A 70,920-nucleotide genomic window follows, 5' to 3' on the forward strand; every position below is an offset into this window, starting at 1 on the left:
CCACAGCTCTGACAGTGTTGTGTTTTTAGCTTAGGCTAGTCTTATTGGTCTCTGACTGATTTCTCACATGCTTATACATTTCTCTACACATCTACACTAAAATAGACATGCCATGTAAACCATGCTTTGAAGAATTCAGAAGAATAACAGTTAGTTGTAGGGGAATGCAAGTTCATATTGGGGCTTGCCTTCAAGTGTGCATGAAGGTGCAAATCGCAAAACAGAAAGAGAAACACAACATGGAGATGGTAACAAGCCATTTTCTCCCCACTTCGGGGTGCCTTGATAGAAACCAATCAGAAAGAGGCAGAATGGCCAATCAGAAACAGTAGCCTTGGAAATAGCCAATTAGGCCTTTTTGTCTGTGAGGATAAAGGAAGTGATATTGCAGAGTGATTGCACCAGTGCGGAGCTACACAAACATGCCCAAATGACACCTTGCTTGTTGCCTTCCAACCCTAATTTTCCAGGAGCGTGAGATCTTGATTGCATCGGTGCTGGCAAGAGAGGACGTCTCATTATTACACCAAAACAATCGCCACCTCAGAGGCAAAAAACGGAGGTTCTGTTGTCATTAGGGAGCTATGGAGTCACCAGCTCTCGACTCAAGGCCAGCACTGCACACACACACACACACACACACACACACACACACACACACACACACACACACACACACACACAAATGCACCGAGGCTGTAGTCTGGCAATTTTATACAAAAGATTTGTACCTTACTTTGGTCCACTTAATGAAGCTGTAAATTTAGAGACATGAGAGCATTTGCAGTGCTCCTCTGAGAGCTGCTACAATGATCCTGGGAATGAGCTGGTTAATTAACTGATTGTTTGCTTGGCTGGAAGCCACAGAGAGAGAGAGAGGAGATGTGGAGGGAGACAAGAAGGAGAGGAAAAGAGAGGACACAAGGGGAGAGGGCAGGAGAGAATGGGAGTACTGAAGGGCAAAACGGAAAGCGTAGCACGGAAGAGGAACAGGCGGCAGTGCGAAAGGAAAGTACAAAAGAGAGAAAGGGGTGAAAAGAATAAAAGGGGAGGAAAACATAGCGGAATAAGAAAACAATGATGGGAAAGAAGGAAAAGGAGAATAGATGATAAGTGTAGAGAAGAAAAAAAAAGGTATAATGATCCAGATATGACTAAGACAGAGGCCAGAAACTATAAATGGATATGGGATGTATATAGGATACTGTTTTAATCAATTGTTTGTTGTCATACAGCTTCCAGCAACCGGTGGCAGCACTGAGCTTGGTGCTACTGGCAAGTCAGTGAGCGAGGAAGTAATCCTGCACCAGCTTTGCTTTTTACATGGTTTGTATGGTGAGCTGTGAACTTCTGGTGTTTTTCTAAGTAAGAAAACCATATCTGTCCCAGAACATTGGTCCTAAAGCCCAACAACATGTTTCAGTGTTGAGAAAGACTAATCTCTATAAACAGATTCTACATGTGAATATACACAATCTGTAGGCGAGGAACAAGGCCAATCAGTAGTTTGACCAATCATGTGTGGGCAGCCTTTGGTTGTCCACAGGTAAACAGTCTATGTGATGACAAAAAGAGCCAGAACACATTATGAAATGTATCGGATATCAGCTTTTTTAATTTATCAGCAGTTATATGCAGACAGCTAATATTTGAGATTGGCACAAATGTCGTCTGAACCTAAACCCTCTACAAAAAGTGTGACTGTTTGTGTTTTGTGAGGAGAAATGTTTGACTTGTGTGATAAAGGAAACCAGTCGGACTGTAAACTGACTGATAAGAGTATCATGTCTACAGAGACTTCTTGGTCAGAGTAAATAAAGTTTTTCATTGCAGATTTTTAGTTTAGTTTTTTTAATTCTTTCCTCACCTGTAAAGACACTGATGCCTGGGCCACACTGGGTGCATGTGCAGTGTGTCGCGGCTCTGTCCCTGATCTGATGCATCTCACATGCATCAGTTTTTCACACAGGGAGCGTGTCTGTGTGTCAACTACGACTATGATATAAAGCTGTGCATAATCATGTCCTACAATAACAATGAAATCTTGTTAAAACAAATGAATGGCTTTAGTCAACAAAAATGCTAGAGAGCTTTTACTTTGAAACAGGTCCAGGAAGTGTTGCAAATATTTATGTTGTCACAGTCGAAACTGCGGTAAAAGAAAATCTTCATTGTAGAAGAGACTCCGACTCTAGAGGAGCAGCGCGGCTCACCCAGTGCGGCTGCTCTGACCTGATAACACGGGCGCTGAAATTAAACGAAAAAACGTTCTGCAACACACATGTGCCGCTCACACAGCCAGTGTGGCCCGGGGGTGAGGAGATTCCTCACCACTCACTTATATTTTCAATGTTCTTGAATTCTGTATGAACTGCAATGCCTGGCCTTGGTGAGCTGGGCATCGAGGAATGTGATACAGAATGTCTTGTGTCACATGTCCACTTTAGTTTTATTTTGAAACGAACATGTTGTCTGGTTTCAGGTGACTTCACTTCCTGTCCCTCCTGTGGTTCCTGCTCTCCTGAGCACCCTCACCTGCTCTAATGTGTCTTTGTCTCCTTCACTTCCAGTATTTAGTCTCTAAGTTTCTCTGCAGTTTTGTCAGTGTGTCTTGAACCTTTGAGTTCAGTAATCATTACATTCTTAAAGGCCCCATATTTTACACCTTTCTGGGATTGAATTTGAGGTATTGGTACCCCTAAGATGATATATCAGTGGTTTAAAGTCGAAAAAACTGCTGCAATATGTATTTCCATGTCCTCTCTTCTGCCTCTCTCTGTTTTTGCCTGCCTCTTGAGCCCCTCCTCTGATTGGCTGACTGTACTTTGAGTGATACGCGACCAGGCCTATCACCGGTCTCATTCTGGCGCATTTGACGATCTCTGGCTCTAAACACAGCTGAAAGTCACATTATGTTTGGCTACCGCTATAGAAGACCAGACACATATTTACAGTCGGTTACAACAGGATGTTTCTCAACGATAACTTACACCGTCCTCATGTTTGTTGAAGTTTTAGCAGGACAGTCGGCCAATGTAGGAGTAACGTCCCGAGTTACAGTACGGAGTTTAACAATGGAGTTTCAATACGGAGTAACGTCTAGCGGGGGTGGTGGGTTCGGAGGTTGGTACGAAATGAGACGTTTCAATAACATATTTCTTAGAATGGACTGAGTGAAAAAGTCCTCGGAGTGACTGTTTTCATACTTTGAGGGTACCTACTGACTCCCTTCAAGTAATTACGGATAGTAAAAGCCCAGAAAATGTATTTTACACAATATGGGCCCTTTAATATATTTTTTGGCCATATTTATTTTACTGTTGGTAGGTCCAGGGTTTTTTGCTATTTATTATGTGTTGTTAGTCCAGATTGGTGGAGCCTGGAGCACTTTTATTTCATGCTTATTTTAGTATTTATAATGTTTTATTGTTTTGTTTTATTACATAGTATCATGTCCTGTCTGTCCTTTCTGCAAAAGAGCTGTCAATTGGATGCCTCTTTCTTAGACTGCATAGGAACCTGAACCTTGATATATTGGATCTCAGTGAAGCTTTTTGGTAGCGTGTGAGACAAGGTAAACCCGGCCCAGCCTCAGCCGCTCAGCAACCTTTTTAAAGACCTGAAGTCGTCACAATGTGAGTTGCGTCTGTATACTCTAACATAATTCCAGGCAGTGATGGCCTGTTTTAGTATTTGAATTCATTTGTTCTCAACATATAAAATGACTTTGTCCAAGAGTGCTTTAAATATCTTGGGTCATTTGGTTTGTTCTTCTAAAAATGCAAGAAATCGATCCAGCCTTTATTTTGTATTTATCCCTTCTTTTAATTTCTGGCAGACTTTGGACCAGATTAAAGTGCATTACTACCTCCTGCCGTCTTTGCAAATGGAAACTATGTATGTGTTTATTTGCATATAGAGTGGGGATCACAAGTGGTCACTCTAAACGCATGTGGAGACTTATTCCAATGCCAGATGGGAACCAACGCACTAAGAACTGTCTACTGTGATAATTCAATACATATTCTAATGCCAGTAATGAAAATGGCCCAAAATATCTAGATTGTCAACTCCTCTTAGGCTGGATCCACTGGCTCCCCTTAATCTGTGGAACTGATCCAATGTCCTTCCTTAATTCTTGCATAAAACATTTAAATTTACATGTGTTACATCTAAAAATCACACAACACACTCACAATCACACAGACACAGACACACAAGAAAGTGCAGACGGAAACACGGATTCACATTGCTATCATTGCCTTAGTTTATTTACTGCAGTAGTTCTGAGGTCAGTAGTTAGATCTTCTTGCTGGTTCTCTTCAGGACTACAGAAGCAGCTTTGGAGGTCTGTAGGGAGACGGAAAAGTAAGTAAATTATTAAAGACGGAAATAAGTGATTCCAGTGCCTTGTTATACTTAAGCGTGTGTCATCAAAAGAGAAAGTTTTTCTGTCAGTTTGTGATTTATTTGTCCTAATTTTCCAAATATTTAAAAGTTAATTTTCTGAAAAGCTGGATTTGGAACAGAAACAGATGGTTTTGCACATTGGCAAGTTTTAGTAACATTTGGAAAACTACATTTGAGACAGTTTTTCTTGTTAGCTAAAGCTGTTACCCAGCTGCAGAGATATAACATTATGGTCTGTAATGATCTCTGAACGGTGCTGGGCAGAACAACTGTCGTCACACTGAAGGTTCTCTGCAGTGAAAGCATAAGAGCGTGTGTTTACCTCAACAAGCTTGCCTCCAACGATCTCAGTGGTGTGGTGGTAGTTGGGGAAGGTCACGCTCAGCTTGCCTCCGTCCATCTGCACGGTGGCCTGAAAACATAAAGGTTACAATCAGTCAGGGAACCAGGGTAAATTCATCCTCCTGTTGCTTTCTGCTGGGTTTATCATCACTGTCATGGTCTCATGTCTCTTCCCTGCAAAGCTGGAACTCAAGACTGAATACGATAAGAGACAAATCTCTGGATTCTTTCCCTCCTACCTTGAATTTCTTTCCTCCAATGGTCTCCATATCACACTCCTTGCCGATGGTGAACTTGTTGGTGACCGTGGCGTTTGTGGGGTAGATCTGGGTCCAGGTGAAGTCGTTGCCGTTCTGGGTGACATCTGTGATCAGCTTGTAGTCGCGGCCCTTCTCAATGACTGCATCGGGGATACCTAAGGCGGAAAGACAAGAGGAGTGTGAGGTTTAAAATAGCTCTGATTGGTCTAGAGAGTAAAACGCACGTGCTGCGTGAGAAATGTTTTCAGATTCTGGTCTGCGTTCTCACTGAGCAGCTTGCAGAACTCGTCGTATCCCTCCTGGGTCTCGGTTTCCCATCTTCCAGCGAAAGACATCTTGGTGGTATTGGTAGGTGGAGGCGTGTGAGCAGAGATAATGAGGCAAGCTGAGGGAAAAAGCAAGGTACTGGGACTGAGACTGCTCCTTGTTTATATACTGTATGCCGCACGCCACCTCCCTCATCTGCATGTGGTGACACAAGAGGGTAATTACATCTGAAGATGATGACTACATCATCTTATGAGTGCTACGGGAGAGAGAGGGCAATAACCCGCGTAAACGGGTGTTTATGGAGCTCCGAGGCAGTGGGTAAAATGCTGACTGCTCATCACGGCGAGCTGGTAGCTCACCTCTAGGTCGATGAACTCTACTGGAATGGCTTTATGGTCACATCTTCCACTTTTACTGCTGCACAGTCTAAAATTTTATAAAAAGCTTTGTTTGAAAGTTAATCCCTCGATCTGACGTAGTTTGTAATCTTTACATTGTGAATGGTCTCATCTGTAATGAGATAATCATGTACTTACTCAAGGTCTTTATTCTTAGACCTTGAATCTTTATTCATAGATAGATTAGCACTGATACGAGTCATTTCACAAGCTTTTTACAATTTATTTGTGAATTTTGCATCATACAACACAAACAATCACTTTATCTAAATGTATTATAACACCATCCTGTGGGCCTGTATGGTTGAGGGAACCTTTGACAAAATCTACAAAACCCTATTGAATGAAACAAACCCATAATAAAGTTGTGTGTGTAAAGGTTGAGGCAAAACCAACGAACATACCAACATAAATTTGACTTATTTAGCTGCAACAGCTTTTATAACTGCTACTATGTGTTTTAATAGTTTTTGGACAAATCTATGGCACAAGCCCTGTAGCTCAGAGAAACAAAATTGATCTCACTTTATTTACACAGATGATACATGGTAATGACCATTTGCTGATTTTGGTGTTTTCCTTTCGCTGACCACAGCCTGATGCAACCGACACACAGAAAACCTGTGGCCAGGTGGTATCTTTGCATCTGCACCATCCTGTAGGTGTAATGATTGGTTTCTGAGTCTCCAGGCAAAATGTAATGAAGTTGCTATCTATAGGGAGCTGTGCGTACTGTACCTGAAGGCAACATGGAGACATTGAGGTACATACACAATGCACAGTATACAAGAGGGGTGTGTGTGTCTGTCTGTGTGTGTGTGTGTGTGTTCCAGTCCTAACGTGATAAAACTTTATTTCTGGGGTCCTGGGGGTGAATTGTGGTTAGGTTCAGGTTAGGCATGAACCAGTCCTGGTTATGGTTAGCAATAAGATTTTGGTTAGGCTTTCCACATTAAATGGAAGTCAATGCAAAGTCCTAATTAGGTCACATAATTTGGACATTTGGCTTTTACAAGGCGCTAATGGCAAATGACACGGGCCTGAAGGTATCAGCATAATATTAGTGTTACATTGTAATAATTGTGCATCCAGCTCATTTACATGAACACGACTGAACTCCACTTGTCAGCTGGTAGCTAAGCAGCATGAATGAAAACAGCTGCCAGTCAACTAATATGAGTGGATGGGCTCTCAAATCTGTTATTCAGGCCACAACTTGTGATTGGGTCAATGTACATGCACTACGACTGCATTACATATATGCTATTAGAATGTGATATATTATTTTATATTTAACAAAGCATCGGGATTGAAGTGGATAATGGGGGATAATGTTTTTTATCTATTATTTTATATGTTCATTTGACCTCATATGTAATTCAGTGGTATAAATATACATTGGTGTCATTCTCTGGAAACAAATAATAACCGAATGAAATGTCATGGTTTCCTTACCAGTGTTAAAATAGTATGTAAGTGAAGCTCAAGTAAATTTGACATAGTAAACTTAAATCTATACAACAAAACACCCAATAAGGAGTAATACGTAAGCCTTCAGATAACAAAAATGATTTTGACTGTAGCCAACAAAAAAAAAAAGCACTTTTCAAGTCTTCCTTTATGACAAACACATTCAACTGCCACACAGTTAACAGAATTTCAGTGTAATGCTGAAAATTGTCCATTAAGGTGACTACACGACTGAAGCACCTCAGGCTTTCAATTCTGCCAAACTGTGAATAGGTGAAAGCTTTTGATGCTGCACTTAACTTCGATCTGGCACAATGCAGCCATTTCACAGACCACTGATAGTTTTTCTACCCTGTGAAAAGTCACCATGGCCTTGAAGGTCTTTATAGATACATAAAACATTGTATTGGCCAACATCCTATAAAAGACACCATTATCTCTCGCTCTTTACTGTCTGTGCTCACTCTCTCTCACACACTCGCACATGGGGTCAGTGTGCTGAAGTGATGAAATGCAGTTAAAAAAAAAAACTGTTTCATCAGATTTTACATGCTCGGTACCTTTAGATTTTTTTGTGCACAAGCTGTGTGTGTGTGTGTTGTGCTGCACAACGTGATATGTCACCGGGTTCAGTCAGTGCTTTGACTGCCTCACTTTGACCTTCTAGAAAAGGGGCAGGGAACTTTCAGCCTCTGGACCTTTATAGAGACTATTTCATTTGACCCATGAGACAACTCATATAAGCAATGAAGACATATTTAATTCATTTTATTTTGTACCAATTTTTACCACAATAGAAGACAATAACATAAAATATTACACTGGCAAGTCCTTCAGGGTCGTCCTTACAGCTGCAACTAACCTGGATAAGTTAGTTGCAGCTGTCTAATCTAAGAAGATGAACTATTTTATGAAGGATCCATTTTTGCCGCTGTGGAGCTGCTAGAACCAAAAATTTTAAAAATGTTCCACAGGGTCAGTTTGTCTTAAAGAAGCATCTCAGAGCAGGTTGATGATATAAAAAAAGATGTTGAAAGAACACTGACGGACACTGAACGGAATTTAAAAAAATGGAACAACAGACAACTGTCAACTGTTTGTTGGTTTGATATGAGAAAGCCAATACTCTGTTTGTAAGGTTACGATTTGTCAGAGGAAATTGCTTCAGGTAAAACCATCATCATCATCATCATCTCTACCACCTGACATAGCCTTGCTAAAGAGAAGCAGTTGTGGCCGCTGCATTAGCGAGTTCCGTAAATTAACTTTACTTGTACAGCTACTTTCACAGACACAAAACCACAAACTGCTTTACATCAGTACAAAATACACTTTAAATGTAAAATATATTAAATATAAGAAGGTTCAATTATTATAGTAAATGCCCCAATATACTCTACCAAATGTAATATATACGAGCAATAGTTTAGTCTGGCCTGTAAAGAATGTTATAAAAAGTTAAATGGCCCTAAAAATGAGAAAGGTTGCTCACTCCTGCCGGAGAACAGACTTAACGATGCAGCGTTTTCTTCTATACAATGTTAAAATGACTGTGTGACTCTTAATGCATCTTTCTTTATGTGGTATCATCAGGGATCTGTCTTATTTTAAGGTGCTGCACTTTGTCTACTGTTTCACTATCTCTGTCAATACTGCATTGTGTTTCAAATGCATCAATGTGCTCAAAGAAGAGGAAACGGCTTCAATTCCCTTTTCCCTCCATTTGAAGCCCTGCCTCAATGTGTGTGGAGTCTTGATAGACATGTGTGAAGTAGGAAGTGGAAAGTAAAGGATAAATGTATTCAAGTAATGTACTTAAGTACAATGTTGAGGTACTTTGGAGGTACAGAATGATGTCCATTTTCTTCTGCTTTCTACATCTTCTAGAGACAAATATTCTACTTTCACTCAACAACATATATATTATTATAACTGCATAATACAATCAACTAATGAATAGCAGCAGTGTAGTAGTAGTGGTAGTAGTGTATAACGTAGGTAGAGTAGATCTACGTGATCTGACCTACATGAATGTATCAATAATATTATAAACGTAATTCTGAATTGGGTCATTGTGCATAATCTCCCTATTGGTGCTTCAAGTGTGTATTTTGATGCTAACACAGCATTCATTAAAAACGCTTGTATTTCAACCAGATCATAATAAAAAGGAATGCTTCAATTTTTGCAATGTATGACTCTTCCCTGCATTATCATCAGTATCTGCAATAGTGTACTGACTGACAGTGTGAGGACATCTTGGTATGGTATCATCCACTCCTATCATATAACAGGTGTGAAGATAACACACAGGTAACAAAAACACATTGTTAGGTTTCTTTTTAATACACATTATCAGTAATCAAAATTATATTAGTTCACATTGTATTGGGCAGTGTTTAACGACACAGGATTATCCATTAACACAAGCTGATACACTTTATCCAATCCAGTCCTACAACACTGACCTGTAAACTGTGTTGGATACTACACACACTTCCCTGGTAATAAAACCTCTCTTGGTTCAGCGCTCAGCTTTGTGCAACTTGCTTCTCTGTGGTTTCAGATCTAATTTAATCTCCTGTTTGTGTCTCCAAACATCTCCTGCAATGGCTGCTTCACATTCACAGCCGTCCATGGGTTTCACGGGTGAAGCTTCCATTATAAAGGTTTCAGGAAATCCGACATGTTTCTCACAGAGTTAGGGAAACTTCCTGAGAGATTTGAGTTTACCTTAAACTGTAGTAAGTGTTTGTATATTGATCCTCCTAAGATCTGTTTATACAACGTGTAATAAATGATATCTGTTATCGACTGTACATGGAAGGCGGTACTTTCTTTATATAGTGATCACCACCTGGAGGACAATGCATTTTTATTTTCTGCATGCAGCTTATTTCCTGTATGTGATGTATGATATGATGTGAATTTATGTATAAACATGGATTCCACATGTATAGATATAAACCTCAGTGGTGTGTTGACAGTCGTGCCAGTGTTCATGGAGTGGTGTAGCATTTTGGTCCTGGCGGAAAAATAATGAGGCAACTAAGCAGAAGGTTTATCATAATTACATCCAGCGAGAGACTGATATTGCTGCATTTGTTTCTTCATTTACATTTTAGCATGCTCCATAGCGTAAAAAAAACAGCAATGATTAACTCATGTCAGGGACTTAGAGTATATCTACTGCCATTAACAAAGTGTTTTGCGTAATGTACTGAATGTGAATTCCAATTTCATCTAAATTCATTTTTATCTGCTCATCTCAAAGTCCTTCCAAACTGAAACCCTCTCGGCAGTTAAACGTGAGCAAAGTACAATTTTTACAGTTTCTTGTTGAGTTGTTACCTTGTGGTTACACCTTAATAGTTAACTGCACTTTCATCATTTGGTGAAACATTTCCTTTTTTCTCTGATCGCTTAAAGTGTGAATCAGCGTCGATAATAAGTAACTAACTTTATTGACAATGACCTCATGTCAATAAACACTTTTGCCTCTGCTCTTGTTTTATGATCCTCAGATGATCTCCTTCTGGAGAGCGAAGCGAAGACAACTCAGCAGAACCGATGATGAATACGAGAGAAAACAAGCATGTGAACAGATGAACAAGAAGGAGAAGACGAACGAGTGGAAGAGGGGGAGGGAGAGAAGATTCTAAAGAAAGATACATATAGATAGATTCCTTTTATCTGCAGCTATAAAGGGGGGATTTGTGATGGAGGAATTAAAGGAGGGGAGGCCTTGATATGCAAATGAAGCTGCTGCTAATCAAAGCAATAAGATTAGCCTTCCAAATTGAGATGAAGAAAGGCTCCATTATCTGGGCCGAGTGTCATGTTTAATAACGCGGAACGGCATCGTAATTCACTAGTGATGCAACTGTAGCTTATGTGGGTGTGTGTGTTTATGTGCACGAGAAAAGTGTGTGTCTGCCTTTTTTGTGTGTGAACGAGAGAGAGTGAAAGATAGTATATACAGAGGGAATTTAATTGCGAAAGACACATTTTGACCTTGTGTGTGTGTTTGTGTGTGTGCACGGGGGTCACCCAGCATGAGTGAGTGTGTGTGTGTGTGCAAAGGAGAGAGGGAGAAAATTAAGTGAAAGGGAGAAAGACAGGGCGAAAAAAGCTGGCTCCCATGAGAAAAGCGGGCATGCACGGGTGTGTGTGTGTGTGTGTGTGTGTGTGTTTGCTTTGATTCAAAAGTTTTGTGCTGTGTGTTTGGCAAACACAGCGTTAGACAAACACTAGTGTATCCTCTCACATTCTCAGACATTACTGCCTCACCTGGTTTGATTAGAAGCATCGTGGTTGGTTATGTCAGATTGAAATAGATGTGGACAGGTGTAAGTGACTCAACCGAGAGTGACACCGAGGGGACTGCAACATACATGTGAGCTTTAACAAGGACACACACGTGACTCTGTACCAATCCCACCAGCTCTTTCTGCTGCCTCTGTAAAATCTTCTTTGCAAGATAGACCTTAAAGGCAGATTTGTAATTTAATCATACTCTGTAACTGCAGATATTTTCAGTTTCTGAAAATGAGGTCACCAAGATCAACTAAACTAACTAACGTGCTTTCTTCAAGCTCATTTTTAACTTTGTCTTAGATAAAGTAGATAGAATACAGCAATAGCAGTAGTAAAATGCACAGACTGGTGTACACCTCCCTAAAAAGTATGTGTAAATATTTTTTTTTTTAGCTTTTCAGACATGTACTCCGGGTTTGCCTTTCACACATGCACAGCACAGCAGGAGATTCTGTTCACAACAACACAGAAATCTGCAGTGTTCAGGTGAGGGCTGGAGCAGCAGCAGGACGTAAAGTCTTTACAGCACATTATCACCCAAGTGCTAACACGACTCAATGGTAATAGAAACCAGCTCTTCTAACATCGTCTCCCTTTTTTGTACTGCAGAAATTTACGGTAACACTACGGTAACACTTTAAAATAAGATGCTCTTATTCTCCATCAACTAGTCTTTTATTACCATGCATTTTATGAATATTAAAGTGTGTTCCTATATAAGGTATTAGTGTATTACCGTAAGATTGGTCACTCTCCCTCAATAACACTAAGAAGAATATTTCTTAGTGTTAAACTACTAGTGAATTAGTTACGTGAGAGTTATTTGGACAAATATTAACACTGTTTTATTACATTATAATGGAGCATATTGTGTCATTGAGGGAGAATGGGCAAACTGGCATTTACTTGTAATAGATCTATCAAATATAATATTTCCTTCTGAAACGTAGTGGTGTGGTACACTTAATTTGCCTCTTTAAATTTCTGCTTTAGTACTGTTGAGTTTTGAATACCAGCTTTGGATCGGTGCTGCCGCCTTACAAAGCTGTTTTGATAGGACTTTTCAGACTAATGAAAAGAGATGGTTAGCTGCATCATTCACCGCCAGCAGGTTCCATTTGAACACTTTAAATTCAAACAGCACAGATGGAGCCTGTAAGAAAGCGGAATATCACGTCATCTTTGACATAGAGTGCTTAAGATTTCAGAGTTTCAGTGGCGTGAAAGGAAGAACAAGCAAAATGGTTGATGGCAAAATATTAGATATTTAACTGCTAATAGTGCCGCCGTGAGGCCACGAATTGTTCATGGTAATTATACCAGTCTATTACATCCAATTTGACCATGACTGTTCATGGTTGGAAATGCTGCACCTAGCACCTTTCATTCTGCAAAGCCTGTCAGGGACTCGGGCAACGAGCCAATCTAACCATTAAACAGAGAGACAGAAATAGGCCACGGTAGCCGCCAACAGTAAACATTCTGCTGTTGTTATCTTTACTGTTTCTCAATCCATCCTGACAGCCTCGCCATCCTTTGGGGAAGGAAACGGCAGTCACTGCTGATTATAGAGCCCCCGCCGCCCCCACCACCGCCCCTCATCCAGGGAGCCAAATTATGCCCGCATTAATATTTCATATTACACGGGACTTGCAGAGAAACCACATGTGTACTCAGCCCTTTGTCTTTGTGTCAAATGAAATGTGCTCGGCAATCATCAGAGGGCGAGCCGAGGTGGTGCGAGGAGGGGCGACTGCCGGAGGGGAGGGGTAGAGAGGAAGGGGTGTGGAGGAGATGTGAGGAAGGGATGGCGGGAGGGAGACAAGGGAGGACGAGAAGTGCGGGGAGTTGAGGGTAAAGAAAGGAACGAGCGGGTGGGACAAATACAGGGACTCGGAGGAGAGAGTGTAATGTATGGGCGAGAGGGGAGATGAGGCAAGAAGAGGAGAGGAGCATGGAGATATGAAAGCTGAGTGTAGTAGAGAGATAAAAGATCGTCGGAATCGATGAAAGGCAAGGTGAGCAAAGAACAAAGTAAAGGAAAAGACAAGAAGGGAGAGAAATACCTCTGTTCTTTAAATAATGAAGGTGAAGGTGTGAGCTGGGCTGAGCAAAGGACAGAGAGCTTTGTTTGAAGGCAGAGAAAACCAGGGAAAGGAAGTTGATTTCAGACATGCACTGAACTCCGGATAATCTCCTGAAATTATCCAGAGGGGCTGTATGTAAATAGGAAACTGTCCGAGTCAGTTACTCTGGACATTTTCTGGAACTTTTCTTGCCAGCTCCCTGGTAAAATGTCATAGTGAGACCATGCGAGAACACAGCAGGAAATTGTCGATTCGCAGTGAGCGAGTGGGTGTTTTGGACGTTTCTACCATGTGACGGATGCAAAACTGAAAAAAATCAGAAAGAATACAAATATCTCAGGATGAACAAGAGTAGCTACACACGTAAGATGCCGAAGAAGACGTCGACTTGGAAAGATGATGAGATTCAAGAGCTTTTGGTGATAAAACAAAAGGCTGTAGCAACAAAAATGGCTGTAGGTGTGAATGTGAGTGTGAATGGTCTCTATGTCGGCCCTGTGATGGACTGGCCACCTGTCCAGGATGTACCCCTCCTCTCGCCCAGTGTCAGCTGGGATTTGCTCCAGCGCCCCCATAGCTAAGTCATAGTTATAGTACAAATTACAATTCTCTTCATTCACTGGGCCTCTATATGCCTCACCTGAGTGACAAGCAAACATTACGGTAGGACGAAGTTACAAATTAGAGTCAGCAAAAAGTCTCACTTTTTACATGATTGTGGTTTAAAAACCAAACTGTCTATAACCTCTTAGTTATGTCATAACAGGGCAGTAGTCATAAGAACATTGGGGGGGACATGTTTAAATATAGTCAAAATATATATATATATATATAAATATAGTCAAAATTGTCCCCCCCAATAAACTGAATTGTAAACTGGCTGATGAATAATAATAATAAAACTGTTATGCATTGACGACAAGCAAAAAAGCACAGCTGTACGAAATAGTCACTCTGAAACTTTGAACGATTAAGGAATTACGCTGTAGTGCAGCTCATTTACTGTCTCTGGCATCACTTTTCCAACAACACAAACCAGGTTCCAGTTCCGGACTGGTGCTAGTGCTGGTTCGTAGTTGCTTTTCCACAGGCCAGTGCCGTTCAAAGAGCCACGTCATGATGTCACTGTATATGTCTGTATACGGTTATGCTCTCCCAGCTAATGCTAGCGCTAACTTTAAGCACAACAACAAAAACAGCGGCGGATACATCGTATTTTAATGAGTTTTGCTTGTGACTTTGCTTTTCTGTTTTCGAGCATACACACACATCCAAACACAACTGGCCCAGCATATTTTTGCTGCTCGTTGCGATCGCTACGGACGGCAATCAGAAATGTTGGCGCTATTTGTTTCCATGAATGCTAATCGCTAGTGTCATAAGACGCCATTCTAATACTTCCGGTTTGAGGATGGTGTGCATAATATTATATAAAATACACATAAACATGTTTATATTACCAACCACACATTAGATTTACAATACAGTATTAAATATTGTTTTAAATAACATAATAATAATAAATAATAATAAAAATTCATCTTGTGTGTTAATTAGTTGTGATATTTTGCCCCCCCCCGCCCCAATGTTCACTTCCTGACTATGAATTATTGTGAGGATAAAGACGGACAGGTTTATATTTGTCTGTTTTAGCGTAGGCCCCCAATATTTCTGATGGCGTAGTTTGTTTTTTCAAACAAACTAAATCTGTGAGATATGGCAGCAAAATATGTAAGAAGAGCATTCAAACATTTAAATATATTTGGTAATTTAATGTGCTTTTTACCTGAAAGTAATAATACTAAGTGTAAAATAAACATTTACAATGTATTATGCGATTTTAGTTCCAATCCTGCGACAATTAGGTTTTACTGGCTCGTAGATGATCTCACTATAAAGTCCACCACATACAAGTCCCTACATCTGACACAGCCACAGCCTGTTGCCCTCTGGCCTTAGAGATCGTGACAAAAGTCATATTTTCCCTCATAGAATGAACAAAGCATTTTGAATTTTGAATAAGAAACGACAGCAGGGATCACTTTGGGCCAACAGATTTACAGAATCAGGTTCATGTTAAATCTGAATTAAATCAAGCAATACCCCGCGGGCCCGAGCCCCTGTGAAATAAATATCCAAGACCCACGGTGAACAATAAAAGCCATAAATCAAGCTATCTGCCTGTCAAGATAAATGGCACATCCCCCATATTACTTTGATAACACAGATACAGGTGGCGCTGGGCTCATCCCATTGTCCATTAATAGAGACGGCCTCACCGACAGATGGGGTTTTTCTTGTTGACAACAAAGACACAGAGAGACACGCACAACCACGCCACGTCAAGTGATGACAAAGTGAGAGGTAGATGCTTTTTAACAGACGATAGATGCTTTTTAACAGACGTAAATGTAGAGAGAGGGGGGGGAAGACCCTCTGCTTTTCTCTTGTCTGCATTGGAGATTCATGCCTGTTAATTACACACACACACACACTTGACAGGAAGCTACGAGCCGGTTGGTTGGCTGATTAACACGAGCCTGTCTGCGGGTGAGTGTGCTCCCATCATGCTGAGATTGCCGCAGCCTCTTGTTAACCCTCATTGTATGAAACAACCCAGTGGCTCACCTTCAAGCACACTTACCAGCCTCTTATTCCCAAACCTCTCTCACTGTCAACAGTTATATTGGTGTGTGTGCAGATGTGTGTGTGAGTGTGTATGCCGGTCCCTTCCCTCTCACTAGATAGGAAGTTAGCGGCAGCAGCTTCGAGAGGGCTTCAATTTCCTCTCCCTCTAACCTGATTATTAATTACAGTCTGCCTCTAGCTGTCCGCAGCCCAAACATTGTACAACACCGTTACCAAGGAGACCGACACAAAGTCATTCACAAACCTGATTCTGGATTTGGGCACGCTCTCGGCACAGTGGTTGCTCGGTTTTTCAGTCCGTGTTTGTGTCAACTGCGATGTTTGAATTTGCCCGTGCACCGATCAAAAGTTATTCAGTCAAGTCGTACGTGTGTGAAAAGTATTAAGGGGTTAAGCGACACCTGTAACTGACTTGGCATCGTCTCAAAGTGCTGAAACTCGCTAAACACTCAGATGAAACCAATCGCCTGGTTGCTAAACTGTAAGCTGATCAAGGTGACGGCGTGCCAGGAAGTCAGTCATGCCTGAGCTGCACGGCACTCAGCGGTAATCAACCTGGAGCTGTGCCTGCGGCGAGGCTGAGGGACAGCAGTCTTTAAATGGGCTTCTGGCAATCAAGCTGTGTGTGTGTGTGTGTGTGTGTGTGTGTGTGTGTGTGTGTGTGTCTTGTAACCCACTTGTGATATGAGATGCAGAGCAGAAGTACTTGCCAGCCACAAAATATGGCTCATAATGCTCAACAAGTGTGTCCTGTGTTATTTTAGTGCTGTTCGTATGGCATTATGAGATACACACACACACACACACACACACACATGCACACACACAAAATCACTCTCTAGTACTTCTAGCTTTGTGAGGACACTCAACGCCACTCTGCCCTATAGCTCCTTACTCTCCCCTTAATCCATTTCAACTAAATGTCTTTGAAAAAGTGAGGATCGGTCAAAATGTCCTCACTTTACCAAAATGGTCTAAACCAACACACACACACACAAAGACATTACACAGGCTTCAGAAGAGTTTTTCTTTCACTAATAAAGACAGTGAAAAAGATTTGTAGCGATACTTCAATCAAACATTTTTTAGAAAGTTGCCCTGTAGAGGTTTTTACCTTTAACCAAAGTCCGCTGTTTAAATCCTTGTGGCCAAAAAGTGTGTTGATCCACCTTCCTTACTCACTATTAGCAAAGTCAATAAAAAAAAATATGTCACATTCTTTTCCTCCATATTCTTTTCCTCCCTAACTGTTGTGCAGAGTTCAGTGCATTTCTGCTCTACACTCTACATTCCCACCCCTGAGAATAGGCCATGTCCAGATTGACCATAGCAATGCACATAGAATACATTGAATGCCAGCATAATCATTTTATAAGTATAATATATAAGAATATTAGTCAAACTGCTAAATATTACCATTGGTTTACAAGTCCTCTAAGCCACTCAGACTGAGCCACTTCTGCTTTAAATCCTCGGATGTTTAAGGGGCGATTGTGTGAAATTCATCAAGTTGCCACTTTGTGCTGATTGGTATTAAAATGACTCGCCTGAGTAGCTGCCTTTGGAACTTACTTCAAAGTGCCTTTTCATGTGCTGTTCTGTTATTTTGTCTGCCCCCCCCTGTTGAGTTTGGAACAGAGGATATTCAAAACCAATATGCTGCCGGAGATAAAAGTAGAGGAATAGATAGTGAACAGAATGGGAATATGTGATGGTGGCAGAGGGAATATCATGCACGGGCTAAGAGATATGGATAATTCAGTCACTCCTCTAATGGTGCTTTCATTTCTGTCCACAAGGGGGAGCGGAAGGGGACACAGGCGACTATATCTCTACACCATGACAGATGGAGCAGCGGGGGTTATGGGCTGGGGTCTCCCCATTGGTAAGAGGAATTAAACTGGGTAGGGAGACCCTGGTGTATAAAAAAGAGGGGAGGAAGACATGGAGAGCAGGCGACATGGGCCGAGCAGAGAAGAAGAACACAGTACATGGGAGTAATGCACCTTGACGTTGGTTGCCACCCGCAAATAAACCATACAAGGAAGAAAAAGAAGAAGAAGATGGAGAGCAGGATACAGACCTAATAGCAGCTATCAGCTGATTGGCTGTGACTCCTAGCCAATGGGTGAAAGAGAAGAATCAAGCGACTCCAATAGTGATTAGAAGGTCTCATCTATTAAGTGCTGGGGGAGGGGAGACATGAATCACGGCTTAATGTATGCTGACTGTGTTTGTGGGTAAAAAGAGTGAATGAATGTATAAAGAGACTCTTAAGTCTAGTAAACATCTCCTCAGTGTGTGAAAGGCAAAACATATTTCATCAAAAAAAGTGTTTGGTTTTATTTAAACACATCATAAATATTGTATTTTTACATACATAACATATTTATACACATGAGCAATACAGTCATTAACATAACATAATGAACATGAAGTAATTAACATAACAGAGAAGTAGAGATGTGGCCTCTCCTTCACCCGCCTCTGGATAACCTCCCTGTTCCCAAACTCTTTCATCTCAGCTGTTTCTCTGCCTCCACGTTCAGTATTTGATGGAAACAGATCGTTTCCTTCTTCATCTCCTCACGTCTACGTGGTCTTCTTCTTGTCCAGGTAGCTGCGGTAATAGAAGTTACTGAAAAGAGCGATGAGGCTGAGTGAGTAGGCGAACACCACCACGTTCATGGAGTCGGGGAAGTCGCAGTCAGCGAACAGGTTGTAGGTGGTGTGGATGGTGACGATGAAGAACTGGAGCTGGGAGGGCGAGAGACGGAGAGACACACATGAGAAATAATAGAAAGAGACAAACACTTGGTAGACATTTCCAATGTAGATCAATTATATGTTATGCCTCCTTACTGTGCTTGCACAATGCATAAGCATTATATGGAAATCTACTGGACTTTTTTTTGTTTTACTATTGATTAAAATTACATGGTGCTAATTACTGATATTGTTTTATTGCCCAGCCCTTACCAAAATAAAATTAAATCACTAAGAATTTGACTAATACAAAATTAAATCATGTTAATAATACACATAATAATATTCTATTTCTGCCATGATGCCGTTACTATCTGGTCCACATTAATAGTATGTAGTATTCCTAGTGTAATTCAATAATATTCCAAAAAGGATGAATTTGACTGATAACACTATTATTTATTAATAAAGCGCCTTTGATTAGCAGATTAGCTGTCCTGCTTGGCTCTAATCTTGCAGGTTGTATTATTCCTTTGTGAATTACCAAAAGGGCTGACTGTTGTGTTAACGTAAAGAATAAAACAATAGATGATATAAATAAACAATTTTGATAGAAACAAACACGGAATCCTTTTTATACTGTGTATCAGCAGCTGGTGAAAGAGCAAATAGTCAATATGAAAGACTTGATTCTAGCTTTATAGTAAAAGAACTGTGTTTATCTCCTCATCAAGAAAGAGCCGTAGTTAGCTTGAGCGCTGAGAACCATGATGATCAGTCGAATTTAGCTGAAAAATGCCGGATGATCCTTCTGTATACACTCATCTGTGACCATGTGCTTCACAGAGTTTCTACTGGCTTCCCCTGCCAGGAATTGTGTGTTTGAACGAACATAATTAAAGCTGTGCATCTTACAATGCGTCCCACTCTGCACCACATACCCCCCTTTAAATGTATATAATAATTACCTCTAAAAACACAGAAGGACCCCCCCCCCATACACACACATACACAGAGAAATACCATCTCTAATCTCCCCAATCAACTCAACTATCTCGGCTTCAGTTCACTGAATTATGAAGCCAACTGTAATGAAGGCTTGGGGGGGGTCATGTCTAAGGTCAGTACTATTATTGTTACATAATGGCAGTCAGCCACCGTACTGACCCATATATGCGGTGGCCATGTAGAAGGACAAACACTGGAGGCTGCATTGTTGCTTCATCAAGTCAATAAAAAGAAAACAGATGGTCCAGTAGTTGCTGTATCTGAGGCGCATCAGTGCCGCTAATCTGTCTAGCTATGCCAACCCAGCCAAAACAATGACAAGCCAAGCAGGAGGTCTCCACGTCACCCCCCCAAAGCTTCCAGCACATCCTGAGAGGAGGTTTCTTCAACAGTTTCCAGAAGCTATCGTTTCACAGCAACAGACTTTAAACAAACATGCTTGACCAGGAACATTTATGTTACATGTGGAACTACAGAGTGTATTCGCTTCATGACCATTGAAATTAATCAGACTGTTCAAAATGACTCAAAGAGGTAAAGTGAGGTAAAGTGCAGCATTTACTTAGTCTGACTAGTTATAAGATAAGATAAAATAAGATTGTGCCAGCTTGCTCCAGATTACAGTAACACAATATATAATACAATACAGAGACAACAATTATTAAGTCTAAAAGATAAAGTTCAAAATAAAAATAAAGGTAATAACTGTATTATAATACAGAGTAAGTGCCTAATAGAAGTAAAAATAGAAAATAATAAAAAAATTTAAATTAAAATAAAACAAGTAAAATACAATAAGAAAGTAAAATATGATATGTAGATAAATAAAGTAAGTAGGTCAAATAAAATAAGTTGTCAAATAAAATAAGTAGCAAAATACAGTAAGTAAGTAAAATAAGAGAAGTACCAAGTAATATCTTGAGATTAAAATAGAAAGGTAAAAACATGATGTAAAGGCAAAGTGGACGTAGACGTTAATGTCACTGAGGTTCACAAACTCAAACAAACACACAGAGGCAGATACTGACCAGCTGCAGGGAGGTGAGGTAGCGTTTCCACCACAGGTATTTGGTCATGCTCGGCCCCAGCGCTGCCAGGCCATAGTACAAATACATCAATATGTGGACCAGGGAGTTGATCAGACCAATCAGAAAGGCTGTGGACAGAAACGCAGGAGGACATTTGTCTTCTGTTGTTAATAAATAGATATAATTTGTACAAGTTGCTGTACTTTTCTAACATTAGACTGGGCTGGTGGATCGTACTCACACTGGCCCCCAGCCACATATTTAACCCCGGCCCACCAGTTGAAGATCATGGTGGCGTGATGGTAGATGTGGAGGAAGGTCAGCTGACTGTTCTTCTTCCTTAGGATGAAAAATATCTGAGCCACACAAAACAAACACAGGCATACAGTAAGAGAATGCAGCTGTGTGTTTACGCTGCAGGTACAGGAATACATGTAAGCATGGATGTGTAACTTTGATTTCTGAGTCTCATCATTTGTGATTTTGTTTAAACAACAAAAGAGACAATTAAAAATTCAAAATATAAATCTTTTGAAATTCTTTTCAGCCCGTTTGTACTCACAGTGTCACTGAGCTCGATCACTTTGGAGAAGTAGAACCACCAGCATACTCTTGCCATCTGCACAACAGGAGGAAGAGAATTATGTTGTCTCATCATAATTCGCTGTTTAAATTTCATTAACATTCTATCATGTGGACTTTGTGAAAGCTTGCATATAGATGAATTCATGAGAATGTGTTTGAGCTGTAAATTTAACGTATGGACATGTGGAGGGGTAATTTGAAGGCTGTAGGAGATCATGAGGGGCATTATGTGACAATTGTCCCATAAAGTAAGGTGTGTTAAACAGATTTACCCTCATGGCCGGCGGGCTGTCACTGTAGTCGACTGGCTGGCACAGCAGACTGTATCTGGCCAACCAGGAAGAGGCTGTGAACTGGAAAGACAAAGGCAGCTTTCATCTCAGCTTTGGTTTCTCTCGATCAGCACAGGGAGCTTTGATCCCGGTTTGTCACACAACATTTGACTGTGAATGAGTGAAATCACTTCCTGTTGGACTGACAATCGTCAACATGATCAGGGAACATAACAAAAACGTGAGAGATGCCCTGAGATTTGTCTGTCTGACCTCATGGCTGTGGAGGAGCTACACTTGTTTTGCCACTGGGGGCAGCAGGAATATGCTGTAAGCACGAAACTGACGAATTTATTAGGTAACAGCTTCCTGTTTACACAACCGACGTTCACATTCCCTTGAAGTCCTATGACACTCAGACGGATTTTCCACCAAATTATTTCTGACTCTTGAACCAGATCCCTTCAGGGCTCTTAGAAACTTGGTTCTATCCAGCTTACATTTCCACCAGTTTTATGTGACCCATTCTTCATGTGAAAATATTGAATCATACAGCTTTGAAGACTAAATTACTCTACATATATCTGTTGTTGTTCCATAAATCATAGCCTCTAAAACCTTAAGAACAGGTAAGATGGGTTAGGTTTGCCCAATCGAGTTGTTCTGATCATTCTGAAGGTTCAAATGTAGTTGACATACTCCAGATTATGTGTCTACCTCTTGTACAAATGTCCCCACGCACAGTACAGCAGTACCTCATAGAACATGTAGGCAGACAGGCAGACCATGGCAAAGTTGTACACGATCAGGACAGCTTTGAGGTTTACTGGCTGCCTCTTGGCCATCAGCTTCGGCCCTGCCCATATGATGACCAGGTAACACAGGAAGATGCAGCCGATTGGAACAGGAGAATAGACCAGCAGCCAGCTGTCTGTCCTCTTGTCTGGGTGAATGAGAGAGAGAGTGAGACAAGCAGAGGTCAAGGCAAACATTGTGCTGATGTCTCCACGTCACAACCTAACAATACATCACCGGAATAAATGAGCAGTTACACTGATAAGATAGAGGCAAAGACTTGCCTCCATTGTCCAGAATCCTTTGGTAGAGTAGTTGGATTTTCTGCCACAGGGCGAGAGACTGGACACCCTGAGACACAGAAACACAACAGCAGGGTAAATCATTTTTCATTAATATATTTCTACACAGAAAATGCATATTATGTTTAAAAACAACATTTGGGAGAGATACCACCTGAAACAATGGCTGATACAGTAAAGGAAGCATTGGCCCTCAAAGATGTATTCACAGATACTGATAAGCCAAAAGTCTTCACGACTAATATGATGGGAATTTCAAGTTTTTACTTCATTTTTCTTTCACTTCTATTTACTTTATTTACATGTTGTTATTTTAATTGTTCCTATACAAGTTTGTCATTGTGTCTCATTAAATAAAGGCTTTGATTATATATATTTTTAAATCTTAATCAAAGACAAAAAATTAAAGATTAAAAATTAGTAAGTAATATATACAAGAAACATCAGCAGGAAAAAGTATAATCCATATATTCATAAACTGTAACTTCCTTTGAAAGGTCTTAAAGAACACTGGTACAAAATTGTATTAAACCGCCCAGAGATGATCTGGATTATAATTCAAGGATTATGTTCACTAATCCAAACGTGTCTCTTGATAATGGATAATAACTCATAATCCTGTTGATGAGCGGCTGCCTAATGTGGACAACAGGGTGATTAACGTGGGACAGTGCTGCCACCTAGCGTTTGCAGGTGAAAGATCTGCACACAACAGGTCACTTCGGCTCTTCCTCGTCTTCCTTCATATTTCACACAGACCTGAGTTTGCCTATGTATGCTGTTTGCGCTTTTTGTTGAAACTTTTGCGCCACCTTGTGGTGAGTGGTGGCTGAGTTGTGGTCTTTGGTATTGCTCTGCAAACGTCCACTAAATACGTTTAAATTTGAACATTTGGGGGGAACAAAATAAAACTAAACTAAACTAAATATAATATTACAACGATATATTAGTATTTCTCCACTAAAATTAAATACAGCATTTGCAAGAAATATATCAATATATAGCAATTGAACATTTAAAATGCTTTTTAAAAAAGTACGGGGATGCAGATACTAAACACCTCATAATGCATAAATGCTGGCATATTTCATTTGACTGCTTCAAAGCAGATAGTGTCACAATCTCAAATTACAAACAGAGTTTTTAAAGGGTAGGAATACGTAAAATAACACCATCTTCTTTTCTTCTTTTCTCACTAACAATAAAGTAACCATAGTGCCACATCCAAGGAATACCATCATATACCGCCATTTAATTTACATGTGTTATTTTAATTATTTCACAAAATAGCACAATTAAAAGTCCACTCACTCTCTTGAGTTCACAGTTTTTTAGCGGAAATCTTTACGACATATACCCTCAATCCACAGTATAATGCCATATGTATACAGTCTTTCAAAAGAAGCATCACAAAAACAGAACAATAGGAGCAGTAAAATAATAAAATATTTAGAGACACTGTATTTTTGATGTTCATTAGGTGTAAGCCATAATCATCTTAAACAAAAAAGGCTTGAAATATTTCACTTTACGTGTAATGAATCTAGAAGATTTGAAAATTTCCATTTTTGAGATTTAATTTGCACAAATGTAAGAACTGTTCCATGATCTTCTCATTTTTTTGAGATTCACCTGAATCAAATACATTTTGTGTGTTGCAGTGGTTGTTGCAGTGCAGACACTGAGTGTCAGGAGGAGGAGGCCGTGTGCACGGAGCTAAGTAGTTTAGCTCCTCCTGGGTTTACGCAGGGAAATCCCTCACAGAGCCACAACCTGCTGAGCTGCATGTCAGAGAACAACAAGACCACAGCAACATGGCAATATATGAAAATCACAACAGCAAGGCAATATTATGGTTAGAAAAATACCACTGTTTCAATGAGCAGTCTACAGTACATTATTATACATTGAGATAATATACAGTGTTAACAGTTGTGCTGTTCATCTGATTTAGTCACATGCAGGCAGCCATACAAATGGAGATGAAGACTACCAGTTATCTTTCATCATATTGTATTAATGCTAAGGAACTGGTGTAATATCTAGATTTGGTACAAAGAAATAGAAAAGATGCATACTTTAATACTTTTTGTTGAATTGAAACATTCTATGATACAATAAAGACAGATTTTGGACAGCTTCGAGAGAGTGAGCTCACCTTCATTCTGACGTTTCAGACGTGTTTTTTCTCCTCAGGTTATCCACCGGTCAAACAGCGGCTGCATCTCAGCACTGAGGATCAGCCACCTGTTGGTCAGCCCTCTCTCTCTCTCTCTCTCTCTCTCTCGCTCTCTCTCTCTCTCTCTCTCTCTCTCAACTTAATACTTTCCAGCTAAATCCCATCGAACACAGTTTCTAGTGAAATTCAGATTTAACTAATTAACTATATTATGTCATTTATCGGTAATATGTATTATATTATAAGTAACATTATTATTACTATATATATATATAATAAAATAATTCCTGATGTCTGATAGTCTGATAGTCTGATGTCAAAAGGTATTTCTGTATTGTTTTGGGGCCAGAGTCTGTACAGTCATGATCAGGGAGCAAGAAGATGATGATACACATGCTCGACCAATCGCAAGTCAGTCTCAGCTGTCAATCATGACATTTCCCCTTGTTTTTATGACATCAAATAATTAATTAAAACCAAATTTACTGGAAAAATAAACACTTATAATATATGTAAGTGTGATAAGAATGATCCAAATGACAGAAACCATCTTTGAGAATTTTGTTTTTGACCGTTAATTAATTCATCTATTAATACATTTTTGTCTATTATTTTGGTCATTTATTTTGACTTTTTAATTTGGTCCATCTCCCATCCACTAACACAGAGGGTCAGCCACCAGGTGACGATTGAGACACTTTGGCTTCACTTACTTTCTTCTGTTGTCCATCTTTATGTACAGTTTATGTTTTTGGACCCATGATGCATTGCGACATACAGTAAAACTTTATAAAAATGCCAGAACAATAAGTTATTTCAAACAATTTACTGTTAAAACTACATCAATGTGTTAGAGTGCACTGCATTCATTGTGTGATATATACTATTGAATGATTATATATTAATCTGTACAATCATTAGTAAAAGATGGAACTTAAGTCATGTTACAAACACAGCAAAGCAGATGATGTCAGGGCATCATCCAGCAGGAAGAACGGATTCATGGGAGCTCAAGCTGAACCTGGAGGAGAAGTGAATCCAGTTTGAACAGTGAACAGACTGAGGTCTGCTCTGCTGCACTTCACACTGTCCTCCTTCTCTGTGTGAGCGACATGTCCTGTTGGTCCTCCTCATCTCTCCACACACATCCATCTGCAGCCTCCTGCAGGCAGGTTTACCACCGCAGACTTCATAAAGTGGAGAAGATGGAGCAGGACCGCCTGGTTTGTCCACAGAGGAGCACGGGGGTGGATGTGTTGGAGGAGAGACCACAGTCTGTTTACTGCTCAAAACAGATTCACCCACTCAGTGGACAGCTGTCTACCTGCAGACTCTAAAGAGTCTTACTGAAAATAAGATACAAAGTCATCAAAATAAAGAAAATGAAACAAGTTAGTGAAACTTTCTAATTTGCTAATGTTGGTGGTGATGATGAAGGTTCTGAGTTGTATTTTGGCTCGTATCCTCATGCTGGGACTGATTCCCCTGACTTGTATGATGGTAATGGTGGTCGTGTTGGTGATGATGATGATGATGGTGATAATGATGATGGATGTGTTGCTGTGTTCCAGATCCCTCTGGATCTGGGGGTATTGTTCCAGATCCCTCTGGATCTGGGGGTATTGTAGCTGTTTGGTTGCTGTTCAGTTCTGTCTCATTCTTCATGCTGCTATTCCCACTTGGTAAAGTGGAGTTAGCCTGGGAAAGATAAAATACTTGATATATTATATAATATTTTTGCTGCAGTAAATGCATTCATTTCTCCACTTGGGGGCAGCACAACAAGCTAAAAACAAAATGTAGAAATATTATTTTATCACATTGCTATTAAAGTTGCCTATTTACAAATCCAGCAGACATGACACTGTATTATCAAAACTTTAGAAACTTTAAAACTTTATACTGTGTGTGTGTGTGTGTGTGTGTGTGTGTGTGTGTGTGTGTGTGTGTGTGTGTGTGTGTGTGTGTGCACTTTGTGTGATTACTCACAGAGCAGTTGCAGATGTTTTTCTGATAAGTGGCTCTGACTGCAGCCTCTACATAGGGGTAATGCAGGAAACTGTACGGTAGCACTATGTGGAAGGTGAGGAGACCACACCTGGAGCAAAAAGACAAAGACAGGGAGAATCAAAATGCTGAGAGGGGTGACTGTGATATAACTGGGTCCTTCCTTGTATCAACAAAATGATGCATAAACAGATGATGGTTTTTTAAAATTCATTTTCCTGTGCAGGCGTTGGTTAAAATACAAGAACCTGGCCATTACGAAGCACAATCTTGTTTCACATGAGGAGATAAATTGCATTTGTGCTTTTAAAATCTTTCCCAACTATAATCCAGAATTGTTTGTTATGTACTATTAACATGGAGCAAAGTAAAAAGTGATGACAGGAGAGCCTGAAGGCACAGCTCGTGCAACTAATATTTCACTGTATGTTTGCTCTCTAGTCTTATCAAAGAGCTAAAACACTGCCGGGGTTGTTGTGAAGAGTTGGCTGGTCCTCACCTATCGTAGACCAGGAAGTCATCTTTGTCCCCATCCAGAGCCTCCCACACGTCATCCTGAAGGGGCGCCTGCTGGTACACAGGGACACCAGGTGGCGCTCTCCTCTTCAGTTCCCAGTACATTGCCCTGGATTGAGCCTCTCGCTCGTTCACTATCATGTAGGACACCTCGGTCAGGTTGCTGCGGTTCAGCTTGTCACGCAGGCCTCCAATTCTGCAGAGAGAGGAGAGATGATGTCATAGGGGATATCGACTCGAAGGCTGTAAAGTTTTGATAGGTGGAAATTAAGTTTTTCATTTTTTGGTGCCGTGAAACATCAGCAGCATTCAGTCACACAAGAGTGAGTGTTCAGCCGAACTGACCCATTCACTTCACTGTTCACCACAAATATGAGCGTGTTCAATTAACAGCACTCTTTGGCCCTGTCCCACTCCCCCCCTTAGCCCCACCACTTGGCCCCAACTCTTCATTTTAACATAATAATAATACAGATAATATAGAAAGTGACCGTCCAGGGAAAGTTGCACTGTCACGAGGAGAGCTGTACAAAACTTTGTGTGAGCTGTATTTATCATTTGTGTGCCTCAAGGCTAGTTTTTCAGACATTAAGCATGAAATACACTCATTAGTTTCTCCTTTTTGTTGTTTACACTGAAACTCTTCTAAACCACCCACCACCATGGAGTTTCTGTTTTGACCCCTGAATGTTTATTTTAATCAAGATTTTGTAAAAACCACTGGGCTGTGGTATGAGTCAGAGAGGAACTGGGGGCAGATCCAGGAATTATTTTTTGTTTTTTTACGTTGCGTTTTCTGATATTTTCACTTCACTCTTGATGAAAAACAATGAGGCATGTTTAGGGGACTGACTTCAACAAGGATGTGTACTTTTGGGCAGCTTGATTAAAATGTAAGGGGACTGTTGAAGGACTCGGGTATGCACTCCAATCAGTGCAATTCTAGTTACAGTCAATTTTCTTACTTGCGGGCCTGAGTGAGACAGAAGTGTCAGCTGGCCTTCAGGAGCACCACCACCACCACGTTTCCCAGCAGCTCCTGCATGGGACGTTGTCCATTAATCTCCCATTGGGGGGCGGGTTTGCAGATGCGAGAGGCCTCGTTGTCCCCTTCCACTAACAGAGTGACATGCGAGGCCCACAGGACACTCGGCAGGGCCGCGCACAGCCACAGCGAAGAGAGCGAACGCATGGTCCCTCCCTAGATGTGTCGGGGGAAATGAGTGATTATCCAAGTTATTCTGGCAAGAATTACTATAGATGCAGCATGCAACTTTTTAAACAAAAAATAAACAACCACTAATCTTAGCAGACATATTCAAATGTCATAAAAACAGCCTGCAGGCCTCCGTGCAGAGCAGCATGCATAGCTCTGATCTCAAAGCAGCATGTTTTTGGCAGGTTTCTTCTTCCCTGGACCAAATGAGCCACTGAGTCTGATCCCGGAATGATTAAAAAAGTGCACACTCTTTGTCTCTGTTATCACATGCGGAGATAATCAGCAAAACGAGCTCACTGTGGGGTGAATGCCAACAGAGAGAAGAATGTCAGGACAATTGGTCAGACGGGCTGGCGGGCAAACAGACAGACAGACCAGAGGCAGGGACAGACTGAACTGTCTCTACAAATATGATCTGAATTAGAGTTTATAACAAACAGTTATACATGTCTCGTTTGTGTCTTCTCTGGTAGGTGTTTAGTTATTAAATTAAACATTTCTTCATCAGAAAACAATCTCACAGCCACCATGACACATTTTTTTTTTCCCCTGTCCCAATTAATAATTAATTTGAAACTTGGACTAGTGTAAAACAAAGCTTATCAATTTGATGCAAAAACTGGCCTCAATGATACAGATGTAAAGAAGCAGACTCTTACCTCTGCGGCTCTGTGGCTCTGTCCTGTGACCCACATAAACACACAGTTGTTTTTAAAGCTTGTGGGGTTTACCAAGCACTTCCCCCAAATCAGAGAGAGAGAGAGAGAGAGAGAGAGAGAGAGAGAGAGAGAGAGAGAGAGAGAGAGAATGAGTAATGTGTACAACTCTACCATCACTGACATGGTCCCCTCCCTCATTAGTGCATCCACTGTCAGGCCATAAACTAACTGTACACTGTGACATGACACCATACATGGACTCCTAACGGTGAAGTTAGATTTAAAAATCACTTTGCCTGAATTCACTGGTGTCATCAAGACTTTTCTCTCTGTAGAGTTTCAGCCAAACCAAATAACCACGGCTGTTACAAAACATCAATTAAATGAATGATAAATCGGCAGTTGAAGCAGAATCTCACAAACAATCTCACTCTAATCTAAACAGAGGCTAACAAAGGATGAACAGCACGACAGTCATACTGAAAAAAATATAAGGTATAAGGTATATATTAGGGTCTAAAAAAGATAGATTCGACCCTAACACCTACAGAGACGTTAGAGTGAGCAGGAACCCTTCCTCCTGGAACAAAATGTGTAAACAAAGGACAAACGCTGTACTACTGATCGTTTTCAAAATCTACACACTCCAATCCATGATCACATAAAGAAAAATAGGTAACATTTTTATAGGTTTAATGGTTTTAATGGGGCTTCTGATTCTCTTCGAAGTGTCCATATCAGTGTATTGCATCCAGTCACAATGACAACACTAGATCGGACAAGCATCCCTTTAAAGCTCTGCATGCAGGAATTTGTAGGTTCATATGAAACAACTAAAATAAAAGTACCAGCCAAAGTATTCAGGGCAGTTTTAGTACATTACCCGTTCAGGTTCACTTTTAAAAAAGAAGAAATAAAGTTTGGTTACTTCTCAAATCTGTGGTTGGCTGACAGCAGCCCTTCCCAGACATATTGGTGTTCATGACATTTGACAAATATCAAAACAAAGGATATTCCCATTAGCAGAACTTCATGCTCTGTATTAATTTGCAAATGTTAGCATGCTGAAATAAGGTGAACATACTTATTACACCTGATAAATATTAGCATGTTAGCATTGTCTTATGAGCACGTTAGCGTGATGTCCTTACTGAGCCACTCACGATGCGTCTGTTTATGCTTCAAAAGGACTTTTTTTGTGTTGTCCTATTGACCTCATTACAGAGTACTATTTACTTTACTATGCATGAGTCAGGCTTTGGACTGTGTCGAGGTGAATGACACCATGACAAACAAACCCACTGTTCCAATCACGTACGAAGCAAGACGCAAAAATCAATGATGATCCGCACCAGAGGGTCAAAGGGTCAGGCTACCAGCAGGCAGCTTTACCAACATCTTTTATGTGAGTGGCTGCTCAAAGTCCAGACTGTGCTGAAGTAAGATCCAGCCTTAGTATTATTCAGGTTAGAGATAAATTAAACAGAGGCAACACACATAATCTTCATTTTGTAGTGAGGCCAACAATGCTGTTTATCTGATACTGTCATTTACCTGATATGCAGCGCAGGCCTACATGCACTGTGCACACAGATGTAGTGAGATGTGTACGTTTCTCTCTCACACATTCACACACAAAAACAAGAAAAGTCCACACACTTTACGGCCACTTTATTTCATCACATAGCTAGTGTTTTGTGTACAAGTGTCACGTGACGTCTTTCATAGTCTTTGTGGTAATTGCAAGTGTAAACACTTCGAAACAGAGGAAAGAGTAAAACAAAAAATGACATTTTAAATCTAGTTTAGAATATCACTGTTTGTTTGTTTGTTTACCATTGAGGGGATTTACAGATTTTAAAATGTGTCTGGCAGAAGATTTTGGAACCTTTTGGAGAACACCATTTTTTGATGTGATCAAAACAGGATACAAGATTTAAGGAAATCAACCCTTAGTGTTTTGACAGCATTAGAATCATTTGTAATAGATCAGGTGTAGTGTGGTTTTACTGTGCATGGAAACACAATCAGAGAAACCCTCACTAAGCTCAGGTGTGGAACACTTGGAACACAAGCAATAAATTCAAGTGGCTCTGTGCAAATGATGCTTATACTCTACACACAACACTCAACCTTAGTGGTAGTCTGCTTTCCCAGACTACTACACGGTATGACTTGTCACATGTTCAAGCTTATGCTGTAACTAAGCATCTCCATGCTAGGAAACTCCATGAGCGTAAAACCTAAGCGAGCTCCAAGCCCAAGCAATCTCACAGAGCAAAGCTGTGTCTTCTTAGTGCAGATCAGAATCACAACCTGTGAACTTTCAATGTCTGTCAAGAGAAGCATTTATATTGACACTTTAATCTTTCAGAGATAAGATAACAAGCATAACGTGCCCCTTCTTCTTTCACTTGACAACAAATCTGCAGATGTTTAACACAGCTGATCCTGCACATTCTTCCTTTGGCTCAAGTCAATAGATCAAGTCAAATGCCAGCATCAGGACAAAACACCAATCAGTTCTTCTTCGTCATTGTCCCCAACAACCTGTGTGGGACTGTCACAGGTGGCCACGAGCCCGAGTCCCAGCTCGGCCAGCTCCTCACAGCTCATGTCAGTTGTCACCATGATCTTAGTCTCCAGGCGGTTACACAGAGTCCGGTATGAGGGTAACGGGTACCCCAGCTCTCTCAGGTACTCGTAGCCTTTGGTGCCAACTGCGCAGCGGATCTTTCGGGCCTTCAGGATGGTCTCGGGAGACCAGACAGCCCGACGGGAGCGCTTGGTGAGGGACAGGGCGCGGATCTGGTCCTCGTACAGAAAGTTCTGGAGGCCCTTCTCGATCCGGTCCAGCCGATAAAGACGTTTCTTCATCTCCTCTGCCTGGCAGACACAGAGAGGATTTGTTTAAATAGCGCTAGAACAGCTAATAAGCATTTCTCCTTTGATAGTTTCTTGCATCAGAGTTAGAGCAAACAGATAATTATAGTTAAGCAGGTAAATCCAGGTTGTAAATCCTTACGAAAGCTGTAAAAATAACCACCACATATTTCTGCACCAAGGAAAAAAGTGTAGCTCTTTTAAAGTATCTCTTTTAATATACTTATCTTTATTTGACACTTAACTGCTAGTGTATGATCCTTGTTACCTTGATTTATGTTTACTGATATTATATTGAATAACTTTATTTTATACTTCTATTGCTTGTACCTTTATTTTATTTTATAGTTGTGTTGTAAATGTCCTTAGTAAATCTTTATAACAGGAAAAATAAAATTTTAGAAGGACTTTTATAATTTTATTGCGCTTGCACCAATGACATTTTGATTCAGTCATCCATCCTACCTCCTTCTGTAGCCTTGCAGTGTGCTGCATCTCCTGCTCCAGCTGCTTCTTGAGGAGTTGACACTGTGTGCACGGCTGCTGGTCCTCGCCCATCATGTCGCCATCCTCCTCGTCCATGCCTGGCAGAGGGGTGCGTCTGGCATAGCCATGGTCCCCAAAGTTCAGCTCCTTCTCCACTAGAGGCACAAAGCATTGTGTGAGTAGTACTGAATTGCCTGCCTGCAATCTGGTACATTTTTTATGTCATGCCATCATTTTCATCAGATTGCTCTGGGTTGTGATGCCAAATTTAGAACACTAAGATGTTCCAGGATTAATAACATGTATTTAACCAAGATGAAGGGTTTCTGATTATTTTCAGTTGCCTAATAAACCTGGTATAATCAGTTTTAAGCCACTAGGGGGCAGACAACAAGCTGAAAACTACACAGCTCCCTATTTCTAAAAGGGTTTTTCCTTGTGACCAAACAAAATCAAATTTGCACATTGAGCAGAGAAAAAGGAATTTCACTTTCAATTGCAAGTATCCTTTAAAATCTGTTTTGGTCTCCACGATCTCCTGAGTAAAAACATGTGTCTTTACTCTGCTAAATGTTTGACTACATTTATCAACAAGCATCCAATGAGGGAGGCAAGGATCATTGTGTAGACTCTACAACAACAATAAGCTAAAAGTGACTAAATGCTCTGTAGATTCTTATTACACAGATCATTTTAATCTTAATCCACTTTAAAATGAAAAACAATCCACAGAGTTTTACTAGGAAAGCTTGGAAATTAATTACTGTTGTATTCAATTTGTTACAGTCTTGATGTTTGTGTTTGACTAAACTGCAATATTAATAACTGTAACAATACTAAGCTCTCTGTAGAGTAGTTAACTGGAAACAACCGATTTCCCAGCCCCTTAAAAGCTTCCTGAGAAAGCAGATGCGGTTGGGAACGTGGTGTATATTCAGTTACCAGGTTCAGGTTTCAGGGGCATCAGGATGTATGGAGTGGTGACTGCAGGGTACGGAGGCTCTCCAACACTGAACAGAGTAGGGATGGCATTGGGCTTCAGCTTCCTGCCCCCGGCTGGAGACCTGGCTATCTCCTCAAACTGGCTCTGCTCAAAATGATCCTTGGAGAATCAACGAAGATAAAGACACAGACACATATGAACAGAAGTCAGTTTGGGATTCTAATGATCACTTTTAAATCACCTCATGGTCTGAATCCACTTTATATTTCAGGCTTAAAACAAAGGAAAGGATATTGTTATAGTTACTCAGGTTATCGCTCCTACGCTTAGGAATAAACTCCCCCTCGATATCACATCAGCAGAATCAGTGCCTGTGACTAAATCTGCCTGTTTGGAATGTTTGCTTGTCCTGTGTTGATGCTCTGGAGCTACTTCAGAATTATTCTTTGTCATTAGTGAGTCCTCCTCAAACAGTTCCACAACATACTGTGTGTGTTGATTGTTTGTGTGCTGGACGTTGTGTGCAGAGCTTTATATAAAACAGTCTATGGTGCATTGAAGATTTTATAGTCAATGGTTACCTAAAATGAAACTGAATTGAAGTGAACTGTTCATGTGTCTTGCTTATATATACCTTGTAATGATTTACTTATTTTGTGTTAATTTTTTATACATTGGATGTTGTCTATTTCGGAGGTCTGTTAAGCAACTGACACAATCTTCAGACCCAAATTCAAAATAAAATCTCTGTAATTCAGCTTGATATAAAGCATTGTAGCAACTAAATGAAAGTTGTGCTTGTACTTGCAGACTTTACTTTGTAATATATAAAGAGGACGTGAGTCAATGAATGTTGTTGCCATGTTGGAGATCAGCACCGGCAACACCTGTGAATGTCTGCGTAGGTCCAATTTGGTGGAATAAAAACAAATCAACTATCCTCATGATCTGGCCAAATATTACTGGGCTCTTCCAATTGACAACCACTATTGTAGGTTTTAAGAGGACGAAGAAGATGTCCCCCACTGACTGCAAGGTGCTGATCGCCTGTTTATTCAAATATATGTTGATATTGAACGTATCATGTGTCCTCATCACACCAAATTCAACACTGCACTTTCTTGGGGCCTCAACAATATACATGAGTGTGAGACAGATGAGAAGAGCGATTCTCGAGGTATGCATTTCATTCATTATTAGATTGTTCTTATATCATCTAATTGTTTTTTTTTTATCTGTTTGTTTTTACAGCATTGCTGAGTGGGGTCTGGCTTTTCTATGATGTGCTTACTTTGCAAAATAAATACATAGTTCTTTAGGGCATCAATAACGCTTTAGACAAAAAGGGGCGTTTCAGGGAAATATAACTTTTCCATTTCTCCCAAATCTCCTTGTATTCCTGGAGCCTCGTGGAGAAGGTGATTCCTTCCATTGAATAAATGTCATTGATGAGATCATACCAATCCTCTACTGATGGGGAATGTGGCTTCAACCATTTCTTTGAGATTGATTTTCTTGCAGCTACACTCAGGATTAAATGGGTATCTATCTGTTTTATTTTCTTTCAGAGTTGACTGCAGAAATCCAAAGAGGAGTTATTTTCCAATTGAAAGTATATATTTTCAGTCTTATCCCAGAAGGACTTTACATTTGAACAGGCCCAGCACAAATGGTAGTGATTTACTTATCTGATTATTATAATAAGGCAGATCATTTGAATGTCATGTAAACAGTGAGCCCAACATGCTGTCAGTGTGTGGGGGTCTGGTCTCTGTGCTGCTTGATGTTCACCTTGATCTCAGTGTGAACTCACCTGACACAGTCTGGAGTGGGCGGTTGGCTCGAAGTCTCGGCGACAGTTCACCACCCACTTCTTCTTCCGCACGGGGTCTTTGGGGAACCTGAACAGCTGTTTGCCGATGCTGGTGGAGTTGGAGCAGTTGGGAGCGGAGCAGCCTCCCATGGCAGCAGCAGGGATCAGCTCCGATGCAGCAGGCGTGAAGTTAGCTTGTCTGTATCTGCAGCTCAGCTGGGGATGGGATCATCACTTCGTAGAGAAGTACTCACGCGTTGTAAAAGCGAGGAAAAGTTACACGTGCGTTAAGTGTCCACTGGTGGAAACCGGAGTGCTGTCCTGCGGGTGTCTACATGGTATTTAATGAATACGGTTCAATGTAGTGAGTCTGGGGTAAAATGATTCTTACTTTGTTTGAGCCAAAATGGCGCACATCTCTTCGATGGTTGAGCGCAGTGACGATTTGTTTATATGTGCCCGTTGTAAACGCCTGTGTGAAATGTTTTATTGAAAAGCAAAAGCTCAAAGTTTAATGGGAATTAAAACATCGCCTGTATAAATTATGAATTCACTATTGTTTTTATAAAATGTGAATATTTTTTTTACATGCATATAGCCACAAACTATTGTTTTTTACGCGCGGGCAGTAGCCCAACTACTATAGGTTGTTTTTCAGAGGACCCCGAGAAGCACGTTGACATGTTTATTGTTGAAGCTGCTGTGAGCTGCCGACCCGAGTAAATATATGATCCAGTGTTAAAACAATTACAACAGTTGTGAAGATACTATAACACGCAAAAGCAGCAACGTGAGCCTGTGCATAGAGCAGCTGATAATGAGAACCTCTGCGAGTTAGCTAAGCCTGCTAATTCTGAAGTTAGCATCGGTAGCTGCAGGACACGTTTCAGCCGCGAAAGAGAACTGCTGCGTTGGGACGACCATGGAGTCTCCAATGGTTGTTCCAGTCATCGATGTCCAGAATGAGACCTTCAATGAGCTCTGGCCTGCGATGGTAGTGGCCATTAAAACGTCTTCCTTCGTTGCACTAGACACGGTGAGTGAAATTGAGAGAGACAGGTATCAGCACTGGTTCCCCCCTCCCCCTTGTGACATCTAGACACAAACTGGCTGTGAATCAAAGTCACATGTAAATAAAGAAGTAAGTGTTGTCTCTGTTGTCTTCCAGGAGCTGAGTGGTCTTGGGAATAGAAAGTCCTTGCTGGCCGAGTAAGTAAAGAGAGATTGTGTCCTCCTCTGCTCTCCTTCCTAACACACGTGATAGTCTCAGGCTGGCATGGAGAAGCCATGAACGCCGAGTGTCTGAGTCAGTCACTTCTCTGACGGCTTAGTACTGTTTGCACATGTCAGAGAATGTGTTGCTTATTCCACCTCACAACCACGTCTGACTTATATTGTGCCTGACCTGAATGATGAGGAGAGGTCTGAAGGCCTCTGCAGGAACACTTCAGATCAGATGGTTTATGTTTTGTGTTTGGAGCGGCCGTCCTGTCTCTGGTGATGTGATGAGGTGAACCTTGAGAGTCTGTAACTCCTGAGGATAACGGACATGTTGTCATGCCTTACAGTGACTGCGATTTGTTCCCTCCCATTTGGTATAACACTGAAATGCTTCAATTGTACTTTAAAGGGATAGTTCACCCAAAAAAGAAAATTCACTCATTATCTACCCACCACTATGCCAATGGAGGGGTGGGTGAAGTGTGTGAGTCCACAAATCACTTTTGGAGTTTCAGGGGTAAACAGCGTTGCAGCCGAATCCAATAAAATTGAAGTAACTCGTGACCACTTCTAACGAATTAAACAACATACAATGCCTCCATACTGCTCGTGTGGTGTCATCCAAGTGTTCGTAAGTGCTGACCTTCAAATTTCACTCAAAACGGCATCATGTATGCCATGTTTTTAGCCTGAATGTGAACCACGTGCAAACGGAGGAGGATAACCGCGGACATTTTGGCTAAAAACTTGGATGACACCACAGGAGCAGTATGGAGACATTTTATGTTTTTTCTCTGTTGTTTTAATATGTTTGAAGAAGTGGTCACCATTGACTTCAATTGTATTGGATTTGGCTGCAACGCTGTTTACCCCTGAGACTCCAAAGTGTTTTGTGGACTCAAACACTTCACCCACCCCCCCATCTGCATAGTGGTGAGTAGATAATAAGTGAATCCATGTTGGAATAAATCCATATCTCAACTGTGCAATATTCACTTTGCTATAGTCATCTGTCTGTGCAATATAAACGGTTCATGTGCAATCCATTCACTGTGAATGTCCTCACACTGCATATATTTCTTCCTGTCTTTACACTGTATATACTAGTTTAATTACATTCATATATTTTACACTTAAGTTTGGCATGTTACTTATTAATTGCTGATGTCTTTTTGACTCTTGTTGCTGTAATACTGCAAATTCCCCATTTGTGGGACTTCTTACTCTTACATATCCAAGTAAGGACAACTGAGACTCGTCGTTTTTATTATTTTATTCACCACTGGGAACACCGAGCCATCTTCATCAGACATCTGTGCAGAAGATCTGTCTTCATCGCCCCTGAGTTCACCCTGACTCCCTGTGATGTTTCAGATCCATAGAGGACAGATATAAAGCCATATGCCATGCAGCACGCTCTCGCTCCATCCTCTCCCTGGGAATTGCCTGCTACAAGAAGCTGGACCTCAAGGTACAACAAGACTATGCCTAATTAAAGTGACTACACCTTGTAGACACTGGTGTCTAAATACTGTATTACTTGTGCTGTATATGACAGTGATTAAGATATCATTCGAATGACATACAGCTAGAAGAAGGCCGAAGAGATTGTTCTCTCACATAATTAGATGATTGTGGGATATACTGTATCTTTAAAAGTCGAAAATTCAATTATCGGAAATGTAGGCCTTAAAAAGTCTTAATATGTTAACTTATCATGCAATAGTTGGGTCTTAATGACATTAATGTTCATGTAATGCTATTTCTGTTAGTTTAATTTATAGATAAACATTTTGGTGGCATGCATAGTTTGTAATGTCTCTGTGTGTTGTAGTTCTTTTTCAACTATACACATATTAGCAAACTTTGATAAAACTACAGACAAGACCAACTTTGAAGATAATGTGGTTATTCTCGACTTGTCTACTCAGATATTTCTTCATATCTGTCCTACTTGACATTGGTCTCACATATTATTCATTATCATCTTAAAAGGGTCTTAAAAAATCTTGAACATAACAAATTGAAACCTGCATAAACCCTGCTTTAATACTACACATGTTCTGTCTGTGACGTTGTCTTTCTTCAGGCTGCAGACACATACCTGGTCCAGGTGTATAACCTCACCCTGCTGTGTTCAGAGGAGTACATCATCGAGCCCCAGTCAGTCAAGTTCCTGGTGCAGCATGGATTTGACTTTAACAAGCAGTATGCTCATGGAATCCCTTACTGCAAAGGCAATAACAAGGTGAGAATGTCTACATGCTTAATGCTCTTTTGTGTCGGACTGCGTGTCTGAGTCGTTTCATTTGGCCAATGTGCCCTCTATTGCACTGGTACCAACATGACACAGGACACTGGATCGGATCATTGACCTTCCTCAAGGGTTTGATTGTCTCTCCTTTCTCTTTCTTCCTTCACTTTCAGGGAGCATCTGATCACCAGGGGGTCCACATCAGGGCGTTATTCACTGAACTGCTGCGTGCCAGGAAACCCTTGGTGTTCCACAATGGCCTCATTGACATGGCCTTCCTTTACCAGGTACCAGTATTATTCTTTCCTTCACTGCGTGAGGACATTTCTTCAACTTTTGATCAGTTATCACTTGGACTAAAAGATAAAGTGATTATGTTTCAGTGGCCGAAGGTCAAAGGTCACAGTGACCGTATTTCAATATTGAAAAAAAGTAATAATATGTACACAGGAACTGCACTAATTGGCTGAGTCACACAACCGCAGTGCAGTAATTCTAGTTTTCTCTTTCTTTAACATGCAGAATCAAATCTTTATTTCAAATTAGGAAAAAATTAACATTATCACTAAACAGTTAAAATAGTCTAAAAATCTAAATTAAGTTAGTGAAAAATTAGACTGTACAGCCTTTGTGTTTCTTTTGACTTGTACACTCATTTGGTCACAGTGTTAATAACAGAAAATAGAACTGTTGAGTTTAATTTATTCCTTTACACTGACTATAAACAGACTGTTTATCTGTTTAGGTCAGGACCAGAAATATTTAGTGCTGTTACTTCAGTGCCATTTATGATTTGATGTTCAGTGTTCTACAGAAACAGAACAGGTTAATACAATTTCTAACAGTGCATATACAGCTCTTTGTGGCTTGTTGTATTAGGGGGAGACTGCCCTGTATTAACATTCATAGGTAGAACGTCTCCTAGCAACGCTGGTTAAACTCTTCAGTCAACCACTATCCAAAAGAGAAGAAAAATTCAGATAAATGCACAACCGCAGTAGTATCATTATAGTTTAATATTTGTATTCTGTTTACTAGAGTTTTTATGCTCACCTGCCAGAGCGTCTGACCACCTTCACTGCCGATCTGTCTGAGATGTTTCCTGCTGGTCTCTATGACACCAAATACATCACTGAATTTGAGCTCCGGTTCAGTGCCTCCTACCTGGAGTATGCCTATAAGAAGTGGTGAGTATGGATTATTATTAAATGGAGCGTAGACTCTTATATACACAGTATCAACACTTTGAAATGATCCAGAGATACAAACACTTGTTAACGATGTTTGAAAGCAGTTTGAAATTTAGTGAAAATGTATATATTAATATCTGTATTATAACATTAATAACAATTGTTAATAGCATTTATTTTCAAATATATTTTTATCTTTCACAATTGTTTGTGTGTATGCAAATTAATTGTTTGTGTGTATTTGTTGCTATGTCAGTCAAAGTACACAAGGTGAAAATGATGAATAATGCAGAATGGCTGTGGTCTTCTTTATGTCAGGACACCTATCATGCTTGTATCATTGCTGTTTTACCTATGTTTTCATCAGTTCTAATGTTCTTCATGTTATGTCCTCCACCCTCCAGTAAGCTGGATAACAGTCGAAGTTTGACCTCTGGAGGGAGTGGAAATCATGTTCATGTAGAGTTCTGTCATTATGCCGGTCAGATGTCCAGCTATGTGGACTACAGAGTGTGTCCAGTTGTAGAGTCTCATGAGGGACAGACTGACATCTGCCAGCGCTTCTCTGTGAGTTTGAACCTTTTTTTTTTACTTCTACTAGTGCATTACTTGTTCTAAACCTGCCTGTTTGCTTATGGTGCAGAGTGAAGTTAGAAACCTTGTCTTCGTCCTTCCTGGTTTATCTGTAATGAAGATCAGGTGCATATATTTATAGTCAATGTTTTTCATAAAATGAAGCTGAGTTTGCTTTATTACTATTCACGTGTGTGGCTGATATATAAGTTTGAATGATTTACTGAACTGAACCTATTTTTTCATATGTTGCCTTTTGGCTATTTCAGAGGTCCATTATGCAATCGACACAATCTTTTTTCAAAATATAAGCTCTGTAATTCAGCTTGATATAAAGCATTGCAGCAACAAAAGGAGCGATGTGCTTTTACTTTGAAGACAAATTGCTTCAGAGGAAGTGATTCTGTGAATGTAATGATCTGGCGGTTTGACCCGTTGCCTACCACTGCTGTTGTTTATTCAAAGATGTTCAACTCGGTCCACAGAATGCACCATGCCCCGCCCTCCACTGACTGCCACAGAGCGCTTGATGCCTGTTTATTCCAATTTTATTAATATAGAATAATATTAATATTATTTACTGCACTTTCCTTGAACCTTAGAAATACACCTGCCAAGTGTGAAGCAGATAAGATGAAAGGTTCACGAGGTATACGTTCCTCATACAGACCGACAGACGTTTGTAGAATTAGTTAGTACATACCCTGAAGAACCTTTCAATCTGAAGTGACATTAAACAATCGAATGTACTGAAAATAAGGGGCACAAGAAGAGATACAAGCCCTTTTTCTTTTCTGTTTCTGTCAGAACAGACAAGCCATGTCGATTTTGTATTACGTCCTTTTAATTTTACGTCTTTCAACGCCTGAAACTCATTAAACATTGCACACACGTCCAGTCTGGTAAAAAAAATTACATATTTTATTGTTCTCACCCATGGGCGTGTCAAAATGGCTTGATTTAGCCATTTTGCAGTTCTAAAAATCAGCTACCTGTTTGTCTTTGCCCAATTGTATGGAATGTTGGAGATAGGTCTAGTAGGGGCGAAAGCCTCTTGGAGCCATTCCCTAAACCACATTAAAAAAATCTCTACTCAATTGGTCAAATTTTGTCCCTTTTCAATGAACATTGAATTTTGTCAGTCTAATCTCAAGACTTAGATGATGATTCCATTGTAATCTATGTTGCTTGCGTCCTTTAATAGTATAGAGATGTTTTTATTAACTACTCTTTGTGTTTGTTTGTATTTGTCTGACAGGCATTTGGCTGGTGTCCAAATGGTACCCAGTGTCCATTATCCCATGACACTGACCTGATCATCCTCCAGGATGAGAAACACGTAGATAACAAGAGAAAAAAAAGGAAGAGACAGAAGAAGAGAGATGGAGGAGATGCAGCAGAGGGATCCTCCATATTTGATGGTGCCCCTAAAAACAAAAAAACCCACATGGAGGTGGATCAAGAAGAAACAGATGACCAGCAAAAGGCAACTCCTGATATGTGCCCAGAAAATGTGCCACCAGTGGACAGTAATGGAAACACCCAACAGAGTGAAGGAGAGAGGATGAACACAGAAAGCAAGGGGAATGGAGTTTGTGAAGACAACACAGACTCAAGAAACTCTGTAAAAATAGCCCCAACTGATGAGACCAAGATGAAAACCAACACAGACGACAGTGTAGAACAAACAGCAGATAGAGGACAAGAGAAGTTCAGTGACCACTCAACTGGGACGGACGCTCAAAAGAAGAAGGCTGATTCTGGAACTCATCGAGCGGGCTTTGATGCCTTTATGACAGGATACATCTTTGCTTACTCACATACCTTCGTCAAGAATAAAGAAGCAGCAGCTGTAAAGGAGGACTGCAAGGAGGACGAGCAGTCGTGGCTTCCTTCCTGTGTCAATAAGGTTTATCTCAGTGGAAAGGCAGCTCCTCTCAACGTGGTGAAAAGCACCTTCTCTAAATCATCCAAGGCCCACATGCAGAAGATGGGGGTGGTGTGGGGAGGGACAAAGTAGTGTGCACACTTGCACACAGCAGGGCAGTGGTAGTTTAAACAAGTGGAGGTTCACAATCTAAGTTTGTATTCATACTAGCAGCACAGCTCTATTGATCACAATTTATTTTTCTACCACTTTGATCCAGACTGAAATATCTCAACAACTTGCTGTGAAATGTTGGGCCTGTTATGCCCAGTAGATGAACCATCCTGAATTTGGTGGTCCACTGTCTTTTTCCCTAGGTCAACCATGAGCTTCACATTTTAGTTTTTTGGGGGAATATCTTGGTTACTTTTCAATGTCCACGTTCCCATCAGGCTAAATTTTAAACCCTTTGGTGATTCCCTGATGCTTCATGTAGAACCATGAACAAGTTTTAATTTGTCGGATACTTATTCACGATCAAATCCCAGCAAAACTAAGTATATTCTCAAAAGCGTCGACTTTCCTTTTTGTTGATCAATTAAACGTTGGCATGATAACAAGCTAAACTGTGATGGTGAACTAATTGTACTTTCATTGAGAGCGTGTTAGCATTTTAATAAAAAAAATGTTTTCATGCATATCCATGTTTGTTTTATGATCCAATCGTTTTTATTTATCTGGCAGTCCTGTTTTTTTTTTACCTTAGTAATCAAAGTGTAAAGCTAAGTACCTTGAGAAAAGAGAGAATAATGGCCTTAGTGACCTGATTGTAAATCCATCATTAAATTGCAATTCAGATGTTTTCCTTTCAATTGAATTAGCTGTTCTGAAAACTGAACAAGAAAGATGAAGACGGATTATGTCAGATTTTGTAAAATGACCTCTTTCTGAAATAACACAAACTTATGATTGGTCATGATTCTTTTATTGATAGAAAACAACTATATATAAATAGAATAATTTTATAAAACCTGTCTTATAAAGGAATATCATAGTGCACACAGCTGCATAGGTTAAAGTTAAAATACTATAGTTTGTAAATAAGGAGTTGTCTGAAATCACCCACTTATTCACTAACTCCTACTTCACTATTTATGACTATGTAGAGGACTATATAGTGAGCTCATTGGCAAAAGAAAAAAAATGCTTTCAGACACTCGGCGCAGAGATAATTACGTCTTTTTTGCCTTTAGTATCACGTATAACAACAACGTCGGCCAGTAGTGTGATTCAATGCAGATGTGACTTGTGAGCAGCCAGAGTCCTCAAAATAATATTTTCTCCCTCACCAGTTAGTTTTTATTCAAATCTTGAACACGGTTTATATGAAATTCGAAAACTGGCAAACAGACATGGGAGTACAGTTTGAAAAGTTAAAGTGAGTCTAGTAAGAGCAGAGGCAAGGTAGTCATTCAATTTCCCAGACAGAGGACAAACCATTTGATCACAGAAACAACATGGATTTTAATCTGGGGCCATCCTCAGGTTAACAAATCATATTTTCGAAAAGGTCAAGTTTTTCTTCTGCAAGTTGCTGAAAGGATTTGTCTTAAAAGCTATAAGTCAAGCTTATATTACTTGAAATAAGGCATGCACAGTAACATGCTGTAATTAGTGGTTCTGCGTGTGAAGATGAGGAGTTTGCATTTCCTCCTGTTATAGAAAATGAAGCCAAAAAATAACCCAGAAATGGGTGTCGCCATCTTGAACTTTTGACGTCATTTGGAGTCAGTGCAGTTGTGATCGTGGTGTGGAGCTGCAGTATCAAGAACTACTTAAAATAACAAAAAAACATCTTTGAGAATAGTGTATGAAATGTGTACTTTTTTTATTTTGGTCCATGCCCAATCCACATGGAGGAGTTGGGTTTTATGACCTACACTGCAGGCATCCACCAGGGGCGATAAAGATGAGTTTGCTTCACTTTTGGGGTCCTGTCATGTCAATCTTTATATACAAAACACAAATAAACAGGTTTGCACAATAATCTGTCATGTGAGAAGCTTGTACTCACCTTGTTGCCCACAGTAAACCACAGTAGTTTAGGTGGTACAGTAAAATAAGACACAAAAAAATGGTTAGGATGATAATAATTTATTTATAAAACGTCAGACTATATGGTAAGACTTGTTTACCATTTATGACTTTCTCCACTTTTTTGGCCATAGTGAGCTACAGAGGCCCTGCTAGTTAAGGATAGAAAATTATCAATACATACTAAATGTTTAATGACTATGTAAAATTTTAAATTATATGCATTCAAATTTAAGCAAATATGTACCTAGCATAAACAATCACATACATTATACTGTATTATAGTCTAATCTAGGTCATTTAAGTCTTGCAATTGCAGAAGCTTGCAGTCGGGTCTTTGGTTCACAATGATCAGAAAACAATGATGGTTTAAATAAAGAAATCTTTCAAATATTGAATAAATAATATGAAACAGATCAACAGGTTTAATAACAAACATAGCTGTAACTGAGCTTACTCAAAGTCAGATGCCCACTCTCCAGTAAACTCGATGCCAATGTGGTGGTTATGTTTGTATTTGCAGTTTGTCTTCCGTGTTTCTCTCTCTCACCCTCTGCTGGACATTCCACTCATTTACTCATTGCTAACTCTGGTGTTGACATGGTGTTGACCTGGGAGTGGACTGCACACAGCCACGTGTTACCTCCATGACGCACAATGTTGACATCCAGTCTTCTTTAATCTGCAGGTGACTAGCTTCAGTGGGAGGGCAAGACACATGGGATGTTCAAGCCAACCATTGCCACAAGGTTGTGTTAATTTTAACACACGGCCTGTATAAAAGTAACTGCCTTTCCAGACACAGAGGCTGACCCTCAGGGTAAAAATGGGTCAATCCAAAGACTATGCCAACGTTAAGAAATAGTAGAGATTGTTCCCAGTGCAAGACGCTAGCAGGGGTGTCACTGACCTTTCCAGATACTAGGGCTAGATTGGGAAACAGTGGTCCTGTAAGACGTAGAGGGTAGTTGCAAAAGGTTCACTGCAGCCAGCCTGTCAGTTGCTTTGGTCTTATCCTGTGTGGGTTGGTCTGTCAGCCCTGTATGGCATTATTTATTCTTAGTCCCTCTCATCAGACCACCTTGGCTTCTTAGCAGCAGTCTCCTCGTCGCCGCTCTCTTCCCTGCTCCTCCTTGTAAAGGAGCTGAAACCAGGAGTTGAAGGAACTACAGCATCTTCTTCATCTTGAGAGCTGTCGCCGTTAAATAATTCGAAACACTCCTCTGTAGTGAGTGGCCCAATGGTCTCTGGAAAACCAAGACCAAACCCCTCGAGTTCAGGGTCCTCAAGTCCATTGTCTTCATCTACACCATCGGCATCAAGTCCAGGACCTTGTTCACGTCTCTCGTGTTGGTTCCTGGCAATCAGCTGCTCAAGAATACCATGAGGATCAACATTTAAAAAAGCAAGAGGATTGGCAGGAGGCGCTGCATAACAAGGAACATACGGCGCAGCATGAGGAGGGACATAAGGAGGAACATACGCAAACGCATCAGGATAAGCATAAGGCGGAACATACGGAGGAGCATACGCAAAAGCAAAAGGATTAGAATAAGGAAAAGCACAGGGAAAAACAAAAGGATAAGCACAGGGAAAAACAAAAGGAAATTCATAAGGGTCAGCGTGGTATTGAGAATAATAAACTGGAAAATGAACAGCAGCACCCTGCTGTCTCCAGTCCATCCCACAGGTCAGTGATGGGAACTGTTGTAGCAGAAAAGAGTGAGCTCTGACATATCGATAATCATTATAATTTAGCTCCTCCTCTCTTTCCTCTCTTCTCCTGCTATTTGGCCGGTCAAAGCTGCCATGACCATCACCATTTTCATCATCTCCATTATTGGGGAGAGAAGGATTGTCCATGACGATGTTGTCTTCAGGCCTTTGAGCATCAGGGCATTCAATGTTGTTCGGTGGCCCAAAGAAGGCATCTGGAAGCGGGTAGGGGAGAGTATCAAAAGTCACATTACTCTTTTCCTTTAAATATGCTGAAACATGCTTAAAGTCCTAATCAATAAATATAACTATGAAAATAAAGCTGTGTCCCAATTCAAGGGCTCCCTAACCCTGGAGGCACAAGATGGTACCTTCTCAGGCCAATCTATCCCAGGATTCATTGTCCGCTGTTGACGAAGCCAACAAGCTACAGTAAGTGCAGTCACTGAAAGTGGTTATGCAATGGTAACAGTTGGATATGCAGATAGTGGGAATAGAAAGTCCTCTGTTGACCATACTGACTCATTTTGGTTCAGCTTTCGAGGTCGACTCGAAGGCCTTTTCCTTCTACTGTAGGCTGAGTCCTCTGAAGGATGTGGCCCCTGAATTGGGACACAGCGTTAATATGAATACTGTATCACACCAGATGCAACCCATCCACCATGTAGAAAAGCCTCCAACATACAAGGTCCTACCACCACCTTTAAATGTAATATAACTTCCAGTTTTGCTACAATTATTTTTAACATATGACATGATGAACTACCTACATAAAATACATGTCCTGTATGCAATATATGAAACCTTCAGTGACCTGTCTCCTTAACCCCAATACATCATCAAACCAGGTGTTATATTCAAACACGTTTTACCTGCATAGTAGCAAATCCACCGTCTGACTCTGGCCAGCAGGTGCTCCTCCATGGGGGGTCCATTAAAAGCCATTTTTCCAGCAAGAGGTCACTTTTAAAATAAATTGCCTTCCTCTGTTTTTCTTGAGTCTGTCTCCAACTACTTCCAGGTGAGCAGTTTTCCAAGAGTTTAGCTTCCAACTTACAGGTTTAACATGGAGTCAAATGATAAAACGTCTTGACACTTGAATCATTTACCTTGCCTAATGTTCTGAAGCTCTGATACAAAGTCTACAGTGGCAAAGGCTCTGTCCCTGCTCTCAGTAGATGTTTGTTTGGGTGTTGATTTGCCTTTCCATCTGTCTATAAGTTAACTCACCAAGCACCTGTACACCTGATTGATCAGCCAATCATTTGCCAGGAGCACACATAAAATCTTGCAGACACAGCTTAGAAGCTTCAGTGAATTTCCACAGCAACTGTGTGTGGGCAGATGTGATGTCAGTGACTTTGGCCAACAAGATTTTGTTTCTGAAACTGCTGGTCTCCTGAGATTTCAAACACAACAGTCTCCAGACTTTACTCAGAATGGTGAGGGGTAAAAAACATCAGGAAACTACCAGAAACACAGAAACAACTGTGGTGAGCAGAAAGCACGTTAGGATGCACATGTCAAACTTTGAGGTGAATACTCTACAACAGCAGAGACCACGTCAGGTTCCACTCCCCTCAGCCAAGAACAGACATTTGAAATTTAAGTAGACACAGACTGAAACTAAACATCACACATCTTTTGGCCCAGTTGGTAAATTGGTAAGTACATTGGTTAAATTATGAATTTGTAACCTCTGCCAAGGAGCTTATGTTTTCATCTGTATTTATTCCCTTCACCAAGGAGGTGTTTTCATTTTCTGTCTACTACGATCACCGTGAGTGTGTGTGTGTGTGTGTGTGTGTGTGTGTGTGTGTGTGTGTGTGTGTGTGTGTGTGTGTGTGTGTGTGTGTGTGTGTGTGTGTGTGTGTGTGGTCTCCACACATATGAACACATTTTGAAGTCAGTTATGGGCTTTATCGGAAATGAATTCAATAATAATGAAATTAGGTAAACATTACATTACATAACATTACATTTGGCTGATGCTTTTATCCAAAGCGACTTACAATAAGTGCATTCAACCATGAGGGTACAAACCCAGAACAACAAGAATCAATCAAGTACAATTTTCTTCAAGAAAGCAAAACTACAAAGTGCTATAAGTAAGATCCATATAAGTGCTACTTATACGCAAGCAAGTGCTAGTGTTTTGAAACAGATGCGGGCAGCCACTGGTAACCAGTGAAGGGAGTGGAGTGATCCGGTTCCTGGTCTGCCGACGCCTGCAGCCCCTGCAGCCCCTGCTCCGGGTATCCTCGTTGGCGCAAAGACTGACGCCTGCAGCCCCTGTTGCCAGGGCGCCCGTGCGGCGAAGCCCACCTGCCCGGCCCCGGAGAGAGGCTCTGTGTGGGAGACCCCGGTGGCATGGTCTATTGCCACAATGACGTACTACATGAAATAATCAATGAAGTACTAGAGTAGAATAAACAAGTCATCACATGGACCAGAATCTTCTGCTGATTCATAGCGTTTCACTGCCAAGCCGAAACAGCAACAGAAAGTGTTTTTGACGGTGTTGAAGAAGCTCATGACACCGAAAGCCTTGTTTTTATAGTCCTTCTTCCTCTTCTTCTGCTACTTTTTCTCAAGTACAACATCTTGAAAGCACAAAGAAACTTTCTATTACTTCAGAGAAGTGATCTATCAGCTTTCTCAAGAGCCATGAGCTTGGTAGGCTGCTCGGTGTTGGTGGGCTCCACCAAGTTGACTGCTGTCAGTGGGCTGCTCAACAGAGAGGAACGGATGCTCCAGCATTTCACGAGGTCTTATTCGTTGATGTTGGTCCAAATGCAGCATCTTTTTAAGGACGTCCATAAAGTCTCGCACCTCGGCCTCCTCAGTCTGATGTTCCCAATAAATCAACTGGAACAACAATGTTCAGGATATTATTATTATTATAGCCTTATTAGATTATGGAAATGTAGTCAAAGAAAAAATTTCCCATGGCATCCATTGAAGATGTTCATGTAATAACATTAAAGATCGACTGATCAAGCCACCCACCTTCTCTAAGTCCTGTAGAGAGTTAAAACATCTCGTATCGTTGACCTCCTCAGGATCCTCCATCTCTTCTAGAGCCTACAAAGAGACAATTTTTCAGTTAAATAAATGATCCTGATGGATGGATGGATAGATGGATGGATGGATGCATACCATCAGTTCCCATATTCCCTCCTGATAATTAAAGAACGTGTTGCTGTACACTCCAGCTTCAAGCAGATCATCTGGTGGCTGACCCAGTGTGTTCACAATGAACTTCATCTGGAAAAAGATATGATCTGAATTAGGAGCAGATCTCTAACTCACAAAAACACTATTGATGACCAAATCCAGGATGCTGAGACGATTTGCGCTCTGTGAGGATGATACTTACTATGTGATGTTCATCTGTCGCTGGAAAGATAGGGTAGGCCACAGCAAGTTCTGCTACAATGAGCCCCAGCGACCACACATCTATTGATTGCTTGTATGAGATACCAAGAATGACCTCTGGAGCCCTGAGCCAAGACAGATAAAAAGTAAAGAAGTAAAAAAACTGAAATCTCACTTCTGTCCTGCTGTTTAATCTTATTTTTGCCTATACAGATACAGGCTTCTCTTGTTGGATACCAGACTACCTGAACCACAGAGCCTGCACACATTTGACTATGTCAACGTCGGACACACGGTGAGCCAGACCAAAGTCAATCAGCTTGACTTTCAGTGGCTGCTGCCTGCGATCCACAATCATGATGTTGTCTGGTTTCAGGTCACTGTGGATGATTCCCAGGGCCTCCAAATGCAGCAGTGCAGTGGTCACCTGAAGAAACACAAATATTTGTTGCTAGTGTAAGTTCATAGGATTCTTTTTCCACATCAGATTTTAAATGTACATTGAAATGACACTTAAACACTAGAAGGTTCAGGAAATAGTTAAGAGGAAAATTTAACACACATATTGTTTTTTAATTAGTAAAAATAGTGGCAAAAAGAGTGACATACAAGATAGATAAGACATACAGAAAAAATTGATGTTTTAGATAATGATGTAATAAGGGTAAGAGAAGAAGTGTGTTTGTGTGTGTGTGTGTGTGTGTGTGTGTGTGTGTGTGTGTGTGTGTGTGTGTGTGTGTGTGTGCAAACGTGTGATGTCTACATGAGTCCATGGTACATGTCCATCTTTAACACACCTGATGCAAAATTGGATGAATCTCAGCCATGCTCAGTGACTCGAAATTTCTCTGCACCATGTAATCAAACAGGCTCAGGTCCAAGAGCTCGAAGTTCAGACAGAGGAAATCCTCATGGAAAAATGAGCCATACCATCTCACAAAATGGCCTTTGTCATCCAGTGTCTGAAGCTGCTTGAGAATTTTAATCTGTTGAAGAAATTAAACATTTGATTTTTCTGTTTTCTGTCACCTAAAAGACAAACTGCATAGTCATCATTTCATTTCTTTACATACTTCAGTTTTGCTAATGAGTTTGTACTCTACCTCTTTCTGTGCTTCTTCTTCATTGCCAAATTTGATTATTTTGATGGCTATTTTTTTGTTTGTTTCAGTGTCGTCACACTTGGCAACTTTTCCATAGACCCCCTCTCCGACAAAGGCTACCACCTCGTACCTGCAGTCCAGCAGGGCTCCTTCCTTCACAGGGAAGTTGTCTGTAGAGGACGAGATGAGATTAACATAAAATGATGTTGTGATGTTACATAGAGCATGACGCAGTCAACAGTCGACATAACAGCACGTATCTACAGTACATGCAGATTGATTTTAATCTCATTTCATCAACAAGGTTCACCTGAAGGCTTTACTGCAAAAACACATATACAGACATTTTAGCTTTGTTCAAAGACAACTGACCAATACTGTTTAAACTATAAAAACTAAAATAATAAAATACTTATTTTGTAACCATACAATTTTGAGATTGGTTCACAGTCACAAACTAAGTGTTTTCTGTGTTTCTTAGTTGTTCGCAGTTCAAAATATCTGACTATTATATCAGCATACCTAAAGTCGGACTTGAAGTCGGCAACGGACTTGAAGTCGGCAACGCACTCGAAGTCGGCAATGGACTTGATGTCGGACTTGAAGTCGGCAACGGACTCGAAGTCGGCAATGGACTTGAAGTCGAACTTGAAGTCGGCAACGGACTTTCCGTAGAAGTCGCTGACATCGACATCTCTGAAGCAAATTTAAACACAAGCCGACAGCAAGGTTCTTATCTTCATTTGGTTTATTGGCAGGTGGCAACCAACCGTCGGTTTATTCATGATTACTCCAGTGCCTTTGATTTTTCATGTCAACTCTAATGCCTTTGATGTTACTTCTTTAATATTAAGTCTAATGTACATTTTATTTGTGTTATACCTTGTAGGTAATGTCTTTCTACTTCATGAACTTTCCTTCACCTTGTAAGAAATAAATTTAGATGCGACCATAAGAACTGGCTATGATCCAGTACTAATTGCAATACGGAAGTACCATTTTTGGAGTAGTTGTATGACTACCATAAATACCTTAAGGAATGAACTCCTCTTGGTCAGACTCTCTGTTGTATTTCCTGCTTGAATAAATTCAGTTCGATATTTTCAATGCAGTTCGATCTGAGAATTCTTATTTTAATTCTATCACCATGAATTTCGACCACATTGAGCATCAAAAATGCTGGTTGGCCGAGCAGAGAAGAAGAAGAAGAAGATTCTTATGGCGGTAATGCACCTTGACGTTGGTTGCCACCTGCCAATAAATCGAAAACAGAAGAAGAAGAAGTGGTGGAGACGATGCAGGTGGGTAGATCATCGCGTTCTGTGGTGACGTATAATGTAGACATTTGAGATCCAGCAGATGGTGGTCATGCACCTTGATGTGGTTTTCCACTCGCAAATAAACTGAACAAAGAAGATGAGAATTGTAGAATGTGTACATTCCGTCAACCCATTAAATAATTTTTATAATTTCACTCCATTTAAAATACAATAGTGTATAGAAAAATCACATAGGGAACAGGGAGATGGAGTAGGGGCTTGCTCCGTCCACTCCAAGCGTCGACCTGGATAATGCTCCATGTCACAAAGCAAAAGTCTTAAACTGATTTCCTGAACATGACAGTGAGTTCAGTGAACTTCAGTGACCTCCCCAGTGACTAGGTGTGGATCCAGCAGAACCTTTGGGATGTGGTAGAACAAGAGATTGGCAGCTGTGCCGCCAATGCTGAACAAGTATTTTCATGTTGTTTGGCACTCAAAGGACACTGTCAAGGGTTTATTGTTGTTTATTGTTTGTGTGCTGGACGTTGTGTGCAGAGCTTTTTATAAACAGTCTATTGTGCAAAGTGATGTTATAAAGCTTTGGGTCCATCCTACCTGGTTTGTCTGCAGTGTAGATTTTATATTTCAATGTTTTTCATAAAATGAAACTCAATTTGCTTTATAACTGTTCACATCTGTGGTTTATATATAAGATTAAATGATTGACACAATTTGTGGTATTTTTTCCATACATTGCATGTCAGCTATTTCAGAGGTCTGTTAAGCAACTGGCACAATCTTCAGACCCAAGCAGTGGTGGGTAGAGTAAAGAGAAACCTTTTACGTTTCTGTACTCAAGTAAAAGTATTGTTACTTTATAATTACAATGACTCAAGTAGAAGTAAAAGTACTCATAAAAAAGTATCTCATAAAAAAATACTCAAGTAACATACATGCTGTTAAGCACTGTTTGCTTTCAAACATCAAGACAAAACCTTCACTGAATTCTCATAGGACCTGAAACTGAAATTTTACTGAAAGATTACCCAGTTTCGAGTTGAATTTGAATGCTGGGGCTTGTGGGCACTTACATGACACCACACAAGCAGTAAAGAGGCACGTTATGTTTTTTTTCTGTTGTTTTATTATGTTTGAAAATTTGATCACCAGTTTTTGCAATTGTATTGGATTTGGCTGCAACGCTGTTGACCCCTGAAACTCCAAAAGTGTTTTGTGGACTCAAACACTTCACCCACTCCTCCATCTTCATAGTGGTGAGTGAATTCAAATTTTTGGGTGAACTATCCCTTTAAGAGGTGACAAAGAACTTTCACCTTACTCTTGTTCATGGTGACCCCCACGTCTGTGACATAATGAGTGTTATTAAACTTTAAACGTTTATTTTCAGCCTTTTTTCCTCTACAGCAGAGGTCTTCAACAGGGAGTCCGCGAAATTTTGGACCATCCTTTATGAAAGGAAAGAAGGAAAGGCCGTCCCACAATTATTTGCGGCAGCAACATTAAAGCATGCAACCTCATAGTTGCACCTGGACACACCCACGTAAATATAAAAAAACAGAACAGCTGTTTTATTCTCCTGACATGATCCAGAACTGATGTGAATCCACACGATCGTCTGATTCTTCTCTGTCACCTCTGTCTAGTCAGGAGTCACTATAAACAACAAACATAATAAAAACACATTATAGGTCACAACATCATCATTACAACTAAATACTCATTTTCTTTCTCCACTCATATCAGGATTTCTCCACGTATATTCCTCACATTATTATATTATTTCATTTCAGTTTGTTTTATTTTCTTTTTCGCTAAAATCTGTTTTGTTGTTATTTCCTGTGAGCAAGTGATGATTAAATGTTGTCTCTGTATGAACTGAAAACAGAGAACTGAGCATTCAGTGCGTATCTTCTGTTATAAATAAAGTTGTCGAGTGGGGTTTTCTCCGCACAATGTTTCTCCTTTCCTCGCTTTCTTCTCCTTCACACCTTTCCTTGAGGCCGCTCCATAGTGGTTAGGAAAGGAGATTGTTGGGACTCTCCGAACGCAGCCCGGGTTTGGGTAAACCACGGACCACGTGACCGGGCTCCACAGTCGTGGTGTATCTGCTGCTCATTCAGCTTTTACCTCCATCCAGCAGCGTGTAGCTTCTCCTTCTTCTCCCTCTTCTTCCCTTCGACAGCCCAATGCACCGCACGTCGGAGAGGAGCAGCAGCTGATCCCCTCGCACACACAGACATGGCTGACGAGGAAATCGACTACAACATCGTGTTTCCAGATGCAGCGACATCGGGTGAGCCTCCTTTCATTGTACCTCGGCTAGCTTAGCGTGCTAACACCATGACAGCGCCGTGTAAACGCAGCCCTGCTATCTCTTTTGTTAGCTTACGTTAGCTTAGCCCGCGGTGACAGCCGTGATAACGAATAGCTGTGTGTGTGTGTGTGTTTGTGTTTGTGTGTGTTTGTGTGTGTGTGTGTGTGTGTGTGTTGTTTTTCAGAGAGACACTGGCAGGGGACCAAGGAGCCGGTGGTGATCCTGCTGGGCTGGGCTGGATGCAAAGACAAGCACCTCTCCAAGTACAGCTCCATCTACAATGAGCAGGTGGAGGCTAGTTAGCAAAGCTGCTCTGCTCCCTGTGTTGGCAGCCGTGTGGCATGACACCTGTGCAGACCTGTCACTAACCTGTCATTCATTCCTCCTCTCTGCCCCCCCCTTTTCAGGGATGTGTCACCATCCGCTACACGGCCCCCCTGAAGACGGTCTTCATCTCTGAGTCGTTTGGCTACAAGGAGCTGAGCAGCACTGCCCTGAAGCTGCTGGAGATCCTCTTTGACTACGAGGTGGAGAACAGTCCTATTTGCTTTCACGTATTCAGCAACGGCGGCTTCATGTTGTACAGGTACATTGTAGAGTTGCTGCACAGTGACAAGCACTTCAGTTCCCTGTGTGTGATCGGGGCTGTGGTGGACAGCGCCCCAGGCAGTGGCAATGTCCGAGGGGCCCTGCGCGCCTTGACGGCGACCTTAGGGCCCAAAATAAGTCCTGTTCTGCGGTACGTCCTCTTAGCGCTTTTTGCAGTGACTGTTTTCCTCCTGCGAGTCGTGCTCTACCCGATGACTAAGTACATCCACAAGAACCACTACGACGCTGTGCAGGAGAAGCCGCCCGCCTGGCCTCATTTCTACCTGTACTCCAGAGGCGACCAAGTGATCAGGCACAGGGACATCGAGCTCTTCGTGGAAGCCGTGAAGCAGAAAGGTGTCCCTGTGGACAGCTTTGATTTTGTCTCCAGCCCCCATGTCGGTCACTACCGGGATTTTCCTGAGCAGTATACTCTCAAGTGTCGGGAATTTTTGGCCACTTGCATGAAGGACTCAGACGGGACCGAGATGAAGAAGAGGTACCGGGTTCAAAATCAATGAACCCCCACAGGAGTTTGCTGAACCATCTTTTTAACTGTCCTCAACAGTCCAACCTAATTCCTTCGCAGTGGTTCTGTAAAATCCGCTCGAGAATAAGTCCGAAAATATCTTAAAGACTGCTGGAATTGGAGCTGAACTCGTATCGGAACCTGGCAACATTTCTCTGTCCCAGTGCACATAATGGGAAGGTTCCTCAGATGTGGTCTTGCTCTGTTGGGCTTTTTACACATCTGGAAAACCAGCCTTATGAAACACTGTCTTTCACATGCCTCTGGCACCAAGTTTGAACCCAGCCTACTCAACTGTCATGCACCACATGTAAAAATGATGATACAAACTTAATTCCTATACACTGGAAAATTGGGACTCAAGTATGATGATTTAAATGGTATTTAATATTGCTGTTAAATGTGATGAACTGTAGATTAGTAGTAGTGACTCTAAACTAATACGACTGTTTATTGGACAACATTAATCTGTATCTTATATTCATAAGATTTAAAATGTTTTTTGGGATTTAATCATTGAAAAGAAACTGCAGGAGTGCTTACGATGAAGGCGTCTTATAAACATTAAAATGTGAGTGTTTTCCTAATATAATAAAGGTATCAAAATGTTTGCCTTAAGCAGTAAATGCAATCTGGTGCATTTTTAGGTCCAGAAATTGTAGAATAGGCAGCCCTTAATATGTGATACAAAACTGATATAGTTCAAGGGATAAGGTGATTGACGATGAATGTATGTGTCCAGCACAACTTATCTGTTCTTTTTAACTGATGTGCCTTCAATAAACCAGAATGCTCATTAAAAACTGTCAACCGAATTATTTTTGTTAGCTGTTTGTTTCATTTTTTTAAATATAAATGACAGACAGGTTTGATAGCAGTATTAACCAGTTAAGCACCAACAGTTATAAAATAACAAAACACTGGTTTTATAATGGTGGTAAAACAGGTTGAGATCGCTATCAATCATGATGTCTGGTGTCATGAATCATTGAACTGACATTGGCTGTTTTTGCAGATTATTTATTTGTCACCACACAAGCGTGGAAATGAAAAACACTAATTGCAAAAGCCACATAACGGAAACACTGCTACAGCGGAGGTCAGCGACAACGGATGCTAACGATGACATGTACAGAGTTACTTACAGCTGTCGAGTGAGCCGCTGTTTGTGGAAAACCTGGAAAAACCAGCCACCACTTAAAATGTGTTGCTTGTCTTTTGGACGTTAGACAAGCAACCCTCTTGGCCACCTCACTTCATGGTGTCAGTAATGATAAACAACAAGAAAAGGTTCTCTCTCTGAATTCTCACTAGATAACACTGCGTAGATTGGCAAGACTTCATTAATTAAGAGGATCATAGCAAAACGAGGAGATAGTTTTGTTTCTCTTTTACAGTTAAAAAATGACAGTTTAACATAAGTTGAGATGGTGTCCAGATCCACATGTGCGAGTGACAAAACTCAAAACATTTAATGACAATGTATAGTGTGCAATTGCATTGGATGTTAAGTTCTGGTTCCCAAGCCACCTCGGCCTGTGATTCACAGGTCAGTGAGTCAGTCAGGAAGCAGCTGAGTGATTTGTACTTTCCAAAGTATGTGGAAAACTCTGTTGTCCAAACAGAGTGGAATTATGTCCAAATTGCAGTTATATTCTTCCTTGTGCCCTCATTTTTCTTGCTATGGTGCCCTCTGCTGGCTGACTTGTTTTCAACAGTTGTCTTCAGAAAAAGCTTGATGCAGCGAAATAGGCTTTGTATTTTTTGTTCCTTATGACATCAAGTTATGGGGGGGATTGTTTGTGTGTACTTGGTATTTACAGTATCCAATAGCTCTGAAGTTCCCCCATGCCCCCAAGGCAGAGTTTACAGTAATTAACTCAACATGGAAAATTGCAACGACTATCATCTCTCTGTTGTTGACGACATTTCGCTGCCAACTTCGCCTACACCCATGGATTTAACAGATTCAAAAAGAAATTGGGCATATGACAAAAGTAGACCTGCTTAATAAACACAGGGCCACAGGCTTAAATTTCTTTTCTTTTTTATTAGTAGGGCCTTTAAAGTTAGTGCAGGGAAAAGGGACAGTTTATGAGCGCAGTCTTAATTCAACTTCACTTAATTTCTTCATCTTGCTCACCTTCAGACCAGTAGGCACTACTTGTATGTAATAAACTTCACAAACTTACTGCGAGAAAGACATCAAGTGAAGGAGTCTCTATGTGATCTCATACCCAGAGGCAGATAAAACCCAGCTACTCGCCTCCCGTCAGGAGACATCAGCGGCTGTTTGAAGAGCGTGCCACTGAATTGGTCCAGCAGGGACGGTTATTGAATGTCGAGGACATGTCAAGTTTGACATTTTAAAGAGCAAGTGGTTGGCATTTGTCTCTGCACCAGGCCCGGCCCTGGCACTTCATGTATCATGTAGAGCTGCTGGCAGGAAATGGGAGAAAGAGGAAAGTTTACATATCGGCACAGACAGATGAACATCGCTTACTGGAGTGCACACGAGACGGGCAGCTGTGATCCTGCTGCAATTGTTTCAGTGACATAGGAAGTCCTTGATGTCTCTGCATACTCTGAATCAAAGGGATCCACAAATACACACTTCTTTGGTTGACTGACAACAAGGAAACAACTATTGTGAACTGTGTTACTTTGACGCCAGAACTTATGTCTATGATTCAGAAAAACAGACTTAACATTAATCGTGAAAAGCGTATTCAGATTCTTTACTTCAGAAAAGTTATGCAATACGTCAATATAAAAAGAAAAAATGTTCCAATATCAATTCTACTTACAGAACTAACAAGAATGTTTTGCTGCTACACTTCAATATTTTCATGGAATTAAATGAAATTATCATTAACTGTTTTCTTGGATATTGTAGTATTATTGCATTGTTTTGCAAACAGAAGTAATTATTTTAGTGACATTAATCAAGTACAGTAAGTCAACAAAGCCTTTTGTACAATAAGTTAAAACATGGTTTTCTAATTGCTTTATGCTAACACCGTAATACACTGCAGAACTACATTGATACACTACAGTTTGTAATGCAAAACAATAATTGTTGGAGAACAATCCATTGAAAATTCATAAATCTAACAACTGTACTGTTTTGTATTTTAATCTATAATAGAACATGATATGATACAAATTCATCTAAATTTGTGTTAAAATAATCAGCAAAATTTGTATAAAAAGTACAAGTAAGCCTCCTAAATGGTGGTGTTTCTAAGTATGGCTCTCAGCTACATGTCAATCAAATATTTTCTCAGAAATTTATAGGATAACATTTAATATAACAGCAACAGTAGCAGAAACTTGTACATAAGTTCAACACTGACAATCAAGCTGTCTATTAGACCTTTAGATTCATCACAACGCGAAAAGAATCAGAGCAAACGTACACAAACGTCCTTCATCACACCGAGACCTTTAGTCACAGCAGGAAACATGTGTAAGTACAATTAATGAAGGCTGAATGGTTTCAGGTTCCTGCCTGGCACAGTTCACGCTGGCTCCCTGTCCCACTGTCACGTCTCACTGGCACACGTGAACAGAACAGAGCCACAGTCGGTGTTGTTAATGACACCTGTGCTTTCCCTACTGTGACAACTAAAACCTGCACATTAGAGTAAAATACAGCTTTCAGCAATTCATTAGTTTCAGCTCACGTAGGAACCTGGGACCTGAACAAACGGTGGAACGGCTTTAATCATTCTCTCATGTTAAACCCCTAGAGATCTCTTGAAGTATTTTTTTTCTGTACTTTTACATACATTTAATTAACCTCATACTGTACTGTGATTATTCGTATTGATATTATAAATGTCTTAGATACCACAGGGAATTTATTTTGTCTCTTGATTGATGATTTGTCTCTTGTCTTTATATCTAGATTACATTAATTCTTGAAAACAATAAATGCAATGTTGGCCGATAAGTGCCAATCCTAACAGTATTGGCAAATCATTTTGAATGAATTGCAACAATATGATTTACTTAAAAAAATAAAATATATATATATATATCCTAATGCTTTCATATCATCTGTAAAGTAATACAGTGAAACCAAGGAGCACAAATGGCATCTGAGAGCTACAACATCCAGGAGGCAAACACAATGCGTGAATGGCATTTTATCCACACAGTGTTGCTGAGGTTCCTAAAGAGGGCAGCATTGCCTCACAGTTCCCATCATGCAACATCTCACTGAGGCCTCAACTGAGCTTCAATACGAGCGGGATCAGGTTCAGCAGTGGATGTGTTATTCAGGGCTCCTGAGGGATAAAGGCTTTGTAACGTTACCCTCCAAAGCGATTTCTGTGCATTCTGGATCACCTTAAAAATTGGAAAAAGTTTAACACTGTGTAGTTTATTTATTCACAAAGAACTTCTGCAGATAAACAGCAACATTTGTTTCACAAAATCATTCTCTCCTTTCTTTATTTTTTTCAGATTGTGTTCATTAAAACCCCCCAAAAAGACAAAACAGCTTCATATCAAATATAAAGTAGGAATGTGTCTTTTCAGTTCAGAGTGGGAGATGAAGACATGAACAGAGAAGAGGAGAGAATGGATGGGAACACAGCGTCATCATATCACCCCCTCACACAAACGCACTGAGAGAAGAAATTACCCCGTGGAAGTTAATGAAGTCTCACAAGTTGATGAGGGGAAAATTGCGGCGAAGAGGGGTCAGCGCTTTCTCTTTAGCCTTTCCCTCTTCCGAGGAAAATGGCTGCGGTCAAGATCCATACTTTTAGAGGACGCCGAGCACTCCAACGCAGAGATGGAGTGAGAGGGGGGGTGCACACCGAGATTAATGGTATTAAGTGGTAGCACTTGGCAACGCGGTAACATATCGTCTATGTTCTCTATTCCACGCTGATAGTTTCATAGACCTTGGCTTTACACATTGACTTTTAGCTGTGATTTACAGGATTCAAATAAGCCGGGTGGCTCTTTATCATCGCAGGACCTGCAGGACATCTTCAGCTTGGAGTCACATCAGTGGCAGTTTTATCACAAAATACAATCAACACCTTGAAACAGGGTAATGTGTCCCTTCTCCTCTTTGGTTATCACGCAAAGCCAAAAACCGACTCTTTTTCTTATAAGAAATCTGATTATTCTTGGCAACAATTTGTCCTTGGTTTAATGTCAGTACGAATTGAAGAAATGTTGCTATTTATGTACATGTTGACATTTTGGATGGGACCCTCTGAGCCCACTTTCTAGATCATTGGGTGGGGATGTGCAGTATTTTATCTGACAGGCGCACAGAAGTATCAGATAGGATCTAATGGCAAATCTCTGTACCCCTGTCTCCGCTGATCTGGACTGATTTTGTATTATGTTTGACATTTTGATTTTTGGTCTGACATACTGTGATTTTCTGGCCAGCGATAACAGTGATTTTTCCCCTCAGAGTTTTTCTTTACCCAGATGGTCTAAAATAAGGCAAAACCAAAGTGCTGTGTTTGCAATAATGAAAGTTCCCAAGAGTTTGTGTTAGGTAAACACTTTTTATTTCACTTTTCTCAATCTTTATAGTCCTCTCATTTGTATCTCTCTTTCACACACACACACACACACACACACACACACACACACACACACACACACTCTCCAGGCGTGTCATGCTGTCTTTTACAGGTGACACACGTGGCGCTGAAGCCTCGCCTTTCTCTCTCGCTCCACGGGACCGGCCCTGTGATCAAGTTGAGCAGGGAGCCGACGAGAAGTCACTCAAGTTGCCCTCTCTACACTCTAATGAGCAAAGTGTCCCGTGGAAGCTGAGTCCGAGACAGCATGGGAGCTCCCACAAGCACATGTGAACACTCACACAGTATACACACACAAAGAGGACTGTATGCGTCACAAGTGCAGGCAGGCACCTTCAATAGGATGAAATGCAGAGGATCAGGACCAAAGTCCTGTCCGCCTTTGAGTAACTTTAAAAGGTGTCCTGGTGTTTTGGATTGAAGAATGAAGTGGAAACTGCGTCTATAAGTGTGTGTGTGTGTGTGTGTGTGTGTGTGTGTGTGTGTGTGGTGTGAGAAGGGAATCAGCTTGTTGGACCAGACAGGGAGCCGTCATCAAAATCTCCCCCGGTCTATCTCAGCCCCTCAGCCCTCTACTTAAGACCAAAAGAGGCAAAAAAAAATGCGATGGAATGTTAGATAAAGAATAAAAAAGACAGAAAGACATAGAGAGAGAGAGAGAGAGAGGATGATGGAGAGTGAGAGGAACAGCAGTGTAGAAACCCCTCAGCGTGTGTGCAGCCTCTCTCCCATCGTGTGGTGCAGCAGGCTGCCTCTCACAGCCTATTCAAAGCGAGTGTGTGTTCGTGAAGGAGTGTGTGTGTATGGTGTGTGTGTGTGTGTGTGTTTCTTCACAGATGTCCTTGAACAGAGCCCCCTCAGCTCTGCGGATCCCTGCTGCCACTGGAGAACATTTGACAAGCAGCAGGCTCTTGTTAGAGCGCTGTCAAATTAAAGGTGTGTGTGTAAGTCTGAGAAAGTGTGTGCGCGCGTGTGTCTGTGTGTGTGCGTGCGTGCGTGCGCAGATGTGTGTGTTTCAGAGGCTCTATTCAGAGCCCTGTCAAATTAAAACTACCAAACAAACTGTGCATGTCACACAGACAGGCCAAGTCGCATCTATGATGGCAGTGGTAGGCCTAGGGCTGCTTTGTCTGTGTTTGTTTGTGGGTGAATATATGTATGTTTGTGTGTGTGTTTGTGTATTTGTGTGTGTGAAAAGGAGACTAGGATTTTGTGGCATGCATTTTTTTACATGCATCTTTCACTTGTTTGAAATAAACAAATACATATGTGTGACGGAAGAATCTAATGAGGTGTGTCTAAAAGGGAAACGAGTGTGTCAACACACACACACACACACACACACACACACACACACACACACACACACACACTCAGCTTTAAAATACTGAAGATTTATGTCTCTATTCTGAGGATTTTAAATGATCAGAAGTTGGGGCCAAGAAGGTTCATGATTCACATCTTGGTTTGAGCCGGGCTCTTTCTCTGTAGAGACGACTCCGGCTTCCTCCCACAGTCTGAAGACATGCAGACTGGGGTAATTGGAGACTTTAAATTGAGAGTGAATGGTTGTTTTTCTCTACATGTTGGCTCTATGATAGACTGGTGACCAGTCCAGGATGTAGCCAGCCTCTTGCCCAACTTCAGCTGCAATTAGCCCCAGCCCCCCCACAACCCCTAAAAAGAATGAGCAGTATAGATCATGGATGGATAGTGTGCAGGTGTTGTCATTAAGGGAAAATAATTGTATAAAATTATAAGAATATAGAATATTAAAAGCAGTGATCAGTTATTTCTTATTATTATAATTATTACAATATAAAACACACATTTTCCAGTCAGATTTTTACCTTTTCATTTCAATTTGAAGTTTATTGATGTTTTTCAGTTATAAAGAAAACATGACTTTTGCACATAGAAATGTATCAAAGTAAACATTGAAGTGGCTAAATAATATAATGAACATCAGATGAATCATTATTAAAAAAAACAACGGAGAGCTCTAGGTTTCCTGCAAGCAGTGTGGACAGACACAGATGCAAGCAACCTTTATGTCTGAACCCTGCATCATTTGCAAGGTATCCCACTGTGTGTGTGTGTGTCTGTGTGTGTGTGTATGTGTGTGCAGTTTGACAAGAAAAATATGAGACAAATCCTCCAAACTAAAGTCAATTTGTGGTTCATTACATATTTAAGAAGGCAGTGGTCCCCAACCTTGGGTTTGTGACCTCACACTGGGACGCAAAAAAATATGAGAGGCCACAAGGTGATTAATAGGATATGAAAGCCAAAAAAAGGAAACCTTTTCCATTAAATGTTTTGCTGCCAGAGTTTTATCTGGGGAGTGGATGTGATATTACTACTTCTGTAAATATGACCCAGGTTTAAACATAAGGCAGACTGATGCAGACAAAAACAAGAAATCATTTAAAAAAAAATTCTCCACAAATGCAGTTAACTCAAGATGATGATGGAAGTAGGAGGAAAAGCCAAAATATCATTCTTGCACTTCTTTTTCTGTTAAACCACAACTTGGTGGTTTTAAATGTAATCTTTTTGTTTAGTTGTTTTCATTGTTTAGTCTTGTCCAAATAACAAGAAAGCGCATCATCATTAGTGAGATTTAGGGTCATACACAGATTTTTTATTTATTTATGTTTGGTCACAGCCAGATGAGCTGTATACTGCTGCAGTCTTTATGCTAAGCTAACAGGCTGCTGGCTCTAGTTTTATTTTGCTCACAATAGCTGTGTCTAAAGTCAGAGGCCTGCATCCTTCGGAGGCTGAGTTTGAAGACCGACTGCGTCACAGAGCGACTAGACGAAGGCTCTTTCAAATATGGCCAACAAATGCGTCCTTTCATCCCCAAGAAACAAAGGCTCCAACGGGTGGATCCTTCCCAACCTATCCCAGGATTCATTGTGCTTTAGTGGAAAAACCTAATGGCGAGGTAATGGCGCCAGCAAGCGAAGAGACGTCATTCACGTTTCATCTCAACTGAACAGCTAACGGTAAATATGTTAAAAAAGCCAAGGGGCGTTAAAACTTTCTCATCAGGTCCAACTCATAACTTTTGCTCGGCAACAGCAAAAATGGCGGGAGGAGCTGGTGATACTGATCACGGAAATTCTCTGTAGACCAGACCTTCTCGTTTTGGTTTGGTATTCACTCACGAAGCAGGTGGTCTTCGTAAACTTGGTAGACCACCTCCTCTGAAGGACACAGCCCCTGAATTGAGTCACAGTTATTGAGAGAGGCAACAATTGCCACGAAACGAAATAAGTATAATTCTAACAAGTCTAACTATAACACATATAATATCAAGGGCCGACTTAGGTGCAGGGTGCAGCCTCTGTAATTAGGAACCAAAAACGCTATACTAGAGGGAGCTAGAATTTGTATTTGGTTTAGTCCTGGACTGATGCTCCAAGTTTCCTAAGTAACGGTGAAGAGAGGGATGCTAATTTGTGATGGTATTAGTACAGGTGGGTGTATGTTTGCCTCTCTCTGTGTGCATATTGTAGTGTTATGCACTGCAGGGGCTGTGTTAGTGTTTAAACCTCGCCTCCATTAGCAAAATGTTATGATTTATGCAGTTGCTTGCAGACTAATATCTTTAGAATTTTTTTTTCTTCCTTTATCTTGTAGCTGTGAAGCCGATTCATCTTAAAGAGTGATGAGGGGAGGTTGCTCTCTATGCAAAACGCATTAAAGCTAAATGAGGAGTCTATTACTCAAATCTGGCTGATAATCCGTTAGCTAAAGACCCCTGGCCGCTAACTAAGCAGATTAAGATATGTCAGTGCCACCGTGACCAGGATGACAACAGTACACTACTTATGATCTCACACACACACACACACTAAGGGGGAACACCTTGCTGTATATTACATATAACTTCACTTCTGCTTGGCTTTTTGCGCACTCACACACACACAAACACTTCCACATAGGCAAATGCACTTGTATCCCATTCTTTCTCATGCACACACACACGCAAACACACGCGTACAGAGAAACACACGTGTCGTCCACACCCCCACTACTTATCTACATACACTGTCTCCTTGCCAGCTCACTTCATAGAATTAATTCTCTCTTCTCCGCCCACTCTGTTGTGCTGTGTGTGTGTGTGTGTGTGTGTGTGTGTGTGTGTGTGTGTGTGTGTGTATTTGTGTATGTGTGTGAGAGCCATGCACAGGGGACTCGTGAAGAGGCCGCGTTTGTATGAACATGGACAATTCATCATGGCTTGATTAACATACATGATTTTATCTCCCTCTTCTCCTCTCTGTGCTTTGGTCCTGTGGTGATAATTACAAATAATTTATTCCTCCTGGTTAATTAACAGGTATTCCTCACACACAGTCCCAGGAAACACCATGTTCTTTAGCACTGTGTGTGAAGCCAGGTCAGTTGATCTTGCTTCACGTTTATTAGTCATAACTAAATATTTGCTCACAGAGATGAAATCACTTGAAGATCACTTTAAGCAGGCTGCTGTCTGCTTTAAGGAAGTTATTAGATTCTGAGATTCTGCTTTTGCCAGAGCGGTGTGGACTTAAACCGACCCCTGAGAAAACAAACCTCACCTGAAAATTCCAATAAAAGAATTCTGATTCAGCAGCAGTGTGGTGTGCCAACAAGTCACAACCACTTAACAAGAGAAGAAGCAGTTTGTGTGTTTTCCTCACATTTTACAATTAAAGTTTCTCTTGTGAGTAATTCCACTTAAGTATTTAAAATACTGATACACTGATCAGACCAGTTCATACTAAATGTATGTAATCTGTAATCTGTTGGTCCAACTGAGGTGCAGGGTTCAGCCTCTGTAACAAGGAGCTAAAGATATTATACTTTTATATTATTGTCCAAAGGTCTGTCAGAGTCAGATGCTCCGAACAATCTCGAAAGTTTTTCCTCTCACCCCCCTAATGGAAACTCCGGAGAATGTCTGAAAAAGCCAGTGCATGTGAGAGTACAGCAGGATAATGTCTGGAGGATTCACTGAAAGCATTGACGACGGTTCTAATATGCAATTGATGCAAAACTGAAAAAAATCGAAAAAGATCAAAAAGAGGTGACATACACGTAGAAGATGCAGAAGAATTTGTTAAATTGTGCCGTTAACAAAATCATGTTATTTCCGCAGCAGAATTCATATGACCTGCCTCCTGCATGCTCGATCCAGGCGTCACCCCCTCATCTGAACGCTGCAGACATTTCCCTGTTGTTATGAATGCGTCTGACCCAGAGAATGTCCTGATGTGTTCTTCATATGTGAAAGGCAAACTCAAGTTCATCGTTATCTTTGTGTTTTCTTTCTTTTTTATGTCTTTCATTGCAAAGCACACCATGCTCAACTATTGGAAATGGAAGACATTTAAAAATACATCATCTAACTTCATTTGACCCATACAAATACATTTCAAGGCAAATGTGCAAAGATTATGATACTGATACTTTGCACCTGCTGAATTTCTAATGCTAACACATTTTTGTGTCAAAAATAGCATCGTTTTTTGGGGTTGTGGCTGCTGATGAAGGTCACGACTTTCAGTCACACATTTCCCTGGTCCAAAATATATGATTTTAACTAAATGTTAAACAGCCTTATTCGTATTCACAGACCCATTTGCAGTTTCTCAGAATGTGACTCAGATAATCATTATGCCCTTTTCTTCTTAAACAATCCACCAGAAGCGTGCACAAATACCAATATTGGCCCCTAGATAAGTAATTCAGAGAAGAATATGCCCAGTGTTGTTGCCATTGTGGCTCAGTTAAGATTCGGTGTGAAGCCCAGCTGCAGACAGTAGATGGCCCAGGGCAGACATCAGTGTCCACATCACTCCAGACCTTGGAGCTGGATGACCTGTGCTGGGCCTGTCTTGTTTCCAACGACCGTTTGTTACTAATTAATGGACTGGAGCCCATTCTCCAGTGCTGAGTGCAACACAAACCCCATGCATTAAACATGACCATGCCTCCCTCTGCTGCCAGAGCTGGGAGGACAGAAAGATGGAGGGAGAGCAGGACAGAGAGGGAAGCAACAAAACAGAACAACATGCACCCGCAACACTGTAACGTGACATTATAACATGACATTATAACATGACATTATAACATGACATTATAACATGACGTATAAGAACAAAGTGGTGTTGATTTGAGAGGCCAAAGTTTGACCACACCATGGCAAAATACATAACTTATTGAATTGTGAAAAGTGAAAAGAAGTAACGCATCTCTTGCAGAAAAAATATTAAAAGGATTTATTTAAATATTAATTAACTGTTATTTTCATATGATGTCCTTGAATAATATAAAAGAAACTAATTGTTGCACGTGCAAATGTTAACTTATTTAAAGTCCTTGCTACTTAAATCTCAGGACTTAACTCCTTACACCGTCACTAATTACTTAAAACTCATAAGGCAGGACAAGACATTCAGATAAATTCTGTGACTCTTCAAAGCCTGTGGTTACACTCAGCAACCAAGACTTCCCTTAACCAGCTAACAGAGGATCTGAAAATTAACAAAATTGATGTCTACTCAGCAGGGGACGCTGTTAAATTGTCAGTCAGAAAAACATGATATTGAGGGAAACTATGGAAGTCGAGACAAGATCGACAAGGACCAAGAAATCTTTACGGTAGAAGCTGCTGTGTGAAAGGTAGAAAGTCAAAGCCCAACCCCCACATGACTGCAAGGCAGCTACAGGAGGGTTTAGCCGACACGGAAGTGTTGGGACACCGATCGATTGTGCATTCCATGTTGAGGGACATTGCTACAGCTGAATTCAACTGGCAACTAACAGTGTAGAAAATGATTCTAGAACCAGAAGCTCCTCAGATGTCCAGCTCGATTCAAGAACATGGAGTTTGGATTTTTAAACGGAAAGTGATTTTGTTTATAAAAGTAAGTAAAGTTGTTTCATCAAATGGGAACATTGGGCAATAATTTCAAGTTTACCAAAGGAATTCAGGCGTCAGGAAACTCAGGATTTCTTTAGAAACCAAATTAGGAAGATATTAAAGTCCCAGTTTTAACATGAATGCAGCTATTTTTTCCTGTTGTTGGTTGTTTTTCTTAAATTAATCAAATGTAAACCATTCTCTGTGTTCTCTGGCCACCTTAATATTCAAACTACAGCATTATTAAGTATTTAGGGTTGCCTTAGAAAGGTCTCATGAGATTGGACTTGCCCTTTAAGACTGAAAGCGTCCTTGGTGGCCATCATCACACATCCACACACAAACTGAAAGCCACACACACTGTAGCACACGTTAATGCATAAATTGCCATTATCTGAGCTGCCGCCGGTGGCAGAAGCGCCCCCACCAAGATCACCTCAGCTGACAAAAGTTAATTTGCACTAATGATGTTTTACTCCTCTCATTACCTTAAATCATCTCCTTCCCTTCCCCTCCCTCCCTCCTTCCCTTCATCACAGAGAGAGAGAGAGAGAAAGAGCAAGAGATGCAAATAGAAAGGTATGGAAAGAGACGAGAAGAACTAGAGAGAGAGGGAGCCAAAGTGAAACAGTATGGTAGAGTGGCTGAGAGAGAGAGCAGTCAGCAGTTTGTAATTGTTATGGTGCTGGATGAAGTTGATGCTCATTCGAGCTTCACCCAACAGCTCTCTCACCGCCCGCTGTTAAATATTTAACACTGTCGTATAATTATCAAAGCTACTCAAGTTAATTTTTGATTGAAGTCATGTGCGCGCTGTACAGTCCACTGCAGCGTTGTATTTATGTTGTGGGCTTAAGTGGTGGACTTTGTAATGATAACGGAGTCTCAGCTTAACAAGTGTAGAGTGTTTAATGTGTAAATGAGTTTTTTATCATGCGGGTTATAGTTTTATGAGTGGAGTAATGTAATGAGCGTTAAGTTGCATTTCAGCCAAACTTCTGCCTCATAGGTGTCAGTCCTGCTTTAGCCTGTTGTTGAAGTGTCTTTGTTTTAGGTCCATTCGTTTCTTTATACTGTGAATCGCTGATACTTTTACAACAGTGTTTTGAATGCAACAGTACTAACGTGAAGGAAATAGTGTATTTAAAGATGGCTGACATTGCAGCTCCACAAAAGTGAAGCCAAAGCATCTCAATCGCCTCCTGGTACCTGGCTGCAGTATAACTCATACATTCCACCTCCTCCTTGTTAGTGGATGGAACGTAAACCAAACAAAAAATACATGACAGGTCTGAAAGCCTTATGGAATCAGGTCTAGAGCAGCCTAACATCACTCAGTAGAGCTGAACACATCAGAAAGAGAGTCAGTGCTTAGAATTCCTAAAAGATCCTTTCAGGATGGCCAGAAGCTTGCTTGAAGAAAGAAAGAGTGGCACAGGGGTGGAATGAAGAACTTGAGGACCACATGAGAGGGCAGTTCTCAGATACAAGAAAATATCTTTCTCTTGGGTCCCCTGGCTGTGTGCCCCAACTAACTGCTCCATCCACAGAGTGGAAGTAAACGATGTGGTAAGAAGAGCAAGGTCTAGCTCTGCCCCTGGGTCGAATGGTATCCCATACAAGCTCGACAAAAGATGCCCTCAAGTCCTTAAAGAGCTATGGAAACTGATGAGGGTGATCTGGAACCATTGGACAATTTCGAAGCATCGCTCTGCTAAATGTGGAAGGAAAGACTTTGTTCTCTGTGATCATCATGAGGATGACCGAGTTCACCTCACAGACAAGCACATGGCAACTACAGTCACAGACTAACTGAAAGGGTGTTACCTTCTTTGCAAGTCTGTTACCTTCTTTACAAGTCTGTTACCAGTTCAACTACCAGTTCACACTCTGCCATTGTATAATGTGGCCACTGATGATGTGCGAAATAACAACAATAACAGTCGCAAAACTGGATGCCAAAGCAAACCAATATTTCCGGAAGTGGCTTAGACTTGCAAGGTGCCTCTTCAATGTTGCGCTGTTTGGAAGAAATGCACTACAGTAGCCACTGAAGAACATCAGCCTTGGGTACAAGCTGGAGAAGACCAGGTTGGTGCTGGAACTTAGACAGTCAAGTGATCAACTGGTCAGGAATGCAGGTACCAAGATCAGAACGGGGAGATTATGGAAGGAAGAAGGCTGCGTAGACAATGCCATCTCTAGACTGAAGCACCAAGAAATTGTCAGAAGAATTTAACAAGGAAGAAATGGCCGTGGCTGGGGAGAACAACAGAAGCTCAGGTCCAAGGTGGAAAAGGTGTGAGGGCATTCACCCAAGGCCAGTGGGATGGGGTGACCTGTGGAAGATCCCTCAGGCAAGACTGAGATTTCTAATAAGAGCCACAAATGACAGCCCAGCCAATCTGGCCCAAATGGTTTGGTTCAGATGAGAGATGTGGCCTGTGTGGAATGGCCCAGGAAAATCATCAACATATACTGTGTCGCTGCAAGACCGCCTTGGCCCAGGTCTATTAAAGATAGAGGCATGACCAGGTGCTAAGGAAGCTGGCGGAACACACAGCGAACATGAGAGTACTGGCAAATGAGAAGCCCCAACATCGTCAGAAGCAACGTGCCCATTTCGTAACAGTTGGACAGTTTGTGAAGAACTGCCCCTCACAGGACAGAACATCAGTCCTGGTCCCAGGAAATGACAGGTCAATGAG

General features: G+C 40.9%; 6 protein-coding genes across 8 annotated transcripts; 2 read left to right on the forward strand and 4 right to left on the reverse strand.

The window, feature by feature from the left end:
* Nucleotides 1-4,258: 4,258 nt before the first annotated feature.
* Nucleotides 4,259-16,701, reverse strand: LOC118118346 (gastrotropin). Its single transcript, XM_035171503.1, has 5 exons — nt 16,448-16,701; nt 5,281-5,397; nt 4,992-5,167; nt 4,733-4,822; nt 4,259-4,350 (listed from the first exon to the last, which is right to left on the reverse strand). Exons 2-5 carry the CDS (start codon nt 5,345-5,347, stop codon nt 4,300-4,302), a joined length of 384 nt encoding a protein of 127 aa, XP_035027394.1. The 5' UTR covers nt 5,348-5,397; nt 16,448-16,701; the 3' UTR covers nt 4,259-4,299.
* A 1,825-nt stretch (nt 16,702-18,526) lies between these two features.
* Nucleotides 18,527-25,743, reverse strand: elovl8a (ELOVL fatty acid elongase 8a). Of its 2 annotated transcripts, none has more exons than XM_035171502.2 (8): nt 25,058-25,743; nt 22,882-22,948; nt 22,558-22,745; nt 21,803-21,883; nt 21,508-21,564; nt 21,187-21,301; nt 20,946-21,073; nt 18,527-18,960 (listed from the first exon to the last, which is right to left on the reverse strand). In XM_035171502.2, exons 1-8 carry the CDS (start codon nt 25,061-25,063, stop codon nt 18,796-18,798), a joined length of 807 nt encoding a protein of 268 aa, XP_035027393.1. In that variant the 5' UTR covers nt 25,064-25,743; the 3' UTR covers nt 18,527-18,795. The 2 variants fall into 2 exon arrangements, with proteins under 2 accessions (XP_035027393.1, XP_035027391.1); XM_035171500.2 differs by having other exon boundaries at nt 24,532-25,743.
* A 146-nt stretch (nt 25,744-25,889) lies between these two features.
* On the reverse strand, nt 25,890-29,566 carry selenop2 (selenoprotein P2). Of its 2 annotated transcripts, XM_035171499.1 has the most exons (6): nt 29,480-29,566; nt 28,567-28,802; nt 27,585-27,797; nt 27,068-27,176; nt 26,692-26,776; nt 25,890-26,661 (listed from the first exon to the last, which is right to left on the reverse strand). In XM_035171499.1, exons 1-6 carry the CDS (start codon nt 29,513-29,515, stop codon nt 26,492-26,494), a joined length of 849 nt encoding a protein of 282 aa, XP_035027390.1. In that variant the 5' UTR covers nt 29,516-29,566; the 3' UTR covers nt 25,890-26,491. The 2 variants fall into 2 exon arrangements, with proteins under 2 accessions (XP_035027390.1, XP_035027389.1); XM_035171498.1 differs by having other exon boundaries at nt 25,890-26,776.
* A 1,567-nt stretch (nt 29,567-31,133) lies between these two features.
* On the reverse strand, nt 31,134-36,046 carry si:ch73-382f3.1 (uncharacterized protein LOC100151273 homolog). Its single transcript, XM_035170498.2, has 4 exons — nt 35,605-36,046; nt 33,791-33,950; nt 32,828-33,003; nt 31,134-32,365 (listed from the first exon to the last, which is right to left on the reverse strand). The coding sequence occupies exons 1-4, from the start codon at nt 35,752-35,754 to the stop codon at nt 31,982-31,984; spliced, it is 870 nt and encodes a 289-aa protein (XP_035026389.2). The 5' UTR covers nt 35,755-36,046; the 3' UTR covers nt 31,134-31,981.
* A 222-nt stretch (nt 36,047-36,268) lies between these two features.
* Nucleotides 36,269-43,683, forward strand: toe1 (target of EGR1, exonuclease). Its single transcript, XM_035170497.2, has 8 exons — nt 36,269-36,640; nt 36,773-36,813; nt 38,200-38,296; nt 38,915-39,073; nt 39,253-39,366; nt 40,118-40,266; nt 40,674-40,836; nt 42,101-43,683. Exons 1-8 carry the CDS (start codon nt 36,527-36,529, stop codon nt 42,860-42,862), a joined length of 1,599 nt encoding a protein of 532 aa, XP_035026388.1. The 5' UTR covers nt 36,269-36,526; the 3' UTR covers nt 42,863-43,683.
* A 10,558-nt stretch (nt 43,684-54,241) lies between these two features.
* Nucleotides 54,242-56,529, forward strand: tmem53 (transmembrane protein 53). Its single transcript, XM_035171585.2, has 3 exons — nt 54,242-54,576; nt 54,782-54,885; nt 55,005-56,529. Exons 1-3 carry the CDS (start codon nt 54,522-54,524, stop codon nt 55,704-55,706), a joined length of 861 nt encoding a protein of 286 aa, XP_035027476.1. The 5' UTR covers nt 54,242-54,521; the 3' UTR covers nt 55,707-56,529.
* Nucleotides 56,530-70,920: the final 14,391 nt, after the last annotated feature.

The sequence above is a fragment of the Hippoglossus stenolepis genome, chromosome 11 (genome assembly GCF_022539355.2).
Source record: "Hippoglossus stenolepis isolate QCI-W04-F060 chromosome 11, HSTE1.2, whole genome shotgun sequence".
Taxonomy (NCBI): Eukaryota; Metazoa; Chordata; class Actinopteri; order Pleuronectiformes; family Pleuronectidae; genus Hippoglossus; species Hippoglossus stenolepis.

Excerpts from the sequence above, each read along its gene's own strand:
- si:ch73-382f3.1 (XM_035170498.2), bottom strand. The coding sequence starts at position 35,754 with ATGGGAGGCTGCTCCGCTCCCAACTGCTCCAACTCCACCAGCATCGGC. Across the intron at positions 33,951-35,604 it reads CCCACTCCAGACTGTGTCAG|GATCATTTTGAGCAGAGCCA; the intron begins GTGAGTTCACAC and ends TGATTCTCCAAG. Across the intron at positions 33,004-33,790 it reads GCCCCTGAAACCTGAACCTG|TGGAGAAGGAGCTGAACTTT; the intron begins GTAACTGAATAT and ends TTGTGCCTCTAG.
- LOC118118346 (XM_035171503.1), bottom strand. The coding sequence starts at position 5,347 with ATGTCTTTCGCTGGAAGATGGGAAACCGAGACCCAGGAGGGATACGAC. Across the intron at positions 4,823-4,991 it reads TTGGAGGAAAGAAATTCAAG|GCCACCGTGCAGATGGACGG; the intron begins GTAGGAGGGAAA and ends TTATGTTTTCAG. Across the intron at positions 4,351-4,732 it reads TTGGAGGCAAGCTTGTTGAG|ACCTCCAAAGCTGCTTCTGT; the intron begins GTAAACACACGC and ends GTCTCCCTACAG.
- toe1 (XM_035170497.2), top strand. The coding sequence starts at position 36,527 with ATGGAGTCTCCAATGGTTGTTCCAGTCATCGATGTCCAGAATGAGACC. Across the intron at positions 38,297-38,914 it reads ACAAGAAGCTGGACCTCAAG|GCTGCAGACACATACCTGGT; the intron begins GTACAACAAGAC and ends GTCTTTCTTCAG. Across the intron at positions 39,074-39,252 it reads ACTGCAAAGGCAATAACAAG|GGAGCATCTGATCACCAGGG; the intron begins GTGAGAATGTCT and ends CTTCACTTTCAG.
- tmem53 (XM_035171585.2), top strand. The coding sequence starts at position 54,522 with ATGGCTGACGAGGAAATCGACTACAACATCGTGTTTCCAGATGCAGCG. Across the intron at positions 54,577-54,781 it reads TCCAGATGCAGCGACATCGG|AGAGACACTGGCAGGGGACC; the intron begins GTGAGCCTCCTT and ends GTTGTTTTTCAG. Across the intron at positions 54,886-55,004 it reads GCTCCATCTACAATGAGCAG|GGATGTGTCACCATCCGCTA; the intron begins GTGGAGGCTAGT and ends CCCCCTTTTCAG.
- elovl8a (XM_035171500.2), bottom strand. Across the intron at positions 21,302-21,507 it reads TGATCGAGCTCAGTGACACT|ATATTTTTCATCCTAAGGAA; the intron begins GTGAGTACAAAC and ends TGTGTGGCTCAG. Across the intron at positions 21,074-21,186 it reads ATATGTGGCTGGGGGCCAGT|CCTTTCTGATTGGTCTGATC; the intron begins GTGAGTACGATC and ends TTCTGTCCACAG.